This window comes from Callithrix jacchus, chromosome 10 (assembly GCF_049354715.1).
Source record: "Callithrix jacchus isolate 240 chromosome 10, calJac240_pri, whole genome shotgun sequence".
Lineage (NCBI taxonomy): Eukaryota > Metazoa > Chordata > Mammalia > Primates > Cebidae > Callithrix > Callithrix jacchus.
The window spans coordinates 116956224-117016771 of NC_133511.1; the positions used below are offsets into that span (position 1 = coordinate 116956224).

General features: G+C 39.8%; 3 protein-coding genes, 1 long non-coding RNA gene and 1 pseudogene across 5 annotated transcripts; 3 read left to right on the forward strand and 2 right to left on the reverse strand.

Annotated features, from left to right (window-relative positions):
- Positions 1–889: 889 nt before the first annotated feature.
- Positions 890–32937, reverse strand: PATL1 (PAT1 homolog 1, processing body mRNA decay factor). 2 transcript variants are annotated; one of them, XM_002755387.6, is made up of 19 exons: positions 32800–32937; positions 30807–30918; positions 23697–23914; positions 23314–23394; positions 22010–22204; positions 20977–21078; positions 20443–20532; positions 20013–20230; positions 18462–18551; positions 17072–17252; positions 15844–15967; positions 14936–15033; positions 14163–14222; positions 12844–12992; positions 11142–11301; positions 7085–7240; positions 3774–3865; positions 3532–3681; positions 890–2598 (listed from the first exon to the last, which is right to left on the reverse strand). In XM_002755387.6, the coding sequence occupies exons 1-19, from the start codon at positions 32812–32814 to the stop codon at positions 2577–2579; spliced, it is 2313 nt and encodes a 770-aa protein (XP_002755433.1). In that variant the 5' UTR covers positions 32815–32937; the 3' UTR covers positions 890–2576. The 2 variants fall into 2 exon arrangements, with proteins under 2 accessions (XP_002755433.1, XP_035118682.1); XM_035262791.3 differs by lacking the exon at positions 32800–32937 and adding an exon at positions 32562–32720.
- Positions 32938–33230: 293 nt separating this feature from the next.
- On the forward strand, positions 33231–37431 carry LOC144578158 (uncharacterized). The gene is made up of 2 exons (XR_013523441.1): positions 33231–34200; positions 36896–37431. It is a non-coding gene; the product is annotated as an uncharacterized LOC144578158 (long non-coding RNA).
- A 6970-nt stretch (positions 37432–44401) lies between these two features.
- Positions 44402–46853, forward strand: LOC100410496 (serine/threonine-protein phosphatase PP1-gamma catalytic subunit-like). Its single transcript, XM_009008219.5, has 2 exons — positions 44402–45561; positions 46458–46853. The coding sequence occupies exons 1-2, from the start codon at positions 44619–44621 to the stop codon at positions 46526–46528; spliced, it is 1014 nt and encodes a 337-aa protein (XP_009006467.1). The 5' UTR covers positions 44402–44618; the 3' UTR covers positions 46529–46853.
- A 116-nt stretch (positions 46854–46969) lies between these two features.
- LOC144578156 (homeobox protein NANOG-like) lies at positions 46970–58549 on the forward strand (annotated as a pseudogene).
- Positions 56318–57397, reverse strand: OR10V1 (olfactory receptor family 10 subfamily V member 1). Its single transcript, XM_002755399.4, has one exon. It carries the CDS (start codon positions 57276–57278, stop codon positions 56349–56351), a length of 930 nt encoding a protein of 309 aa, XP_002755445.4. The 5' UTR covers positions 57279–57397; the 3' UTR covers positions 56318–56348.
- Positions 58550–60548: the final 1999 nt, after the last annotated feature.

A 60548-nucleotide genomic window follows, 5' to 3' on the forward strand; every position in this document is an offset into this window, starting at 1 on the left:
TTAGTGGCTTATGCCTGTAATCCAGCACTTTGAGAAGCCAAGGCAGGAGAATCCTTTGAGCCCAGGGGTTCGAGCCTAGCCTGGGCAACATAGTGAGACCTCATCTTTACTACAAGTAAAAAAAAATTAGCTGGGCATGATGGTACCCACCTGTAGTCCCAGCTACTTGGGAGGCTGAAGTGGGAGAATTGCTTGAGCCTGGGAGGTAGAGGCTGCAGTGAGTTGTGATTGGGCTACTGTGCCACTTCACTCCAGCCTGAGTGACAGTGACCCTGTCTTGAAAACAAAATCCTACATTTTTTTTTTGCTTTTCTCTACACGTTTGCTGAATCTTTTATCTCGAGCATTTTAGAATAAAAATGATACTCAAGTCTGAAATAATGAAAATAAATTCACTATAAAGAATAACCAAACTTTTCTAATCTCCTTTGAAGAGATTAATTTTGAAATACAATATGCTCAGAACTAAGCAAATACTATCCAAGAAGGCAGCTGAATGCCTCACTGAGCTATGTGAGTCTCTTAAAGGTGCAGATTCCTCAATGCCTAGAGATGGGCAGGATGGAGAAGACAAACTATAGTTTATCTATTACAATGTATAATTTTGTCTACTATAAATTATACTTTTGTCTTTACTACAATTTATAATTTTGTCTTACATTAAAATGGGGGGAAAGGAAAACTGAAAGAATCTTAGATTTTTTAAAGAAAAGTTACTATATAAAAGAAGGATATTTATCTGTCTTCTTTGCAACAAAATTAAAAAGGTAAAAATACAGGTAATAATATCTTTAATCCCTAACATCAAGAGGTTGCCAGTTTATCTAAATATGCTAAAAACACATAAAAATCATATTCAGAAGTAACAAAGTAGAAATGCAGGCACTCATTTTTAAGTATACAATTTGTTTTTATTTACAATACCCTATAAAAATGTAAATTTAGAAACTTTAATTTTCATTAATTAGAACCAAACAAAAAAGATAAAGCACAGTAAGGAAGAGATAATAATCAAGTATTCACTTGACTGGCTGTGAGGGGAAGGTAAGAAAGGCGTGTAGTGGAAATGGTCAGTAGATAATGGTGGAGGGAGGCTAGGTAATGTCAGGGGAACAGCTGGTAGAGTCGGGGGCTACAGCATGGGAAGAAATGGAGATGGAGAACAAGGACAGCTGGTTTTAACAGAGGATCTTACTGTTGTACAATACATGTATGTGCAAAATGTTTATTCTTTTTAAATACCATAACCTATCCCTCCCCACCCCCCAACTACATTCGAAAAGGTAAGAACAGCAGAGAGTAGATCAGGAAGGCCATGTAAAATTAATTCAGACTTAATTTTCTTCAGGGCTGTAATCACTAGGGATCAAAACCCCTTATTCTGGTTGATTGCTGAATGAGAGAGGAGTAAGTGAGAAAGATAATGGCACGCTGGCCCTGCAATTATTCAAACCTAGGCCCCTGGCTGCCTGGGAATGGGACTTGGGTGAGATGAAGCAGCAAGGACAGCAGTTCTGCCCATGGTGTGGAGTCTAAAAAGCAAAGCAGGCCAAACTTAGCTTCCACGGTTACATTTGGAAGTTTCTATTCAGGACACCAAATAAAACTGGGGAAGAAAGAAGTAAAGCATGGCTTACTGAAGTAGTCTCAGGAAGACAGGGCAAGTGTGCAAAAAGCCACACTGCCAAAGCAGGCTACTAGTGAGGATCATCCTGGGTGACTTCGAAAGCACTTGAGGGGAAAGGCTCAAGTACACAGCAGTTGTAGCAGGAAAAAGGCATAACCATGGGCTGTTTCCATTAAGGTGGACAGAAACTAAGGAAATAAAGGTGGGAAGAAGAAAAAGAACTTCTCAGCCTAGACCTGGGCATAAGCCAAGTAAGAGTTCTGACTTTATTAAACGTGCTGCATATTCTTTATTTATGTTAAAACAAGTAAAACCCAGCAAATTAATTACAAGATAAAACAGAAACAGATTAAAACACATCAGCTGGTTTGTGTTTTTAGAGGTAATGAGACAACTAAATATTTTTCAATCTAAAATTCATTCTTTAAGGACCCTCTGAAGACCACATAAATACATGTATAGGTGTGTGTGTGTGTGTGTTTATCTACGCATGTGTGTATATCTTGATTTCTACTTAACTGGCTCTCCTATAGTCATATTAATAGGGGGCAATGAGAAAGCAACTTCAATTGGATGAGGGAAGGAATCCTTTGGCAGGCTACAATCTACTCTGAGCTGGAGTAGTGGTGGGATAAAGGGAGAGATTACATTTGTGTGTCTAGGGCAAAGAAAATGTAAAATTGAGAAGAACTGAGTAAAAGAAGAACATGCAGAACTGTAACATAGAAGGTAAAGAAGAAACCAGCAGAAGTATCACCCAGCCAAATTTCACAGAGCAGTGGGGAAATATCTGACATTTAGAGACAACCCCTGTAAACAGGAATCAATCCCGTAAGACTTAGCTTTGGGGAATAAGCTACCTTCCCTCCCTCATTAAAAACACTCCATTGGTGATGGCAGCAGTGCAGGTGACAGCCAAAAGGAGGTACAGGACACATCTGGAGATCTTCTATCGTATCCCCTGAACTAGCCTAGGGTTACAGAAGAGAGAAAGGAAAACTGCATAAGGGAGCTGAAACAGAAGGCAATCTTTCATATTACAGTTACATCTTTGTAAGACTTCTAACAAAACACCCGAGATACATCTCTACCCTCAGCATTTAGTCATCTTCTATGAAGGCCCTGTTGTACCTAGTTCAGTGTTTTATATCTAATAGATACACAAATAGTTAATACAAAGCCAGTGTCTTCCACCACATTCGGTTTTATTCCCCCCCTCCACCTCAATCATAACTTCTTTTTATTTATTTATTTATTTTTGAGACAAGAGTTTCACTCTTGTCACCCAGGCTGGAGTGCAATGGCGTGATCTCGGCTCACCGCAACCTCCGCCTCCTGGGTTCAAGCAATTCTGCTTCAGCCTCCTGAGTAGCTGGGATTACAAGCACACGCCACTATGCCCAGCTAATTTTTTGTATTTTTAGTAGAGATGGGGTTTCACCATGTTGACCAGGATGGTCTCGATCTCTTGACCTCGTGATCCACCCGCCTCGGCCTCCCAAAGTGCTGGGATTACAGGCTTGAGCCACTGCGCCCGGCCTTATTTATTTATTTTTCTGAGACAGAGTCTGGTTTTGTCACCCAAGCTCAAGTGTGGTGGCGCGATCTTGGCTCACTGCCATCTCTGCGTCCTGGGTTCAAGTGATTCTCCTACCTCAGCCTCTTGAATAGCTGGGATTACACATGTGCCACCACATCTAGCTAACTTTTATATTTTTTCATAGAGATGGGGTTTCACCATGTTGTTAAGGCTGGTCTGGAACTCCTGGCCTCAAGCGATCTACCCTCCTGGGTTTCCTAAAGTGCTGGGATTACAGATGTGAGCCACCACACCCAGCCTCCCAACCATAACTTCTAAAGTGCCAACTTTAGTGAGATGTGAAACTCTCCTGTTTCAAACTTACTGCAGTTTTGTCTCCAGCAAGTTCAGTTTCTGCTGGTCAACGTAGCGAGAAAAGAGGGACACTAGGTTTGTAGGTATAGAGATTGGCTTGGCCAGGGCTGCTTGGGGAATCCGTAGAAGTTCTCGTGTTGCCATAAACATCACCTCCGTCCTGATAAGGGAAACCCATAATAATAATGAGAAAAAAATTAAAAAGATTACCTCAAAGAACGTAAAATAAGAGAAGAAACAGTCCACACTGACCACTGATTATTTCGCGTTGATTCTGTAGTAGGGTCTGAACTCTGTAGGTCTTCCCCACGGCTCAGGAGGACAAGGAGCAGTGACAGGCCAAACTGTGAGAGAAGACAGAGGGAATCAAACTTAAAACTGCATTGAAACCTCCTCCACCACTGTTGAGGGGATCCTGGCATCAGATAGGGAAGAGCTCTAAATCAATATGACCTTGCTACTGTGCTTTTCTGCGAAACCAGGCAAAGATCAGACAAGCATGAGTTGAAAAGCTACATCTCTCTCTATGCTTTATTCTGGCACAGCAGGGACCAGGCACAGCCAACAGAAATGGAAAGTCATGGTGTCCAACATGCCTCTATGTTCCCCATGCTGAGGTTAAAGGATGATTCTTCCTTGCCATGAATAATGTAGGATTTGCATTTGCTTCTATTTATGAGAACCAAAATAGGCTAAAAAGGAAAGTCAATGAAGACCAACTTTGATACAGAAATTAACATAAGGAAAAAAACATTAAATAAAGTAAGATATTTTGAATTAAGAAACGAGGTGTTAACTGTAGGAAAATATACAGATAAGGACAACTGAAATAATCATAGTATAAAGAGAAACTTTTCATTAAAAAGCACATCTCTATCTGGAAATATAAAGTCTTAGAGAGGATGTTAATAAAAATCTAAAATGTAAAAATAGAGAAAGGGTAAACCTATGTATACACCATATCTACAGTTAAAATTCAGCAACATGCTTTAGAGTATGAAATATATAAAAATGGTCAGGTGTGGTGGCTCATGCCTTTAATCCCAGTACTTTGGGAGTTTAAGGCAGGTAGGTCACCTGAGGTAATGAGTTCAAAACCAGCCTGGTCATCATGGTGAAATCCCACCTCTATTAAAAATACAAAATTAGCCAGGCATGGTGGTACACACCTGTAATCCCCAGCTACTTGAGAGGCTGAGGCAGGAGACTCGCTTGAACCCGGGAGGCAGAGGCTGCAGTGAGCTGAGATCACGCCATTGCACTCCAGCCTGGGCAACAAGAGTAAAACTCTGTCTCAAAAAAAAACCAAAAAACCCACCTAATATATAAAAATATGTTTTATTTAGTAGACAGTAAAATCAGGAACTGCAGTCTTTGGGGCACAGGATAAAGATATGAACGGGGGCTGGGCATGGTGGCTCATTCCTGTAGCCCTAGCACTGTAGGAGGTGGAAGCAGGACTGCTTGAGTCCAGAAGTTTGAGACCAGCCTGAGTAACACAGTGATAACCCCAACTCTGGAAAAAATATAAAAAATAAATTGGAGGCCAGGTGTGGTGACTCATGCCTACAATCCCAGCACTTTGGAAGGCTGAGGCAGGCCGATCACCTGAGGTCAGGAGTTTGAGACCAGGCTGGCCAACATGGTGAAATCCCATCTCTGCTAAAAATACAAATATTAGCCAAGCACGGTGGCAGGCGCCTCTAATCCCAGCTACTTGAGGGGCTAAGGCAGGAGAATTGCTTGAACTTGGGAGGCAGAGGTTGCAGTGAGCCAAGACGGCACCACTGTACTTCATTCAGCCTGGGTGACAGAGTGAGACAGTCTCAAAAAAAAAAAAAAAAAAAAATCAATCGGGCATGGTAGCACATGCTACTCAAGAGGCTGAGGTGGGAGGATCGCTTTGAGTCCAGAAAGTTAAGGCTGCAATAATCTGTGAATGTGCCACTGAAGCCTGGGTGACAGCGTAAGATCCTATTTCAAAAAAGAAAATACAAATAGGGACAAGAAGGTCTAGGTTAAAGATATGATCATAGCTATAAATGGATCATAAAAGGAAGGCTGGCAGTACTTTGAGATTCCATCCCAACTTTCTAAGTTCACTCACAGAGGACAGATAACCTTGCTTTTCCACAAAATTTCCCTTCATGGCTGGTTGCAGTGGCTCATGCCTGTAATCCCAACATTTTGGGAGGTTGAGGGGGGTAAATTGCTTGAGCTCAGGAGTTTGAGACCAGCCTGGGCAACATGGAAAAACCCCACCTCTACAAAAAAATACACAAATTAGTTGGGTGTGGTGGCATGTGCCTACAGTCCCAGCTACTTGGGATGCTGAGGTGGGAGGATGGCTTGAGTCTAAGAGGCAGAGACTGCAGTAAGCCAAGATCCTGTCACTGTACTCTGACCTGGGTGACAGAGCAGACCCTGATTTAAAAATAAAAAATCTCTTTTCATGTTATTCTCAGAAAGAAAATACTACTGTCTTTAATAAAATTAAAACTAAGAAACCAAATAACAGAAAGGCATATTCCTGATCACCAGTGAACCCTGTCTTATTACACGGAGGCACTATCACCTCTTCTGCCTCTAATATACTGTCCTTTAGTGTCATGCTTTGGCAGGTTTTCAGGTGCAAAGGAGCAAAAGGCCTTGAGACCACTTTTTCACCTCTACTGTACATAGAATGGCTCTAAATGAGTAACTAGTATGTACCAGGCATTACACTGAACCACTTACAGCTGTTATCTCATTGAAGTACCAGGACGACTTTATGAAGTCTACATCACCACCCTCCATTTTATAGACCAGGAAACTGGTTCAGCAATGTGATATAATCTGTCCAAGGTCACAAGGCTAGACAGTAGCAGGCAAAGACTAAAAATTCACATTCTTTCTTTCTTATTATTTCCCTTAGGAATCTCTGAATTTTTAAACTGATGCAAATAAAATATGAATTGGAAGATTCTACTATTGATAGTGTTATGACATAGACTGCTAACTGCAACCTAATATGCCTTCCTACCCATGATCAGAACTGTTATTTTATGTGTTATGACAATGGTGTGACCAGCCTTCCCTGCAGTTAGGTGTGGCCATGTAACAGTGTCCTGGCCATTAACAGTAGGCAGAAGTTTTTGCTTAGAACTCCTGGAAAAGGCCTTAGTAAGGAAGATGGACAGCTGGTCCACACCTTTTTGCCCTCCACATCCACCCCTCCTTCCTGACGTAAAGCCGAATCTTGAATTCCACAGCATCTTGAACCATGAGGGATAATGAACATGGAAGCCACTGCTAAGAATGGCAGAAGAGAAACAGTGAAAAAGCCTGGATCCCTGATGATTCTATGGAGCTACTATAGCAAATTTATTTCACATTAGACACATAAAATCCTATTTTGTTGCAAACACTGCTATTTCTAGCCTCTGTTACTAGCAGCTTAATGTAACTCTTGACTGAAAGAAGCCCTTTTCACAAGTTGCTAGAGATGCAGCAGCCATTATTTTTATCTATAACACAAATAAAGACACTTCACAAAGTTCAAGGATATAAAAGGGCAAGATCACCTTGTTCTGGAGCACAGCAGTGAGGTGAGGATTGGAGGGTGCTGGTGTAGCTGCACTTTGAGGTAGGTTCATTAGCTGTTGCAAAAGGCTGGTGATAGTCACTGATGGAAGATGATAGAGGAGGAGAGAGAAGGGACTCAGTAAGCATGGCAGCACCTACAAAAAATAAATAAAAGCATTATATCCTGGCATGTGTTACTTCAGTTACCCTCCATCAGGTCAGGGGCATGGATGGAGGGATGCTCACTTGTATACGCAACTCAACAAGTGAGGGATACTCACTTGTATACACAAACTGGCACAAGTCTGGCAGATATGACTAGAGTCTTAACAATGAATTCTAAGCTATCTACTGAGAACTTTTTCATCTCAATTTGCATTAGAAACATCATGACTTGTGTGAACCAAGGGTATTAAAAAAAACCACTCCCAAATACATACCAAAGGTCATGCTAAAACATCAATATTTTAATTCATTCCATATTTAAATGCTTACACTGTGCCAGGCACCATGGGCTAAGAACAAATAGCAAACAGGACACAGAACTGCAGGGATCTAAAGTAAAGCGGGGAAGACATGGGTTAATTGGCAATTTCAATATACTGTGAGAAGTACTCTAACATAGGTTAAAGGCCAAGCAGAAGATCACTTCAAGCCAGGAACTCAAGAGTAGTCTGGACAATGTAGCAAGACCTCATCTCTACAATGAATAAAAAGATTTCGCCTGTAATCCCCAGCTTCTCAGTAGGCTGAGGTGGTAGGTAGGTTTGCTTGAGCCCAGGAGTTCAAGGTTATATTGAACTATGATTGCACCACTGCATTCCAGCCTGGGTGACACGGTGAGACCCACCCTGCCTCAAAAAAAAGTGTTTTTAGACTTAACTGTATTTCCTTCCTTCCTTCCTTTTTTTTTTTTTAATATAAAAGCTCAATGAGGAAGAAGAGAAATAACTGGCCAATTTTTATAGATTTTTAGATAAGTGACGTGATCAGAATCTCAGTGTTTGGAGTTATACAGCCAGCAGCTGGAGCCAGAAACCAAGGCTGTTGAATTCCAGCCTTCTAGACATTCATTTCTTTTTGTCATGTAGCTAACTGGAAAGTTAAAATACAGAACTATTAATATAAATAACTAGGTTATGACACATCAAAGGAAATCAAGAGTGCTTCCAGACAGTTGATGCCCATGGTATAAAGTGACGGTTGGTTTTACTTTAAATAGCACCCATGAATGGGGAAATAGTTTTTGTGGTCTACTACTATAAATAAAAAAAGCTTTTATTACAGTCATTTTATTACACAAAAATAAAAAAAACACATAATGACATTCATGTACTCACCACCCAGTTTCAACATCAACCAAATTATCAACATTTTACCAATCTTATTAAATCTATGTTCCTCCTATATCATATCATTTCATCTTAAAATACTTCAGTTTGTATTTTCTTTTTTTTTTCTGAGTTGGAGTCTCACTCTGTTGCCCAGGCTGGAGTGCAGTGGTGTGATCTTGGCTCACTGCAACCTCCGCCTCCTGGGTTCAAGTGATTCTTCTGCCTCAGCTTCCTGAGCCCAGTAGCTTGTGACAAGCCTGGACAACATAAGGAGACTCTGTTTCCTTTTTTTTTTTTTAAAGCACACAGTGCTTGGTTATCCCACTCTTAGCGGTGTGTTAAGAGTGCATCAGTGGGTTCAGGTGTTGCCAGGCTGTTTCAACCACTATAAAGTTCCCCATCCACTTTTTACCTAATGCTTTTAGCAGCAAGTAATGAGCATTATCTAGATTGACCGCTTTTCCATAGAGGCTTACAAAAAGTTATCTTCTAATTTTATCATTTATTTTGTATTTATTAGCTGAAATCCTTCTACAACAAGTAACTTTATATTATCAACTGACTGATTATACCACGACATTTGGTTGTAATGGAAAGGCAGGATAAATGCTTTTCTTTTCCTTTATTTACCAATTTTCTGATCTTCAAAGGTGATCCATATATTTGTTAACATTATTAACTCATTAAATATATTTGATATATTTCAATCTACTGCTTGCTTGTTTTTTCTGATGAATATTATTCCACTTTTGGCCAATATGAGCCCCTTGAAGTTGGTTTGTGCATCCTTTAGACAGAACCCTAGTAATCTATTAGCTTCCTTGCTTTCTGGCACAAGATATTCCAGGATATCGTGTACATTTCATGTTCAGACATAGAACCAGCTATTACTTCAAGAAAATGGTAGTTAGAGATGTGGTTTATTATTCCTGGAAACATACAGGTAAAAATCAGCTTCAGTATTTAGCCAAGCTTTCCTCCCTAGCAGGTAAGCTCCATGAAAGCAGATACTTTTGTATTCTTAACTTTTAGCACCTAGAACTAGGAGCTGTATTTCCAGGAGGTAAAATGTGCCTCGCACATAGAATTATTCAGCAAATATCTGTTGAATAAATAAAGCTCTCCCAAACTTGTTTGCACAGAAGAGCTCCGGTGGGATTATGAGTGAGTGCCCATTACACCGCTTATAATTTATATGCTCTAAGGTAGCTGTTACTTTTTAGTTTGGTCTTCTGTTTTCTAGGACAAACCTCAAATACGGGAACTTTTCCCAAATCAGTTAATAATTTTTCATTTGTGGAATCTTTTTTTTTTTTTTTTTTGAGTAGCTGGCACCACAGGTGCACACTCATTTTTGTTTTTTTCTATTTTTAGTATAGACAGGTTTTCATCATGTTGCCCAGGCTGGTCTTAAACTCTTGGCCTCAAGCGATCCAACTGCCTCAGCCTCCTAGAGTGCTGGGATTATAGGCATAAGCCACTGTGCCCAGCCAACTCTTTTAAATAAATACTTGTACCAACCCACTTCACTCTTTCCAATGAGACCTAAACTTCTCGTTCACGTCTTCTGCAGATGCTCACATTTCAAGGATTTATGAAGAAAGAATCTCCCTTTCATGGCATACAATTTATAAGGTATTCTTTGTTTTCTGGGGACTCATTACCCGGATGGTTATTACTCAACTTATAGTCTGTTAACAGGTTCACTCCCATGTATTTTACTATTCTGAGTCTTGCACTAATACTCATCCTTTGCACTACTTTTATCAATTTCTTATTTTGAACTTCTTATCATCTTTCAGGTGTGCTATAACAAGAATAAGGAGAGGTAAATTCTAACCAAGAATTAACTTGTATATGTGATAGCCATGTTTCAAATTCCAGCCTAGTTTAGATCATGATAAAAATTATTTAAAGGGCTAGCCTCAGGCTGGCACAGTGGCTCAAGCCTGTAATCCCAGAACTTTGGGAGGCCAAGGCAAGAGGATAGGATTGCATGAGTCAGGAGTTTGAGACCAGCCTGGGCAACATGGCAAAATCCCATCTCTACAAAAAGTAAAAAAAAATTAGCCGAATGTGGTGGCACACACCTGTAGTGCCAGCTACTCGGGAGGCTAAGGTGAGAGAATCACCTCGGCCTGGGACACGGATGTTGCAGTGAGCAGAGATCACACCATTGCACTTGCACTTGTGCCTGTGTGACAGAGCAAAACTCTGTCGCAAAAAAAAAAAAAAAAAAAGGCTAGCTCAATTGCTGTGGGATACCACTACAGGCCAATGTTAAGCTACTGATAACAGACCAATGAATGATACTTTATATCTAGCCAAGTAATCAACACTAGAAGTTTTCAAACTTCACTGAACATCAGATTCAGCTGGAGACAAAGATATAAAAGCCCTAATCCTTCTGTAAATTCTGATTTGGCAGTTTGGGGTGGAGCTGAATTATCTACACAAGTAATTCTGATGCAGACCACAACTTCACAACTATGTCAAGTAATAGTTGCTTTTCTCATGTTTAGAAACATAGTCTGTTTGACCAAATATGGGATTAAAAATATAGGCCTGAAATACTAAAGGTTTTGTTTTAAATAATCCTATCACATGGCCAAAGATTAGACAAAACTACAAAAGGGAAGAGGAGGGGAAAAGAAGATTGTATTCTAGAAATCTTATCACTTATAAAGACTCAAAGGAAAGATGTCCCATCTTGCATGGTCACCTCATCTTGTGCATCCTTCTTGATAAGGAAAGGGAGGTTCCTGGCTGTTGTCATGAGAATGTCAGCTGCTTGCTCTGTGGAGAGGAAAGGAAGAATACGGGCAACCATTCTTTTCCCTTTTCGGATACACATGATCTGTACAAAGTGGTCATCGCTAGGCCTGCAACGGAAGAAAAATGCCAACTTAGGTCAATTAGCAAGATCAATTAAGAATTCCTCACTGTTTCCTCTTAGATGATACTGAATGAATATACTACATTCGTTTTCATTTATAATAATTTGTACTATAAAACAGTAAGAATTACTTCAAATCTCAATAAAATAAAATGTAAATTTGCAGGTTTTACAAATGTAGAAAAATCATTTTACAAATTATATGCTTTAAAAAAACTTGGCCAAACTGTATGCATTGATTTCCTTTTTTTTTTTTTTTTTTTGAGACAGTCTTACTTTGTCACCCAGGGTAGAGTGCAGTGGCGCTATCTTGGCTCACTGCAGCCTCCACCTGCCAGGTTCAAGTAATTCTCCTGCATCAGCCTACCAAGCAGCTGGGATTATAGATGCCCATCACCATGACCAGCTAATTTTTGTACTTTTGTAGAGACAGGGTTTCACCATGCTGGCCAGGCTGGTCTCTGAATTCCTGACCTCCAGTGATCTGCCCACCTCAGCCTCCCAAAGTGCCCAGCCTCCTTTCTTAGCTATTAAGTAACCACACAAACACCACATGGTTAACAGAGCAATACCGTAAAAAAAAAAAAAAAAGGCAAAAATAAAAACATTGATCAACTCAAGAGTTAGTGTTACCATTTTAAACAATATTTTGTTGTGTATTACATATTTTTTCTTTCATAAAAAAATGAGCCCATAGAACTCATATGGTTTTGTACCCTGACTTCATTCACTCAACAACTTCTTGTTTCCATATCAATAAATGTATTTCAACTACATACATTTTAATGGCTGTATAACATTCCAATCTATGGATAAACCATTTATTTAATCAGTTCCCTGTCAGCCCAGCTCCAGACCAGGTGTGTTGAAAAACGCTTATTCTTATGTTTGGTTTTGTGTATGTCCTGGCTTAGAAGGATCAGCAATTCTCTTGAATGGGTAAAAGAAAAGGGAGTTATCGAAGTCCTAGTTCTCTTGATTCAACAAATAAGTATTTAGAATTTATGGAACATTTAACATTAGCAAGATTCTTTTGCAGATAATGGGGTAGGAAAGGGATTCCCCATTGGAAGACTGAATAGTTTCAACAGTATATAAATATTCTGTGGAAATACAAGGAAGTATAAATGTTTGTACATCTGATCTTAGTAATAAAGGAAATATGTAAAGATTACAAGGTTAAAGATGATAGTAATCATAAATCAGGTACAATCTGTAAGCACTAAAACAAAAACCCAGTAATGTTACCCATTGTATCTCTAGTGTCTAGCATTGTCCCTAGCAGATGCTGAATATGTGTTTGTTGAATCAATAAATTCAGGATAAAGAGGTTTTTTTTCTTTCCTCACTGGAAAAGATCATTCATATTTTAAATGAAGTGGCATTTGAATTAGGCTAAAAGGATAGATTCTGAGCTTACAGAGATGGTAGGGAAAGGTACCTAAAAGGCAGAAATGTATGAAGCCCAGTTTTACAGAGGAAGGAGTCCAGTTAGTTTAATGTTTTCCTCAAAGTGTACAATGCTTACCTTTCTTGTCCAGGCAATTTCCCCCTTAAGTTGTCATACATGCTACAAATTTTGTGCTTTCTCTCATCCATTAGGGCAGGTCGCTCTTCTTCTAGACTTAGGAGATAACGTCTTTCATAGTCCTCTACATCAAGGAGTAAACTGTAGGTCTAAGAAGGGAGACAAAAACAGGCCACAGCATGCTAGGTCAGAACCACAGAGTGTTAATTAAACAATTTCACAGTTTAGGACTACTAGATAAAGACAACAGAATGAAAATTATAGAAAGATGGAGTTTTTTTTTAATGCAGAAAACCATATGAAAATTCCTAAAAAATATCAAAAAATCCTCAAACCACCATTTTTTGTCTCTCTCTGACCTCTATTCCAGCAGGCAAAGATAGTAAAGTAATTATACTTTCCGTGACCAGCCTGGCCAACATGAGAAAACCCCATCTCCACTAAAAATAAAAAAAATTAGCCAGGTGAGCCTGTAATCCCAGCTACGTGGGAGGCTGAGGCAGGAGAATCGGTTGAACCTGGGAGGCAGAGGTTGCAGTGAGCTGAGATCATGACACTGCACTCTAGCCTGGGAGACAGAGTGAGACTTTGTCTCAAAAAGAAAAAAAAAAGCAATCCAAAGAGAAAACTACTATCATCTCTGTTTTTATGGATAAAGAAACTGAGGACAGCATAGAATGGTTAAATAACTTACCCTAAGTTACAGACTCAGAAATGGAAAAGACATGATTTACAGCTTGGTTCTAGAATCCATGCTTTTAACCACTATGATGTACGGCTTACAATGTGGTATTGACATTTTACAAATCAACTATCAATATCTATTATTTTCCTCAGCACCAAAGAAGTTTGGATTCTAGAAATCTTATCACTTATAAAGACTCAAAGGAAAGATGCCCTGTCTTGCACAGTCACTTCATCTTGTGCATCCTTCTTGATAAGGAAAGCCCAGTAACCAGGAAGTGCCCAATAATATCTGTGAACTAAATTAATCCATAGGTAGGTCTATGTAATTTTTATTCTCGTTTTACCACGCTTAGAAAGGTGACTTGCCCAAAGACATTCAGCTATTAACTGAATAAGCTTCGACAAAAACCCAGTACACTTCCAACTGCAGTGCTCTTTCCATGATGCCAACAGGTGAAGCATACCATAATCCTTTCAGAGTGATCTGGTACACAATAGTCACTTACAGGAACATATTCATTAATTAAAACCAAAGAATATGATTGATTGCTCTCTCTTTCAATTTTAATGTATACATACATCAGACAGTTCCATATTTGAAACAAACTAAAGCAACAAATTCTAAAACTTACTTTCTCAATTATGACAAGGGTTTTTCTCCTCTTGTCTCGAACTTGTTTTTCTTTAGTCTCCTAAAAAAGACAAGACTTTTCAATGCAAATTCTTTATCTCTGTTAAAATAATTTACCAAGTGAGCATCTGTAGGTTCATTTGTGACAATACTTTGAGAAGATAATTGATTCTCTGAAAGTTAATAATCTAAAACAATCCTATGAACAAAGATCAGAGTTGACTGAATCAACCCACAAACTATCAAATTACATTCATAGATAGGCAAAGGGTAATCTGGATAAAGAAACTGTATGAAATATAACAATCTTTTTTGTTTTTAAACTTAATTTTAGGTTCAAGGGTACAAGTGCAGGTTATAGGGCACATGTTACATAGGTACACTCATGTCACAGGGGTTGTATAGATTATGTCATCACTCAGGTACCAAACCTAGTATCCCATAATTATTTTTTTCTGATCCTCTTCCTGAAAATCTTAAAACACGTAGGAAATGATAATTTTTTTAAACATCAAACTGCAGTAAATACATGCTGTTTGCATCCAGAGCTACCCAGTCCAAAGACTCCTGCCACCCTAATCACTGGCTGGCTACCTTAGAAATGAAGGTGTTAATATCGCAGCATATCTCTGGAAAACTAGAATGCACGACAAGGTGGGAGGCCCCCGGTTAGACAACAAACAACTCTACCATGCCTGATCTCCTTCCGTGGTGACCCTAAAAGAAGTGGTCACAGATCAGATGTTCTTAAACAGACAATTGTTTGACACTTACATCATCCTCACTCCGAGATGTCACAACAGCATCAATCATTTTTCGGGGATTATTCACACTAGAAACAGTAAGCTTTCCCAAAGAGCCCTCAAATTGTACTGCAAAGACAAAAAAAAAAATTTCCAACAAAATAAAAAGTCAGCAATGCAGACAGGCAGTGTTCAAAGATCTTTACTTTCCTCTGTCCTTTATTCATAATCTAATAATTTACAACAAAAATCAATGTATTATTTAGGCCAGGTGTGGTGATTCACACCTGTTATCCCAGCACTTTGGGAGGCAGAAGCAGGTGGATCACTTGAGGCCAGGAATCTGAGACCAGCCTGGCCAACATGGCAAAACCCCATCTCTACTAAAAATACAAAAATTAGCTGGATATGGTGGCACACACCTGTAATCCCAGCTACTCAGGAGGGTGATACATGAGGATCGTTTGAGCCTGGGAGGCAGAGGTTACAGCTAGCTGAGATTGCGCCAATACACTCCTGCCAGGGTGACAGAGTAAGAATCTTTTCTCAAAAACAGAAAAGAAAAAAAAAAAAAAAGACAAAAGCAACCCCTTATTAAAATCTATCCTTTCTTGCTCTTTTTTTGTTGCTTCAATAATTATCACAATAAAAATCTAAAGTATTTCCCTGTTACTTCTTTTAGGGGTACTGAAAATTAGAATACATTTAAAAAATCATGAAATCTCAAGTAGAAAAGGACCTAAAAGGGCACATGTCAAATCATTCATTCCAGGCTTGAATAAAGGCTGACTTTTGTATTTATTAAGGACAACAGTACTTTTAAAAACACTTTGAAACATCTTTATACATCCTTCCACTTATACAAATATCTGTATTTAATCATATCAGCAGCTTCTTAAATTTCTTTTATTATGGGCATTTTTCCTATGAGGACCTTACCTGGCTTATAGGCGTGCTCCAGTTTGGCCACCTGAGGGGTGATAAGCTTGGTGCGCTCCTTTTTAGGGCCATCACCTTGTATTTCTTCAGCAGCTGACAGTTTCTCCAGTTTTTCAAAGTAATTCTACCATGAGAAGATGATTTCAGATGTAACACAAGCATAGAACATGACTGTTCTTTACCATTAAATAATTTATACCAGTGACAGTAACACAAGTTCAACTCTAGAAATATACTGATCTCTAATTTTGTTAGATTGCTACAAATTTACTTTAGCCCAAAAAAACAAAAACAAAAACCCAGCCTTCAAGTTAGTTAACACCAATGGAAATTTCTTTAGACTGCCAATATTCTTAATTGAAAAAACAGGCTGGGTGAGACTCAAGCATCTAATCCCAGCCCTTTGGGAGTCTGAGACAAAACGATCACTTGAGGCCAGAAGTTTGAGACCAGCCCTGGCAACATGGTGAGACCCTGTCTCTACAAAAAATAAAAAAATTGAGCTGGGCATGGTGGCTCACAACTGTAATTCTAGTACTTTGAGGCCGAGGTGGGAGGATCACTTTAACCCAGGAGTTCAAGACCAGCTCGGGCAACATAGTGAGACATCATGTCTACAAAACCCAAAAACAATAGCTGGGGTATGATGGTGCGGGCCTCCCCAGCCCTTTGGGGAGGCTGACGCGGGAGGGTCACAGGGAGTTCAGGAGGTTGAGGCTGCAGTATGGCACTTCAACCTGGGTGACAGAGGAAGACCCTATCTAAAAACAAAAATAAAAATAAAATAATTAGTGTGGTGGTACACACCCATAGTCCTAACTACTCAGGAGGCTGAGGTGGAAAACTGTTTGAGCCCATGTTGGCCAGGCTGGTCTTGAACTCCTGACCTCAAGTCATCTGCCGAAATGGGCCTCCCAAACAAGAGTTCGAGGCTGCGGTGAGTTAAACTGGACCACTGCACTCCAGCCTGGCAACAGAGATCCTGTCGCAATCCCACCCCTAACCAAAAACACATATTATTGATGCCAAAAGGGATTTGAAAATATTAGTCTGAGAGCCTCTATATATAAGTAAAAGGCATATAAGTAAACTGTAGTGAATAGCGCAAGAGACTAAGTACCTCAAAAGAAAATTTTACAAATATTTAATTGTACCAATATTTAAATGAGTATCCTTACTAGTGTAAGGGACCAAACTATTATCCACAAAACTAGCACAGAGTATTTACCTGGTAATAAAAATCATCCAGGTAGGGATCAGTGCTTTGCAGTTGCATCATCTGGATTTTAGAGACCCAATCCTTTTCCCTCTGCAACATGAGATTGGCGTATGGATCCTTTCGGAGATGATCTTGATGACTGCTCCGGTGACTTCCTCTATCTCCTGCACCATTGAGATTCCGATGCTGACTGAAAAACATACACCATATTCACTCCAAGTGGGCAAATTAATTACGATTTTTAACAACAGATGAATAAACCAGGTCACTTTCTTTTTTTTTTGAAAAAAAAAAAAAAAAAAGATTCCCTGGGCAGGCACGGTGGCTCACACCTGTAATCCCAGCACTTTGGGAGGCCAAGTTGGGCAGATCACTTGAGGTCAGGAGTTTGAGACCAGCCTGGCCAACATGGTGAAACCCTGTCTCTACTAAAAATACAAAAATTAGCCGGGCACCCACCTGTAATCAGGAGGCAGAGGTTGCAGTGAGCCGAGACTATACCACTGCACTCCAGCCTGAGCAACAAGAGCAAGGCTCCAAAAAAAAAAAAAGATTCCCCTTTGCTTTTCTTAAAGGGGGAGTGAAAAAGAACCAAGTCTTAATAGAATTTAAGAGGAAAGAGCTACGTAATAAATAATCAAGAAATAAATCTAAGATCTGAGTATCTTACCATATGCTAAGATACTTTTATAAGCCCTAGAATAACTCTGTGAGGTAGGGAGTCTTCTCTTCCTTACTTAAGACAACAGACAGATGCCAAGAGAGCTCAAATAACTTGTCCAAAGCCATACAGCTAGTGGGGGACTAAGGGATTTTAACACAGGCTGATTTGGCTCTGAAGTCTACATAAATTTTTTTAACTCATTGAAAATCATTAAATATTTCAAATGCAGACAAAAAGCCCAGAAAATACTAAAATAAATATCCATTTACCCATCACCTAGACCTAATAGAAAAAAAATGTATCTGGTCAAATTCGTTTCAAATATTTTAAAGTAATATTAAAATAACACAGTGTTACATTAATAGTTAGATTCCTGTTGTGCCCTTCCAGACCCAGTTTTCAGCTTCTCTTCCCTCATAGAGGAACTACTATTATGCCCTTGGTAGGTATCCTCCATGAAATGTTTTTATAATTTTATTACTTGTGTATCTGTCTTTAAATATTACACAGTATTATTCTGTATCCCTTTTAGTTTTACATAAATGGTACGTGTAATTCTGATCCTTGCTTCTTTACTCAATATTAAGCTTTTCATATTTATACATGTGGATAATATATACAGGTTTATGGATATGAAGCAAACTTAATAAAAAAAAAACCTAAATAGCATGTTGCTATACTGTCAAAATTAAAAGCTGAATTAAGAAGCCATAAAGGAGTTGGACAAGCACTTACTTTCTATTCTGTTGCTGTCTCTGATGCAAGAGTCGACGGTGCTGTGGATGAAGGTGAGTTGTGTCCGGTCTAAACATTGGGGCCTGAGATCTAAGAAAAACGTAAAAGAGGTTCTCAGTTTTGTCATCCCGATGATTTGAAATTTTAAAGAATGTGTCAGTACAGGATAACTTCATACAGGTTAACTTAAGGGACTACAAAAGTCTATTTGGGCCAGTTGCGGTGGCTCACGTCTGTAATCCCAGCACTCTGAGAGGCCAAGGCAGGTGGAATACTTGAGGTCAGGAGTTTGAGACCAGCCTGGCCAACATGGTGAAACCACATCTCTACTAAAAATACAAAAATTAGCTGGGCATGGTAGCAGCTGCCTGTAGTCCCAGCTACTTGGGAGGCTGAGGCAGTAGAATCACTTGAGCCTGAGAGGCAGAGGTTTGTAGTGAGCTGAGATTGCTTGCATCACTGTACTCCAGCCTGGGAGACAGAGAGAGACTCTGTCTCAAAAAAAAAAAAAAACAAAGTCTATTCTAAGGAGACCTTTTAGAAGCAAAAGATAGTCCTATTTTTACATATCTTCCACAAAGACCAAATTCTAAAAGGATGATCATGAAATCTGAGTGAATTAGCAGTAAAGCAGAATTTTTTTTTTTTTTTTTTTTGCTTGTAACTGTTTAACAGAAGTCTAAGTAGATTTAATGTACTCAGCTTCAACTATGTGGGAATGTCATTAAAGATACATGTGCGATAGTTAATATTGCATGTCAACTTGGCTAGGCCTTAATACCCAGTTATTTGGTCAAACACTGTTTAGATGTTGCTGTGAGGGTATTTTGTATAGATGTGTTTAACATTTATAATCAGTTTACCTTACAAAAGAGATTACCCCTAATAATGTGGGTGGACCTCATCTAGTCAGTTGAAGGCCAAAGAACAAAACTAAAGTTTCCCAGAAGAAGGAAGTCTGCCTCAGGACTAGAACACAGAAGTCCTGCTTGAGTGTCTTGACTGCTGACCTGCCGTACTTATTTCAAACTCAAGACTGCAACTTGAGCTTTTACCTTTTTCTTGCCTGCTGGTCTGTCCTATGGATTTCGAACTTGTCAGCCTCTACAATCACATGAGCCAATTTCTTAAAATAAAACCTGCTCACATGAACATTTTTGCTGTCTTTCTTCTACTGGTTCTCGTGTTTCTCTTGAAAAATCCTGACTGCTACAATACGATATGTAATAAAATAGAACTTCACTGAAACAGGAACTTGAACCCCTGTTGTTATAAAATCAGAGGATAAAAGCAAACAACTTAGCTAGTGTGAAAATTATCTGACTTTTTAGCATCTATCTCTCGGTTCTATACCCTCTGATAATGTTAGGAAAATCTGATTCACAAGAAAGCCGAGAGATTGTCAAACATTTCCGTGTTTGCTAACTTGAGGATCTGATAACATCTTAAAATTTATTAGTTAGCAAATATCAAGAGACTTACAAAACTACACATCCACAATCAAGAGACTTGCTTGACAATCAATAAGCAGCAGCATTGATTTTCATATACCTTAGGTTTTGCAGGTGAGGTCCTGGACCAGGAGGGTGCTGGTGTGGAGGTGGTGTAGCAGAGGGTGGAGCACTAAAGAAGGCACGGAAGCCTGGTGCTGGGGGAAGCATCTGCCCAACTCGCCCCTGTAGTAACTTGGGATTCATGGCAGCAAGTGGACTACCAACAAATCCAGGGACCCGTGCAAACTGGCTGGGAGACATCCGTCCAGGCTGTAGCTACAAAGAGGAACAAGATTTTAGATTCACACAATCAGCAAGTCCCCCTGCTTTTCTCTACAGAAAAGTGAATACTGTTTCTATCAATAACTTTGTTTGAAAAACTAAAGGCAAAAATAATTGTGATTAATAGCAGAAAAAAGGGGCTATCATCTAATAAACTTTAGGAAAGTAGGGGAGTTCTTTACTGGCAGGGCTAATCACAGGCTTACCTGTGCTCCTCCAAGAAGCTGTGCTCTCTGAAGGGGGCTGAGAACAGGAGGAACACTAGGAGGAAAAGGGTGACCCAGGAGGGAAGAGTTCTAAGGTAAAAGAGAAAAAAAAAAAAAGAATATACTATAAAACAGGGGTACATCACCATAATAAGGAAACTCAGCAGATATGCAGTATAAACTTGAATATAAAACTCTCAAATTATAGAGTCAAGCTCTGGAATATAATAAAAGAAATTATAAAAACACTATGACCATGTGACATGAAAATAAAGCAGTAGAATGTGGGACTGAAACAGTAGGGAACCAGATGATGACAATGAGTTTAGATTTTTAAAGACAGGAAAAGAGTTGATGGAAGAAACAACTGTCATCTGACCTGGGGACAATTAAATCCAGAAATTTAAGTAAGGAGATTATACAGAATAGGTATAATTTTGGAGATATCAGCGAATCTAAATAGTGGCAGTGATCATACAAATAGTGATCAGAAAATACATACTGCACATTTTTGTCAGGCTTACAGTGACATACCGGGACACTGCAGAGCTGGTTTGGAGACATCCTCTCACCATAGGGAGCAGGATAACGTGGTGGCATTGGGGGCCGAACATGGACAGGCTTCGGACACAGAATCTATCAGGACAAACATATATACAACTACACTCAATGAAATCAGTTTTTCTTCCACCTACACTCCCTCCCCTCAAGTACTGGTAGAGACACAGAACTCAATGCAAAGCCCTACTTCTAAGCAAATGGCTATGGCTACAGGTTCAAATACAGAACCTTAGGCCACTTTCTCTCACAAATCAAGAAAAGTGTCAGTAGCAACTGAGGAAGATTTAGCTAATTCTCCAGTTATCCCCACCCTTCCATGCTGTCTGAGGGAGGTACCAGCAGATATTCTGACTTGCAAATTCTCTCCAAGAGGATATATTTTGGTAGCAACGAGGGAGAAGGAATGATAAGAAAGCTGGAGGATTAACTAAGTCCTATTCTGAAGCCCCTGTGATATGGCCGCCATGCTCAGCACTTTTGTGATACATTGTGACTCCACCATTTCATAGGATGTTGAGCCTAACTAGGCCATACCAACACCACCCTCCCCCCATACCTTCCAAATTGGCCTTCCTTTTCAGCTGCTGGTTTCAGGTGGAGGAAAGTCTATGGAACAGGACTGCACAGGCTCTAGGGAAAGCAGGGATATCTTAAAGGTAAAAAGGGATGTGGACAATGCTGTGTGTTCCCACTCCCCCCAGCTTTCAGTTATCTCTCTGACAATGTTTTGGGCAGCCAGCAAAACATTTTTAAAAGGATATATGTGCTAAATGTGGCTAACTACCCTTCTTTCTCCCCCGATTAAAAGGCAGCAGCAATAGTAGCATCAAAGAGTATCAGGGAATGTGTCTCTTATTTGTACTAATTTCTCCTCTAACTAGCTATTTTTCTCTCTAATCTAATGCCTACCCAAAATTTCCACCCTCCACCCAACATCACCAATTTTCCCAATAATTTTGCCCAGATTCCCAACATCCTGGGCTGGGTGCCTGTTAATGAGAGGTACCTGTTGGGTGAAGCTGGGTACAGCCATCTGCTTAGGTGGGGTGCCTATGGGGACGGCTCTAACGGGAGGACTCCCAATGATAGGTGAAGTTGACCGCCTTGGTAATGCACGTTCAGAAAGGTCTCGATCATCTTCTGGACCCTGGGGGGGCCTCTGAGGCAAGGCATATTCTAATACAGACACTGTAGGCATTTCCTAATTGAAGAAGTGGTAAAATAAAATAGAAATTAACTAACTTGATATGTTTTAGTAATCTCTACAGATGACAAGAATACCTTAAGAAATTATTTTTAAAATTTTTACTTTTAATTCACATACAGTAAAATTCACTTTTTGGTATATGGTTCTCTGAGTTTGGTAAGTGGCTCATGCCTGAAATCCCAGCGCTTTGGGAGGCTGAGGTAGGAGGATCACTTGAAGCCAGAAGTTTGAGACTAGCCTGGGCAACATAGCAAGACAAGATTTCTTTTCATCCGTACAGAAATTAAAAACTTAGCCAGGCATTATGGCATGCACCTGTAGTCTTAGCTACTCAAGAGGCCGAGGTGGGAGGATCACTTGAGCCTAGGAGTTCAAGGTTACAGAGAGCTATGATTGTACCACTGCACTCCAGCCTGGGTGATAGAGCAAGACCCAGTCTCAAAAAAAAAAAAAAAAAAAAAAGAGAACAGTTGTATCATTCCCCCCAAATTTCTTTGTATTGTTCCTTTGTAGTTAACCCCTTCTGCCATGCCCAACCCCTATAGTTTTTGCATAGAAATGACTGAGTTTTTTTTGAGATGAAGTCTTGCTTTATCACCCAGGCTGGAGGGTGGTGGTGTGATCTTGCCTCACTGCAAACCCAGCCTCCCAGATTCAAGTGATTCTCCTGCTTCCACCTCCTGAATAGCTGAGATTACAGGCGCCCGCCACCACACCTGGCTAATTTCTGCATTTTTAGTTGAGACGGGGTTTTGCCCTGTTGGCCAGACTAGTCTTGAACTCCTGACCTCAAATGATCCACTTGCGTACGCCACCCAAAGTGCTAGGATTACAGGCATGAGCCACTGTGCCTGGCTCAGAAATGACTTTTTAAGTGATTCAAATCATAATCATACATAACAAATTTAAATTCTAATGGCTCCCTTGCAACCTTTACCCTGGAGGCTGAAGAAAGGTATAGCTAAGTACTGCATGTAGTAGTCAACATAATTCTAGCAAATGAAAGACCTACAAACCCTTCAAGTAAGGAAAAGATGACAACAGAAACCAACTTAAAATTTTTGGGTACTAGAAATTTTATATAAAGAGAAAGTATTTAATACCTGAGCAAGCAGCGGTCCTCGGATTCGCCTCAGAACTTCAGATCCATCCCAGATACTGGAATTCAGACTTCCTGGTTGGGGCTAACAAAAAAGGACAACAAACATACAAAGTCTGAAATGTTGTATACTCTGTGAGTGACTTATCTGCTGTTGGGGAGCAAGGTTCCAAAATAGCCTCAAGCTGCTTTAGAATAAGAAATTACTGTGCTCCAGAATATACATTATTCCCCAACTTTAACTGCTAACATCAGGAAATATGTTATTAATTTTCTATGGCATATGTAAAATCTCTCATTAGAGTAGATAAAATAAAATGGCAAAGTTCAATACTTCACTTTAATTTTTAGTCTGCTACAGTTCTCAAATCAGAGTAACTTACTTACTTGTAAAACTGGCCTGGTCTGCACTGCCCTCATGATAGCTGGATCTTCCAGTTCATTTTCAATCACCATCTTACTGAGCCTTTCTGCCAGATTCTCCTCATGGTCACCCAACAAATCCATTTCATCTCTCTCTCCATTGCCTGTTTGTACATTAACTGCCACTGGTAGCTTTTCTTCCAATTCAGCTAGGCGCTCATGTGCTTCCTGCCAATCATCATCTATAAAATAACACAGTTCATGTAAGAAATAGTTCATAGTGGTACAAAAAAGTTTTATACAATTATTCTGTTTTGTTTTGTTTTGTTTTGTTTTAAGACAGAGCCTCACTCTGTCATCCAGGCTGCAGTGAAGTGGTGCAATCTCAGCTTATTGCCTCCTCCACCTCCTGGGTTCAAGTGATTCTTCTGCCTCAGCTTCCCAAGTAGTTGGGACTATAGGTGCCTGCTACCATGCCTGGCTAATTTTTGTAATTTTAGTAGAGGTGGGGTTTCACCATGTTGGCCAGGCTGGTCTTGAACTCCTGACCTCAAATGATCCACCCACTTCGGCCTTCTAAAATGCTGGGATTATAGACGTGAGCTACTGCGCCTAGCCTATACAATTCTTCTGCTAACCAAATGAATAACTCCAGAACAGGTAGAAAGTTAAGTTTCCACTTAGAAGCAGGAAATAAGGTTTAAACTAAGGGACATATAAAGTGTGCTTTTTACTATTAAAAGCAAATAACATCATACCAGGAATAAAATTCAAGCATGTGGATTAACAGCTTAAAACATTTTCAATTATGTCCAATCCATATTCTGAAACTGTTTTCTAAATTGGTAATAGAAATATATATACACTACTACTTATTGTTTTTGAGATTCTATATTTCAAGAAAAAACTTTAAAGAGAAGTTAAAACTCATAGCATTAGCATACATCTTTCTTTTAGATTATAAGTGCCATCTTCTTTACATGCTTTTGAAATCCATTCATTCCACTCAATTAATATTTGGTAAGCATTTATTATGTGACAAGCCCTGTTTTAGATGCATGGGATATATCTATGTGCAAAACGAGACAGAGATTCCGCCCTCGTAAAACTTTCATGCGAGCAGGAAAGAGAGAGATAACAGACAATAGCATAATGATTAGATATTACGCTGTAAGATGAAACTGCTATCGGAATATAAAGGAAGAAAGGCAGATTGAAAATTTAAATAGATGGTCAGAGGTAGGCCTCACTGAGAAGATGACATTTGAGCAAAGATTCTAAAGAGTAAGAGAGTTAGCAATTTGGGTATCTGGGAGAGGAGGGTTCCAGGCAGAGGGACAGTCAGTATAAAGGCCTTAAGGTGAGCAATTGATGGTTTTGAAAAAGGCAAGGACTGTGTTTGGAATGGAATGAGGAAGGTGGGGAGAGTAGAAGAAAATGAGGTCAAAAAGTCATGAGGAGGGAGCTCATTTTGGGCTGCTATGATTGAAATGAGAAGCCAATGGAAGTTTTCATTTGGCTTAACTTTTAAAACAATCACTCTAGCTGCTGTGCTGAAAACAGGCTGAGCAAGAGGAAGGGGCAGTTCCTCTTTTCTTTTAACTATGTCTGCTATTACTGCACACTACTATACAGTCTGTAGCACTGACATTAAGGTTGTTTTTGCATTTGGCATGTTGGCATCTTTTTTTTTTTAATTCCATTACAGTACAGATTATAATCCTCAGAATCCTCTATCAGTCACTCTAGAGCTAGACCTTACTTCCACTACATCTTACTCCAGTTTTCTCCAATCTTATCATTCCATTCTGCTTCCATCATGAAAGCTATACTCACAGTTTTGCTCCTTTCAGTATCCTTTTTTATTTTTTGAGACAGGGTCTCACTCTGTCTCATGCAATGGCATGATCTGGCTCACTGTAGTCTCAACTTTCTGGGCTTGGGCCATCCCCCTACCTCAGCCTCCCAAGTACTGGAACTACAGGTGTGTACTATCACACCAGGCTAATTTTTATACTTTTTGTAGAGTCAGGGTTTCCCTGTCTTGCCCAGAGTGGTCTTGAACTCCTGGGCTCAAGCAATCTACCCCCAACGGCCTTCCAAACTGCTAGGATTACAGGCGGAAGCCACTGCATTGGACTTTATTTTCAGGTATTCAAATATGAAACTTCTTCCTCCTCATTGGATCTACTCCTAAATAATCCTTTCATTTTATTCCTTCCTTTACCTCATCTAAACAACTACTTTCTTATCCACAAAAAGTATTATTTTGTATATGTTATATGGCATTCTTTTTTTAGTTACATGTTTTATATGTTATATAAAATTCAACAGACAGGGATAACAGATAATTCCCTTTATAACCAACATAGAAACAGAGACTTTCTTTTTTCTGCTTTCAAACAAAATACATGTTAAAAAATTCAAACACCATAAACACACTTGCATACTTTTATGTGAAAGTTCCCTGTAATTCCATAGCTGTGTTAAGTTTTAAACACTTTTAAGCTGTGTGAAGTTTATAAAGTTAACTTGATTCTTTTTATTTAAGCAATATGTCTTGGACATCTTTTCATGCATGCATACACAGGTATAACTACCGATATTATCTCATTCTTATTAAAACCTACATAAGATTTCATTTATTGCTAAACTATAATGTAATTTATCCCTTACTGGTAAACATTTAAATTATTTACAATTTTCCAATATGATAATTAATACTGTAATAAGCATACATATCTTAACATTTTATGTGACTATTTAAATAGACTAATTTTCTTTTAGAATTAGACTATATTAACAGTTAAATTTTGCTATTTTTTACCATACGACGATGTGTCACATAACACTAGTGACCCAAAGAGTGAGGGAAGTGGGGCTTTCAAATGTTTAATTTTGGTGTCATAGGACACACTGCCTAGTTAGGGGGCACTGAGGTAGATTGAATTTATTAGTTGTGGTAAAGGGATTCCTTAAATTGTGGATCACTTTGCCATCACTAGGATAAAGTTTGTGGGCAAAAGCTATAAAAATATCTTTAGTTAAGCCTCTGGGACATGGGTCTTCTTTCTAATTATGTGGTATTTTCTTTCCCACCCAACAGCTTCCTCTTACTTGAGTGACTAGTCAGGTAGCACTCTTCCTTTAAACGGTCATCTTACAGAAAAGAATTTAAGGTAGACATTTTATGTTGATGGTCTCTGATAAGCCTACCCTGTTTGTGTTCCAAAAAATGAAAAAATCCACTTTAAATGAAAATTACAGTATTAATCTAAATGATTAGTCATCTGAAAGAAAATATTTAAATAATAATGTAATTAAAAACCAACTGTGACATTCAGATTTCTGTCATCCTTGGTAAGGAATAGTAAGCTGAGACAGGATAAATTGTTTTTTGCAATTTTACTAACTTAGCAATGCCTTAAGAATGGGAATCTAGCATCTGGAACTGAGGGATTTGTAAAAACATTTATTTCCCAAATTTAAGTTCATTTGTTAGCAGATTGGTTCTAATGCAGTAGAGCTCTAATTTGCATGCTTTTCCATCACTACTTCCCAAGGTCATGCTTGCTAACTTTACCAAATCCTATCAAATGTGGATAATCTATTTCTCCTTAATAATAACATTTTAAAAATATTGGTTAAGTAGCCATATTGATTGTTACATTTTCAAACATGTAAGCAAAGGAATCTATGCCATAAAATACCATCATCATGAAAATTATCTAGAGTAGTATCTCAGAGATCTTATGCCCTTACTATAAAAGAATATTTCACCCTGTATCTTTTTCAAATGACTGAAAAATATAGTTACTTAGATATGCCAATACTTGACCTGAATCCATTACTGGTCAAAATGATAAAAGGTGAGCAAAAGAATAACGGAGAAATGAAGGGAAAGAGATTATCTTTAATAACAAACTAACCTATAGCCTGATGTGGGTTACTGAATTCCTGGTTGCTTCTATAAACTTAAACTTGTAATAACAACCCCTGAACCCTGTCTGAGGGACAGTTTTGAAAGAAAACAAAATAAAAAGGAAGTAGAAGTGATTTAATTTTAAGACAATCCCAACCTCTAAAGACTATAGTAGCTATTAATAAAAGGGAGGTAGAAAGAAGGGTGATTCCCTCCAAGTGGAGGCAGGAGATTTCCAAAGACTCCCCAACAACTATTTTAACATAACTGGTAGTTTACAGTAATTGTATTTATAGTTACTCAACCCATCACTCTTCCTCATTTGTTAAAATGAGGATAATAATAGTACCTATATTACAAGGTTGCTGTGAGGATTAACAATATATGTAAAACATTTAGAATGGTGCCTAGCACATAAAAAGCACCATGTAAGTGTAAGCTTTTATTTTTAGAGAATGAGTTGGGATTACTGCAACACTATTTATTGCTCTACGATGATGCAAACATTTTTTCATGCAGAAGACAGTGACTAGTTGCTTAAGGAAAGGTCACCATTTGTAACTAGTGACCTAAAATGTCCACTGTACTAGCAGGTATTATTCAAGATGCCCACTATATGAATTAAAAATCATAAAATCAAAACAAATGTCAAAGATCTGACATTTCACCTCCTGATTTAAATTCTCTATACCAGCTTATATCAAACTGCAGAGGAGTATCAAAGAAGTCACAGGTTGACTTGGAAAACAATTTTCTTTTTATAGTATTTATACCAAGCAGTTATGAGGAATTAAGATCTTCACTTTGCAATTCAAGTACATTACAATCTCAAGGGAAAGGGCTCACCTTTGGAAATCTTTTCTCCATTATAAACTTTCTTGGCAAAAGTCCTTTCTAATTATCCTTTGGCCCTAAGGTACAAAGTGGGCTAATCATATGCCACTTCACTGCCTTTACTTTGTACGATCTGTTCGTTTACTGTGCAAAACTAATGGCTTTTTCAGCATGTGTGCACTTTTCTTCTTTCCCATCATATAAAATACAGTTCTGCACACTCTAACATCCTTTTAAGGCAACATTATCCCCATCTTATGAGAAAAAATAGAAACTCAGGAAAAAAAGACTGTCCATAACACTCTGGAAGTCAATGAGAAGGCATGACTCCTCTTTTGTCCAGGTTAAAACTGAGAATGTGGTACTATTCTGCCTCATTTTAATAATGTCTATAAATCAATTCTGGTTAATTTATTTTAATATTGAGGAATGTGTTGAAAAAAATGGTAACAGGAGCACATGTTGGTAGCTTCTATGGTATTCTATTTTTAAATTATTTGATAATTAATTTTTTAGAGACAAAGTCTCACTCTGTCACCCAGGCTGGAGTGCAGTGGCACCATCATAGCTGCTGTATCCCTGAACTCCTGGGCTCAAGGGATCTTCCTACCTCAGTCTCGTAAGTGGCACATACCACCATGCTTGGCTGTTTTTCAAAAAAAATTTTGTGGCAAAAGGTAAAAGAGTCTTACTAGGTTGTCCAGGATGGTCTTGAACTCCTGGCTTCAAGTGATCCTCCTGCCTTGGCCTCTCAAAGTGCTGGGGAGCCATGGGCTTGAGCCACCACAAATAGCTTACTGTGTTCTATTGGTTGTCACTAAACTATCTTTCAAATATAATTTGCAATTCACATCAGTTTCCTGCTTTTTTAATTCCACTCTACGTCTCTTTGCCTGTGATCTCCATGGAGAGAGAATAGCATCTTGGATCATGATTACTTCTGGACAAACTCATCTCCTAACCCATGGCTATGATCCAAAAGGTCTTTAATTCCCTTCCATATGAATCTAACTTCTACTTTCAACACTTTTCTCGCTGCTTCTAATCATGACAAAGTTTTAGTTACTGAATTTTACAAATAACTGACAATATTAAAATGTCTTTATTTTTGCTAGTTTATTCAACTCAGTATAAGCTTTAATAAATTTATTAGGTCCCTGCAAAACCAGTGCCCATTATAATACATTAAAGCCTCTTATTTGTTTTTGATACTTAACATCTTGGGTTTACCAACTATTGCTAACTTTCCTCTTCTTCCTTATGACTTAACTTGGAGTTTTCTTGCACAGACAGAAGTGTTCCAACTTGTCTGTGAATCATATATATTTATATATTTGAACATAACACTGTTGTCGCTGCTTTCAGCACCAAGTCTAAGCAAACATATCTGCATTGACTCTTACCTATTCAGTTGCTTAAAAATATAGTTTCGACCAGGTGCAGTGGCTCAGGCCTGTAATCCCAGCACATGTGGAGGCCAAGGCAGGCAGATCACAAGGTCAGGAGTTTGAGACCAGCCTGGCTGATGTGATAAAACCCCGTCTCTACTAAAAATACAAAAAGTGGCTGGGTGTGGTGGTGGGTGCCTATAATACCAGCTACTCAGGAGCCTGAGGCAGAACTGCTTGAACCTGGGACATGGAGGGTGCAGTGAGCCGAGATTGTCCCACTGCACTCCAGCCTGGGTGACAGAGCAAGACTCCATCTTGAAAAAGAAAATAAATAAATAAATAAAAATATGTATCTATATCCAGGGATGGACAAAATTTCATCTGTGCATACTTTTCTAACCTATGAGGTCTTTCTTCCACCAAAATTCTTGGTATAAAAAGCTTTGTATTTTGTTGAAGATATGATTAAGTTGCAAACCTATATAATATACCAGTGATAGACTAAATTTTAAAACACATATGCCCACATACTAGGGTCTGAGTTTTCTACTAGTACAATAGTTTTCCTTAAGTTATATGTTATACAAGTTGGAGGGAGGCAGGGAAAAGAAAAAAAAAAGCAAGTTATATGTTATACAAATAAAAATTCCTCTCATCTAGGATTAGTTTAAATCTCTCTGAAATGTTTACTTCTCTAAACATTTGAATCCCTGATAGGCGCAACCTGTAGTCATAAATGATATAGCTGGAAGGGGCAAGGCTTACAGAAGACCTGATTTTATAGGTGAGGAAAAAGAGACCCAAAGGAGCAGGGTAGATGCTGCTTCCACTGAAGAATGAATTATTCTGACTAAGATGAGGAACAGAAGAATATCTTGCCAAGTTAGTGAATGAAGTTACCCCTAATAAGATAATGTAATTCTAAAAGACAGCACTTGAAAACAGCAAGAGGCCAAGATGATATTATAAGAGAAAGATGTCACTTACCAACTGCACCTGACCCAAATGTATCATCATTGAATTGATCAATCTCTTCATCTTCTTCTCCAAGTCCCTGAAATGCATCTTCATCTTCATCCAGAGGACAATCCTCCAAAGACTAAAAAAGAAAAAAGACATTAGTTATTTATGAAATTCACACCCTCATTTCAAAAAGGTTCTAAAAATGTTCATCTTACCTTCTCAATGAACATAATTGCTTCATTATGACTTTTTGTAAAGATGGCATTTTTTTCTACTTCCCAATTTCCCTGACACTTGAAGATTTCATCATCTTTCTTTCACTTTCTATTTCCTATTCCTTATTTAATTTAATTCTTGCCTCCCCCACAGCATTCCACTTTTCTAAGAATCTAACAACAGTTGCTCAATGCAACCAAGAAATTAAGCACACAACTTCCCTTACATCACTGGTTGGAACGGTGGTGACAACTAATAATGGACCCTTTATTTTCTTTAATCTTTGTGTATCTTTTCCAGCAAAATTCTCATCTTTCTCATTATATTCATACCATCTTTTCAACTATAAGTCCCTTTTAAAGCTTTGTCTTCATTTTCCATCTTTCTTATCTTTCCTATAGGCCGAAACTCCAGTGATTAAACAGAAAGGTAGGTCTTCAACTACAATTCAATGAACTCTGGAAAGCTGTAATACAAGTTCAAGTTCTGGCTCCATTCTTCCAATCAGTGTGAACATGGACAACTCAGAAAATTTCTAATTAACTCGTCAAATACTTTTTAAGAACCTATTGTGTCTAAGGCTCTGTGCTAGGCTGTAAGGCTCAGTCTCTTACACTGTAATGCAGAGACAATACCAACTATGGCAGAGAGTTGTGATGATCAAAGCAGGCAAAGATTACAGATTATCGAACAAAGTCACTACATCTTAGGTGTGTTCTATTTTCCCTCCTCACTTCAATTTTACTCAACTGATTTATTCTCCAAGTTTTCCTTTCAGTTTGGTCTTGGATCATTCCTATCAAGTACACCTGTCCTCAATTTTCAAAAATTCAGAATCAGAATTCCATATTCTATCAGTAGGTACTTTTGTGATATACCTTGCCAGGCTACCTCTTAGCTACCCTGTTTACAAAAGAAAGATGAGGTTAAAGGGTGTTATTCTCATCCCCGGAGCCCTTCCAGATTCATGTAAATCAGGCATGCAACTGCCTCCTTATCAGAGGCAACTTCCTGCAGTAGTCCCTTCCAAATCACTGCTTTTCAAAATTAAAAATTCTTAAGGATCATTTACATCAGTTTTTTTCAAGCTACAAATCCAGAAAGAAAGTCTACGCCCAGAGATTAGGAGTCGCTTAAGGTCATAGAGTGAGTTGGTGACAGGGTCAGTGCTGTCTGTTGCTATTGATTGCTACATTCCCGGGACCTTCACCAAAACCTACGTCTTCTAGCACTAGCCCCGAAGGAACTTCGGCAGGACACGCCCCCTTCCCAAGTCGGAGCCCTCTTTAGTAAACGGGCTAGAGCCCTAGTCCAAGGGCAAGCCCAGGACCCCTTGACCTGATGGTAGCCTGTGTGAATAGGGTGTGTGTCAGTGTAATTTGAGTGGGGGTGGGTGGTGGGGTGGTTCCGGGTCCAGGGCGGGAAACTCGGCTCTGGGAATTCCCGAGTGACTCTTAAGAAAAGCTCCCAGGTAGATGCCATGCTCTACCTTCCACGGCTCCTCTAGGGGTGGGGGCTGGGGTGTGGTCTAGTTGGTTACAGCACTTAACGGGCCCTCCTTACCCTAAAACGGAGGCCAACTTTCCCCATCGGCAACTAATGGGACTGTCTCGACCCCTGAAGCCAGCTCCCAGCCCTAGGATTAGACTCGCGACCCCAGGCCAGTCGCGCCCCTCTAGGTCCTGAGACTCCCTCAGCCCGCCCCTTGCCCCGTAAGAACTCGGGACGGGCGCGCGGTGGGTGAGTGAGAGAAAGGGGCGCGGTAGGGAGGGAGGGGTCACTTCCGGTCGCAACAGCTCACCTCGTAGCGGAACATTCTTGGGGAGGGGGGGCAGGGAGCGGGGAGGGGAGTGGGGGAGGGAGGGAAGAAGCGCTGACTCCTCGAGCTCCTCCGCGCGCGGGTCCTCCACCGGCTCACGACCCCTGGCCGCCGCCGTACGCCGGAGCGTGCGTGGGAACGTGCGCAGGCGCGCCTCAGGCAGGGCGGCCACCCCGCTTTGCGCCCGGCGGCGGCGGCTGCGCGGGGACAGATTTGGCGTCCCTCTTCCTAGTCTCAGCGGCGGGAAGGAGGTCCCGTGGCGAGAGACTGCGCACGCGCTACCGGTCTTGGGCTGCCTGGCGAACAGGGCTTGCAACTCCGCCCCCTCTTTCTCCTGGCCGGCCCGGCGCTAGGCTGGGAGCTGAGGGGCAGGTCACGAGTTCTCCGTCACCCGCGGGGCGGAGAAAACCCTTGTGATTGTCACAGGTTATGGCTCTGAAGATTCCTGAGCTTAGCTTGGGCTGCTAGACATGGAGATTCCCAGGCTGTTTTTCCAATGTCCGACTCTTCGGGCTGCTCGGGGGTCTTCCCATTACGATCTGCGCGTTCCGCAGGGCAAAAAGAATGGAAAGTTGCGGGTCTTCGAAAGGGGCGGACTTTGTCGCCACTTTCAGCGGCTCGTCGCCTGCTGAATTCACAGCAGGTCAGGGCTGTGATTTATGTGGCTCAAGGTGATGATGGCGCCCACTTATTTTGAAATGTCGAATACAGGTTCCTGGAGGTTTAACTAGGGTAGTATTTTAAGACGCTAGGCTCATCAGGCGCGAGGAGCTGCGGAACCTTGAAGGGCACCATGGCCGTGGGTCGCGGGCCACGCAGCGGCAGGGTCTTCGGACCGGAGTGCGCCGCTGGGTGACGCCACTTCCTTAGAAGATCGAGCCCAGAGAGGAATGTGTCCAGCTTAGAAGCTTCGGCCCCCGGGTTCCTATATTCTGTTAGATGGTACCTCTAGCACGTTCCATGACCTTGCCCGTTTGAACTCATGGAACGCTATTTTTTTACCTACAGATAAAACTTGCACCACAAAAAATGAATTCTTATGGGTTTCGCAATCCGTTTCTTCTCCGGGTGTTTTAAAATGCAGCCTCGCCTCGGAATGGCATACAGTAAATTCCCTAAATGTTAGTGTATCTGGATCATTTTGAGTAGCAGACACGTTGAATTTGTGAAGAAAAGTTCTGGGTGGGAGCTGGTGCTACTGGCTAGGAAACTTTGGGCAACTTACCTAAACCTCTCTAAGCCTTAGTTTCTTGTAAAATGGGTATAATTACACCTGCCTCATGGTGCTAACACTACTACTAACGATTGAAGGCCGCCGGGGACTCTGCCAGGCGCATTATATGGATTATCTCATTGAATCCTTCCTTATGTGGTTCCCATGAGGTAGGTACTGTTATTTTCTCACTTTGTAGTTGAGGAACCTGAGGATTAGCGACATTAACTAGTGTGCTTCCAACCACCCAATAGCAAGTGGCAAAACTAGCAGGCGAGATTTTTGTCTGATTGTAAAAACCCCAGTGTCTTAATCACTGTGCCAAAATAACAAAAGCAAATGTGGACACGGGGCAGGCCCGAACTTTAAAGAAGTGGAGCAGGCCAGTGACAAGATGCTTTATTGGTTTTCAAGTATGCGTGGAACATTATAAAACATCAGGTACTAAGTAACAGTAGATCTTAATAATTACCAAAGAATTGGTGCCATGTAGACCAAGGGTTAGCAGACTATAGTCCACAATTGAATCTGGCCAGCAACCTCTTTTTGTAAGGGAAGCTTTATTGCAATACAGCCAACCTCATTTATTTACATATTGTCTTTGATTGCTTTAATGTTACAAAGTCAGAGTTGAATCATTATGATGGATCCCATGTGGCCTGTAAAGTATAACATATTTATTGTTTGGCCCTTTACAGGGTTTGCTGATCCCCGATCTTGCAGATCATGTTTTCTAGTCATTATGTAAGATATCAATAATAAAAGACTAGGAAAAAAGTCTTATATTTTCAGAAATTTCAATAAGAGAAAATAATGGAAAGCAGAAAATACTTAAAACGGAGTGATAAATGTATTAGTACATCAAAAACTTTTAGGACACTGCCGAAACAGTGTCCTTATTTATATAAGAAAATAGGGGCTGTGTGTGTAATCCCAGCACTTTGGGAGGCTGAGGCGGGTGGATCACGAGGTCGAGAGATCGAGACCAACCTGGTCAACATGGTGAAACCCCGTCTCTACTAAAATACAAAAAGTAGCTGGGCATGGTGGCACGTGCCTGTAATCCCGGCTACTCGGGAGGCTGAGGCAGGAGAATTGTCTGAACCCAGGAGGCGGAGGTTGCCGTGAGCCGAGATCGCGCCATTGCACTCCAGCCTGGGTAACAAGAGCGAAACTCCGTCTCAAAAAAAAAAAAAAAAAAAAAAAGAATAAACTCAAAGAAAGTACAAAGAAAGAAATGCTGCAGAATAGGAATTAAAGGATCAGAAAACAAGGTGTCATAGACAGGATCAACAAAATTTCCCATTTTCTCTTACACAACACCTGTCTGTAAGGGGGATTGAAAGTCCTTTTAAAAGAATAATGTATTTTTAGGCCAGGCACAGTGGCTCACGCCTGTAATCCCAGCACTTTGAGAGGCTGAGGTGGGTGGATCACGAGGTCAGGAGTTTGAGACCAGCCTGGCCAACATAGTGAAACCTTGTCTCTTCAAAAATACAAAAATTAGCTGGGCATAGTGGCGCATGCCTGTAGTCCTAGCTACTTGGGAGGCTGAGGCAGGAGAATCACTAATAACTTGAACCCAGGAGGCGGAGGTAATGGTGAGCCGAGATCACACCACTGCACTCCAGCCCGGGTGATAGAGCAAGACTCTGTCTAAAAAAAAAAAGAATATGTATATATATGTCCATATTCAGATGGAGAAGGTACAAGTTCTTTTCACAAGTGATTCTTTAGACATAAGGTATGATGTCTCTGGGAAGTGTCCCTTTGGTGTGTGGGAGAAGGGAGGTCTTTCCTGCATGTCAAGTACATGGGAAAGGTTATTGACAGCTGAGGAAGGCCATCAGTTAGAGAAAGCCACCACACCAGCTTTCTTTGGCATTATCTGTGATTTCTGAAAGTACTGTAAATAAGCCAGTATGGTATTTACAGACTCTATACATTGTTTCTTTTTTACTGTTTGTGTTTTTGTTTTTGTAGCCGGACAAGGTCTCTGTCATTTGGGCTAGAGTGTAGTGGCATGATCACAGCTCACTGAGCTTCGACCTCCAGGTCTCAAGTGATGCTCCTGTCTCAGCCTCCAAAAGTGTTGGCATTACAGGCATGAGCCACCACACCTGGCCTGTTTCTTTTCTAATTGTAAAAAAAGCACAACATAAAATTTACTTTCTTGTGAGACTACTATGAGATATTTTCATCAAGTAACTTACATCTCTAAAACACTGATTCCAGACTTTAGCATACATTTAGAATTGCCAAGATGGCTTGTTAAAACATGGGCTACTGGGCCCCATCCCCAGAGTTTCAGATTCAGTAGGTGGGAAGTCAGGCCTGAGAATCTGCATTTGTAACAAGTTCCCAGATTACGCAGATGCTACTTGTTCGGTGACTACATTTTGAAATCCTACATTGTCCATTAGTGCTTGCATGGTTATAGAGGGAGAAAAGAGTAGTGAGCTGCACCCAGGGTCATTTCTCATGTAGTGAAAAAGTTATGACAGACCTCCCAGAAAGTAATGGGAACCCTTAGTACAATAGATGTTAGTGGAAAAGAATTACCCATATAATAAAAGTAACTGTTTACAAGGCAAAATTTCTGATGGACTAAACATGACCACAAATTCTTTGACAGTTCTCCCATTTAATAATTAATTGATCGGTTTTTGTTATTTATTTTTCAGAGATGGGGTCTCACTCAAGTAGGATTAGAGTAGCAGTGCTGTAGTGCAATGGTGCGATTATAGTTCACAGCAGCCTCAAACCCCTGGGCTCAAGAGATCCTCCTACCTCATCCTTCTGAATAGCTGGGGCTGCAGGCACACACAACTGTACCCAGCTTATTTATTTTTTATTTTCATAAAGGCAGGATCTCACTATGTTGCCCAGGCTGTTCTCAAACTCCTGGCCTCAGCCTCCTGAATAACTGGGATTACAGGTGCAAACCACCACACCCTGCTGCTTCTCCCATTGAGAGGTCGGCTCTCTGTTCCCTTTTCCTTGAATCTGGACTGGACTGTGACTGCTTTGACTAATGGGATATGGAAGTGGAGATGCTCTGCCACTTCTGGATCACCGTTAAGAAGATTGGCAGTCTTAAGTCCATGTAAAATACCCAGCTGCTTTGCTGAAGAGATCAGATGGAAAGACCCTGAAATTACATGAAGAAGAAGGCGGGTCCAGCTGTATTTAGCTTACCTAATCATCCCAGTCAAGACACCAGATGTGTGAATGAAGCTGTCTTGGACTCTTCACACCTGCTCAGCTATCAACCGAATGTTGTGACTCCATTCCATGCTATGGAGAGCCGAAGAATCACTCAGCTGTTCCCAAATTCCTGGCCCATAAAAGTATTTTATAGATACATAGATATATATAATAAAGTGATTGTAGTTTTAAGGCACAAAGTTTGTTTGTTTTGTTTGCTTGTTGTTTTTTGAGACGGGCTGCAGTGCAATGGTGCAATCATGGCCCACTGCCAACTCAAACTCCTGGGCTTAAGCCATCCCCCCTTCTCAGCCTCCCTAGTAGCCAAGCCTGCAGGCATGTGCCACAGCCTGTGGCTATATATATGTGTGTACATTTCAGCCACATAGTTTTAGAGTAGTTTATTGCTCACTAATAGTAGGAACATGTCCGTTTAAAAAAATTATACAAAACTTGGAAATAAGGAAAAAGAACTGTTGTGTGCCTTGCAATGTTGTAATAAGAGCATTATCTAACAAGCCTGTGTAAAGGTCATTTAAAGTTCTACGGAGAGGTAAACTTGTTTGACTTAGTGTTTATTATTAATGAGATCCCAGACTCAGGAAAGTTAGATATTAATTTGTAGAAGATTAACAAGTTGCAAATTGTTTTTGTCCAGTAGAGATGATTTCATTTTGGTGGGATAGATAATCTCAAAGGAGACAGTTTTATTGCCACACAGGTCATTAACCGACATTATATTTAATTTTTGAGTCTTAATCCAGCATTTTTCCTCACTCTATATAGTTCATAGTTTCATGTATCCTCCTTTGAATTAGCTTCACCACCTTGCTGTTTCTTTTTCATTAATAAGATAAATATTTGACACCTGCTTGTAACATAATTGAAAGAAAATTTTTTTAACTTTTTGAAAGTTAATAGTTTGACAAACGATTAACCTTTTTTTTTGCAGAGGATTCAATTCAATACGTATTTATTGAGAATGTATTAAGTAAAAGGGTGAGAAGTGATATTTATACTATAGCCTACTGTGCAATAGCATTGTGTCTTCAAAAACCTGATATACATACCTTAATTGAAAAATACTTTATTGTTAAAAATGTTAACGATCATGTGAGCCTTCAGTGATTCTTAACCTTTTCCCTGATGGAGGGTCTTGCCTTAGTGTTGATGGCTGCTTACTGGTCGAGGAAGTGGTTGCTGAAGTTTAGGGTGGTTATGGCAAATTCTTAAAATAAGACAAGAAAGTTAGCTACCTCGATTGACTTTTCCTTTCATGAAAGATTTCTCTGTAGCATGCAGTGCTGTTTGACAACATTTTACCCACAAAGTAGAACTTTAAAAATTGGAGCAGTTCTCTCAGACGCTGCTTTATCATCTAAGCTTGTATAATTCTCTAAATCCTTTATTATTATTTGAGCAACGTTCACAGCATCTTCACCAGGAGAAGATTCTATCTTAAGGAAACTCTTTTCTCATGCACAAGAAGCACCTCCTTACCTGTTAAACATTTAATAATGAGATTGCAGGAATTCAGTCACATCTTCAGGCTCCACTTCTAATTGTAGTTCTCTTGGTATTTCCACCACACCTGCAGTGACTTCTCCACTGAAGTCTTGAACCTCTCAAAGACATCCATAAGGGTTGGAATCAACTTCTTCCAAAGTCCTGTTGATGTTCGTAGTGTTATGAAATATAGTATATTTGCATATAGGTTTTCATACACAGGAAACAGAATCTCTTTGACCTTCTGATAGTTGAACAAGTGGAGCTTTCTGCAGGATGGCCACCCAGGGAGGGCATGGGAGCTCTATGTCTCTTCTTCTGTACCTCTCCCTATGCATCTCTTCATCTGTATCCTTTGTGATACCTTTATAATAAACTGGTAAATGTAAGTGTTTCCTTAGTTCTGTGAGCCACTCCAGAAAATTATTGAACCCAAAGAGGGGGTCATGGGAACCCAACTTGAAGCTGGTTGGTCAGAAGTTCCAGAGCCTCTGACTTGCAATTGGTGTTTAGGGGAGGAGGGAGTAATCTTAGGAACTGAGCCCTTAAACTGTGGGAACTGACACTATTTCCAGGTAGTATCAGAATTGAATTGGAGGATACCCAGCTGGTCTTCACTGCTTGTTGGTGTGGAAAATTCCCCACACATTTGGTCACAGAAGTTTTCTGTGTTGGTTGTGATGTGAGAAGAGAGGGAAAACAGTTTGAGTTTTTCCACGACAGTGATACTTTGATCTCTTTCTATGACTCATAATGTTCTTTTCTTGTTGGGGGGTGCGGGCAGGGCAAACAAGTGCAATGGCACAATCTTGACTTACTGCAACCTCCACCTCCTGGGCTCAAGCCATCCTCCCATCTCAGCCTCCTGAGTAGCTGGGGTTATAAGTGGGCACCATCATGCCTGGCTAATTTTTAAATTTTTTTGTAGGGATGGGGCTTTGCCATGTTGCCCATAACCAGCCTCACAAATGTTCTTAATGGCATTTAGAATGGTGAATCCTTTCCAGTTTCTTTTTTTCTTTAGTCATCCAGAAGCATCCAGAAAGTTTTCAATTTCCTTTGCCCAGATCCATCAGAGGAATCATTATCTATGGCAGCTATAGTCTTACAACATGTAATTCTGAAATAATAAGACTTGAAAGTTGAAATTTCTCTGTGGGCTGCAGAATGGATGCTGTGTTAGCAGGCATGAAAACAATATTAATCTTGTACATCTCCATTAGAGTTCTTGGGTCACCAGCTGCATTGTCAATGAGCAGTTATATTTTGAAATAAACCTGTTTTTTTTTTGTTGTTGTTGTTGTTGAGTAGTAGGTTTCAACAGTAGGCTTAAAATATTCAGTAAATCACACTATAAATGGATATGCTGTTGCTAGCCAGGCTTTTCTGTTTAATTTATAGAGCACAGGCCAGGTAGATTTAGCATAATTCTTAAGGGGCCTAAGTTTTTTTTAGAATGACAAATAAGCATTGGATTCAACTTAAAGTCACCAGCTGCACTAGCCCGTGACAAGAGAGTCAGCCTGTACTTTGAAGCCTTGAACCCAGGCATTGAAAGGCCTAGATGGCATCTTCTTGCAATATTTTGTCTGCATTGAAAATCTGTTGTTCGATGTAGCCACCTTCATCAGTGATCTTAGCTAGATCTTCTGGATGACTTGCCGCAGCTTCTACATCAGCAGTTGCTGCTTTATTTTGTACTTTTATATTGTGGATATGGCTTCTTTCCTTAAACCTCATGAACTAAGCTCTGCTAGCTCCAAACTTTACTTCTGCAGCTTCCTCACCTCTCTCCACTTTCAATGGATTGAGAGAGTTAGGGTGTCTGGATAAGGCTCTGGCATGAGGGAATGTTGTGGCTAGTTTGGTCTTTTATTCAGACCACTAAACTTCTTTGTAACAGCAATAACACAGTTTTACTTTCTTACCATTTGTGTGTTCACTGGAGTAGCATTTTTAAATCCTTTCAAGAGCTTTTCCTCTGCATTCACAACTTGGCTAACTTCTTGGCCCAAAGGCCTAGTTTTGGGCCCATCTTGCTTTTGACATGCCTTCCTCGCTAAGCGTAATCATTTCTAGCTTTACGGTGAGAGATGTGTGACTCTTTCACTTGAACACTTAAAGGTGATTCTAAGGTTATTAATTGGCCTAATTTCAATATTGTTGTATCTCAGGGAATAGGGAGGCCCAAAGAGAGGGAGAAAGATGAGGGAACAGCTAGTCAGTGGAACACACACAACACTTACTAAGTTTGCCATCTTGTGAGGGTGCAGTTCCTGGTGTCCCAAAACAATTACAATAGTGACATGAAAGATCACTGATCACAGATCACTATAATAGATACAATGAAAAAGTTTGAAATGTGAGAATTACCAAAATATGAGACAGAGATATGAGGTCAACACTTGCTGTTGGGAAAATGGTGCCGATAGACTTGCTCAATGTAGGGTTGCCAGAATTTTTCAAATTGTAAACAACACAATTATCTGTGAAGCATAATAAATTATCTGTGAGATATTAGGTTGTTATTGTTTCTGTAGCAAAATTATATTTCTGTAGGTCAGAAGTCTAAAATGGGTTACAGAACTATATTTCTTCCTCAAGGCTCTAGGGGAGAATGTTTTTTTTTTGTTGTTTTTAGCTTCCAGAGACTACTTGCATTCCTTGGCTTGCGGCCCCATCCTCCATTTTCAAAGCCAGCAGCATACATCTTCCAAACTCTTTCTCTCTCTGCTTTTGTTGTCATATTTTTCTCTCTCATTCACCTACTCCCTTGTTACAAAGATCCTGTGATAACATTGTGTGCACCTGGATAATACAGGATAATCTTCCCCATCTCAGAATTCTTAATTTAATTATACTTGCCAAATCCCTTTTACCATGTAAAATGATATATTCACAGCTTCTGGGAATTAGGACATGGAAATATTTGGGGAGCCCATTTTTAGCCTATGGCATGTGGTATGTATAAGTCATTGGGGTATACAAAATGATTTCTGGTAGTATAATGAGAAAAAATTTTAAAGTTTAGGTTTGTGTTTTATGTGCTACTTAGAGATGAAAAATGAAGATTCACTAGGTGAAATATGTCCATGGTTTCTTTGTTTATTTCACTAACTCCCAAGACAATTGGGACTATGTTCACTAACATGCTGTTAGTTACATATTGCTGCATACCAAACTACCCTAAAATTTAGCAGTGATATGGTTTAGCTGTGTCCCCACCAAAATCTTATCTTGAATTTTAATCCCCATAATCCCCACATATCAAAGGAGAGGACAGCTGGAGGTAATCGAATAATGGGAATGGTCTCCCCCATGCTGCTCTCATGATAGTGAGTTCTCACAAGATCTGATGGTTTTTATGTGTTTGCTGGTTCCTCCTGCATTTGTTTTCCCTCCCACCACTTTGTGAAGAAGGCGCCTTGCTTCCCCCTTAGCCTTCTGCCATAATTGTAAGTTTCCTGAGGCCTGTCCAGCCATACAGAACAGTGGATCAATTCAACCTCTTTCCTTTATAAATTATCCAGTCTCAGGCAGTTATTTATAGCAGTATGAAAATGGACTAATGCAAGCTCTTAAAACAAAAATAATTTATTATCTCACATAGATTTTGGAGGTCAGGAATTGGGTGTAGCTTAGGTAGGTGGTTCTGGCTCAGGATGTTTCAGGAGATTGCAGTCAGAATGTTGGCTGGGGCTCCAGACACTTGAAGGCTTAACTAGCATCGGAGGATCTGTCCTCAAGATGGTTCACTTACATGGCTGTTGGCAAGGGGTGTCAGTTCCTCCCTGGCTGTTCATAGGAGACCTTAGTTCCTGGCTACATTGCTTCATTAACATCTCATAGGGCTTCTTGATTGTCCTCAAGATGGTTCACTTACATGGCTGTTGGCAAGGGGTGTCAGTTCCTCCCTGGCTGTTCATAGGAGACCTTAGTTCCTGGCTACATTGCTTCATTAACATCTCATAGGGCTTCTTGATTGTCCTCAAGATGGTTCACTTACATGGCTGTTGGCAAGGGGTGTCAGTTCCTCCCTGGCTGTTCATAGGAGACCTTAGTTCCTGGCTACATTGCTTCAATAACATCTCATAGGGCTTCTTGATTGTCCTCAGGACATGGTAGCTTCCTTTAGAGTGTGTAATCTGAGGTAGAAGCTAAAGCCACAATATATTTTATGACCTGCCCTCAGAAGTCACACACGGTCACTTCTGCCACATTCTAGAAATAAGTTACTAAGTACAGCCCACACTCAAAGGGAGAGGAATTAGGCTCCACTATGTAAAAGGAGGAATATCAAATAATTTGTGGACCTATTTTATAGAACCACCACAGCCTACTTGAAGACAAACAATTGACCTTTGAATCATGGCAAATTTTTCTGGACAGATAAATAGATTGCAGGGTTGGAACAATGTCAGCAAGATGGTAATATAGGAGGTCACCTGCTTTTATCATCCAACAATAAGAATTCTTCACCCATCCAGACAAAAGTCTCTTTCTGGAAGCCTCAGGATTCGGGTAGAATGTTGAGGAAGTGTGATGGAGCCCAAGACCTAGGAGGGTGATTTTTAGAGTGCATACTCATAACCAGTTGACAGACCCATCAATTGTGCTTCCAGACTCAAGCCTGGGGAAATGGCCTCATTCCCCAGGGGGCTTGGTGGTAGCCCCTACTGGCCTTGAGGCTACCACCAAAACCATCTGCCAGGGTGTTCAGGAAGTATGTACACCAGTGCCTCAGCAGGGAAGGCTTCTCTGCCTGCCGACATTGGTTTTGGCAGTGGACCTGAAAGTTGCCTTAAGGCTCAGCTCCACCCCTCCTTAGCTGTGGTCCTAGCTTAATACTGCTTGCTGCTGGGAAATTGTTTCCCAAAGGGAAACTTGCCTGTATCTCATAGGAGTTACCTGTTCAGCTGAGCCTCTGCAATGGGCTTTCCAGCCTCTGTCCAACAACAGATTCTGAGACCCAGTTTCAAGTCTGGCCCCACATCCATCTAAGCCAATGGGATGGGTTTGCTGACCTCTGTTCCATGGGGATCCTTGAGGGGGCCCAGTCTCAACTCCAGCCCTTCTTGCCACATGTGGGGATTGTCCTGCCTGTGCAGGGAACTGCTGGGAGGGGTGTCTATCCAGGCCACTGGGACAGGCTTCTGTGCTTGGGTCCCTGGCTAGCTTATGTATATAGCCAAGGTACCTTCCTTCAATCTTCCTCAGGTCCATCCTGGCTGGGGTGCTGTGTTAACCTCAAAGCCCTTGCAAAGCTTGTGGTGAACCTGGGCTTAGGGCCCCCTCTAGTGCTGAAGTGGCTGCAACACTCGCAGGCTTAGGAATCACAAGTTAGCCTGCCTAGAACTTCTAGATAGGCCTATTGAAGTAAAACAGGCACAAAGAAAGCTAGACTGCAAAGACTAGAATAAATACCGAATACACAGACAGATGCACATCTGCAAGCCTCAAGAATAAGCAGGGAAATTTCACCTCACCGAACAAAATGAGATGCTAGTGACTGACCCTAAAGGGAACGTCAAGAAGACACGGAGTAACAATTCAAAAATTGATCAGAGAAATTTAAGAAAGATATTGTAGTTAAAAAACAAAAATCAAAAACAAAAACAAACAAAACCACATAGGACCGCGCGCATGCGCACACCGCCCGAGGCTGTCTAAGGAGTCGGCGGCCATTTTGTTCTTCTCGTGGTTCCAGTGGGGAGAGAAGGAGGAAGCAGGGAGTTGTGCGGTTGTTGGGGGACCCGCCGCGGCTGCTGCCATCGCCACCAACACCGCCTCTGCTCTTGGCGTGGGAAAGGAGGTGTGAGTTCTGGGTGCGAGCCGGCGGCAGCGAAGCTGAGGGAGGGTCGGCGGTAGGAGGGCGATGGCGAATTTAGATAAACTCAACATCGACAGCATCATCCAACGGCTGCTGGAAGTGAGAGGGTCCAAGCCTGATAAGAATGTCCAGCTTCAGGAGAATGAAATCAGAGGACTGTGCCTAAAGTCTCGTGAGATCTTTCTCAGTCAGCCTATCCTACTAGAACTTGAAGCACCACTCAAAATATGTGGTGACATCCATGGGCAATACTATGATTTGCTGCGACTTTTTGAGTTCGGTGGTTTCCCGCCAGAAAGCAACTACCTGTTTCTTGGGGACTATGTGGACAGGGGAAAGCAGTCATTGGAGACAATCTGCCTCTTAATGGCCTACAAAATCAAATATCCTGAGAATTTTTTTCTTCTCAGAGGGAACCATGAATGTGCCAGCATCAACAGAATTTATGGATTTTATGATGAATGTAAAAGAAGATACAACATTAAACTATGGAAAACTTTCACAGACTGTTTTAACTGTTTACCGATAGCAGCCATCGTGGATGAGAAGATATTCTGCTGTCATGGAGGTTTATCACCAGATCTTCAATCTATGGAGCAGATTGGGCGAATTGTGCGACCAACTGATGTACCAGGTCAAGGTCTTCTTTGTGATCTTTTGTGGTCTGACCCCGATAAAGATGTCTTAGGCTGGGGTGAAAATGACAGAGGAGTGTCCTTCACATTTGGTGCAGAAGTGGTTGCAAAATTTCTCCATAAGCATGATTTGGATCTTATATGTAGAGCCCATCAGGTGGTTGAAAATGGATATGAATTTTTTGCAAAGAGGCAGTTGGTTACTCTGTTTTCTGCACCCAATTATTGTGGCGAGTTTGACAATGCAGGTGCCATGATGAGTGTGGACAAAACACTAATGTGTTCTTTTCAGATTTTAAAGCCTGCAGAGAAAAAGAAGCCAAATGCCATGAGACCTGTAACACCTCCAAGGGGTATGATCACAAAACAAGCAAAGAAATAGATGTCATTTTGACACTGCCTAGTTGGGACTTGTAACATAGAGTATATAACCGTCATTTTTAAGACTGTAATGTGTACTGGTCAGCTTGCTCAGATAGATCTGTGTTTGTAGGGGCCCTTCCATTTTTAATTTAGTGAATGGCATTTGCTGGTTATAACAGCAAATGAAAGACTTCACTCCAAAAAGTGTTTTGTTTTTTAATTCTCTATTCCTTTTGCAAACAATTTTAATGATGGTGTTAAAGCTGTACACCCCAGGACAGTTTATCCTTTCTAAGGGGTAAGTGTACAATTTATCTTTTTTTAATTCAGTACAATCCATAATTATGTAAATGCTCATTTTCTTTAGGGCATAAAGAGAGCCCTAGGGTGCTCTGAATCTGTACATGTTCTTGTCATAAAATGCATACTCTTGATACGAACCACTGTGAACATTTTTTACTCGAGAATTTTGTTTCAAAGGGACTGCTTTTTCCTCTCATTGTCTTGTTATATACAAACTAGTTTTTATAGCTATCAACATTAGGAGTAACTTTCAACCTTGCCAGCATCACCGGTATGATGTATATTTAATTAAAGCACACTTTTCCCCTACCGTATACTTAAAATGATGATGAAAGCCATTATTTTAAATATTTGTGACTCTTTCCTAAAGCCAAAGTTTCTGTTGAGTTATGTATTGACACACCCCTAAGTACAAGGTGGTATGGTTGTGTATACACATGCTACCTTCTTGGGGATTTAAAAATACGTTTTTGATTTTGAATAGCAATTAGTGACACAGTGCTGTTTAAGCTACTAATGATTAAAGGTAATAACATTTTGTACAATTTCCATATAGTCTATTCATTAAGTAATCTTTTTACAGTTACATCAGGCCTGAACCCATCCATTCAGAAAGCTTCAAATTATAGAAACAGTACTGTTCTATATGAGTGACTGATTATGCTTTCTGTGGCCTACATTCTTTATTTGGCGGTGAAGTTGAGGCTTATAAGTTAAAACCAAGGTTCTAACCAGTTTATACAGAACTCACAGTATCTATCTATGACTTTTTTAAACCAAGATCTGTTAAAAAAGTAATCTGTTTCAACAGATGACCGTGTATAATACCATGTGGTGAAAATGGATTCAGACTTATTAAATGATGAACTTGTTAAATCCTCTCAGTGTCTATTTATCAGCGCAATACACACAGGAGAACTGTTGATGGCATATTGAATAGATTTTCCCTAATAAATTGCTCTGGAAACAAAAAAAAAAACACCATAGAAATCTAGGAGCTGAAAAATATAATGAAGAGAGCATCAGTAGCAGAATTAATCAAGCAGAGGAAAGAATCTGTGAACTTGAAGGTAGGTTATTTGAAAATATACTGTTAGAGGAGAAACAAAATAATAATAATAATAAAAGGAATGAAAAAAGCTTATGGGATTCATAGGATAACATCAAAAGAGCAAATGTATGGGTCATTGGAGTTCAAGACGAAGTAGAGAAAGACAAAGGAGTAGAAAACTTATTTAAAGAAATAATAGCAGAAGACTTTCCAAACCTGGAGAAAGATACAAATATCCAGGTACAAGAAAGTCATAGGCCACCAATCAAATTTAATTCAAATAAGACCACCCTAAGACATATTATAATCAAATTGTCAAAGGTAAATGTCAAAGAGAGGATGCTGAAAGCAGCAAGAGAAAATAACAAATAACACAAAAGAGACTTTTTCAATACACTTAGCAGAAGACTTCTTAGCAGAAACCTTGTAGGTCAGGAGACAGTAGGATGATATATTCAAAGTCCTAAAGGAGGAAAAACCCCTGTCAACCAACAATAGTGTATTCTGGCAAAGCTGTCCTTCAGAAATGAAAGAAAATACCCAAACAAGCAAAGTTGAGGAAGTTCATCACCACTAGGCCTACCTTACAAACAATGTTAAAGGGAATTCAAGCTGAAATAAAAGGATGCCAATGAGTAACATGAAAACATCTAAAAGTACAAAGCTCACCGGTAAAAGTAAGTATATAATAAAATTCAGAATGTTCCAATAATATAATGGTAGAGGGACTACTTAACATCCTTAGTATTAAGGGGAATAAAGTATTAAAGATAATAAATATAAAAATTAGCTGGGCATAGTGGCACATGCCTGTAGTCCCAGCTACTCAGGAGGGAGAGGTGGCAGGATCGCTTGAGCTTGAGAGGCAGAGGTTGCAGTGGGCCAAGATTATGCCACTGCTCTATGGTCTGGGCAACAGAGTGAGACCTTGTCTCAAAACAATAATAAGAATAATAACTACAATACTTTTTAAGGGATATGCAATATAAAATTATGTAAATTGTGACAGTAATCAAAGTTATCTGTTTAATAAATATGTTTTTTGTAAACTTTATGGTAAGCATAAAACAAAAACCTATAATTGATTCACTAAAAATTAAAAGGAATCAAAACAGACTGCCAGGGAAAAACACTTAATGGGAAGGGAAGACAGTAAGAGAGGAAGAAAGAAAAAGTATGCAACACAAACTAGAAAATGATTAACAAAATGGCAGTAGTAAGTCCTTACCTATCAATAATTACCTGAATGTAAAAGGAATTAGATTATCCAATGAAAACACATAAAGTGGCCGAATATATATATATATATATATATCTCACAACTACATGCATAATCCTAATGTTGCACCTCAAGGAACTAGAAAAGAACTAACTAAACACAAAATGAGTAGAAGGAAAAAAAATGAATAGAAGGAAGGATATAGTAAACATCAGAGCAGAAATGATGAAATAGAGACTAAGGAATACAAAAGATGTTTTTTGAAAAGATGAACAAAATTGACAAACCTTTAGCTAGACTAAGAAAAAGAGAGAAGATTCAAATAAAATCAGAAGTGAAAAAGGAGAAATTACACCTGATATCAGAGAATACAAAGAATTATAAGAGAATATTAGCAACAATTATATGCTAATAAATTAGATAACCTAGAAAAAATGGATACATTCCTCGGCACATACAGTTTACCAAGACTGAATTATTAAAAAATAGAAAATCTGAGTAGAATAGTATGGAATAAGGAGACTGAATCAGTCATAGAAAGTCTCCTATCAGAAAAAGTCCAAGACCTGATGGCCTTACTGCTGAATTCAACCAGCATTTAAAGAAGAATTAGTAAAATTCTTCTGAAACCATTTCAAAAAATTGAAGGGGAAGGAATTCTTTCAAATTCATTCTATGAAGTCAACATTACCCTGATTACAAAACCAGATGAGGACACAACAAAAAACTACAGGCCAATACCCTGATCAAAATAGATACAAAAAATCCTCAACAAAATACTGGTAAACAAATTCACCAGCACATTAAAAATAATTCATTGTGGATTCTTGCAAATGTCATCTGCTGAGATGCCTCACACAGAGACTACTGTCTCTCCTTTTCCTTCCTCATGGATCTGCTTATTTGGGACAGCCCTGATTTTTCCACCAGTCCCAAAGGCAAACAGCCCCCTGCTGCACAGAATAGTGCCACAAGAAAAGGAAGACAAGTTCGCAGTCAAGAAATAGAAGACCAGAACTGTGTTCTCGTTTACCTGTGTGTACTCATTGATTGATTTCAGAGACAGAAATACCTCAGCCTTCAGCAGATGCAAGAACTTTCCAACATCCTGAACCTTAGCTACAAGGAGGTGCAGACCTGGTTCCAGAGAACGAAATCTAAGAGGTGGCATCAAAACAACTGACCAAAGAATAGCAATGGTGTGACTCAGAAGGCCTCAGCACCTGCCTACCCTCGCCTCTACTCTTTCTACCACCAGGGGTGCCTGGTGAACACAACTGGGAACCTTCCAATGTGGAGCAACCAGACCTGGAGCAATTCACCCTGGAGCAACCAGACCCGGAATATCCAGCCCTGGAGCAACCACTCCTGAACACTCAGACCTGGTGCACCCAGTCCTGAAACAATCAGGCCTGGAACAATCCCTTCTATTACTGTGGAGAGGAATCTCTGCAGTCCTGCTTGCAATTCCAGCCAAATTCTGCCAGTGACTTGCAGGCTGCTTTGGAAACTGCTGGGGAAAACCATAATGTAATACAGCAGACCACTAGGTATATTAGTAATCCACAAACCATGGATTTGTTCCTAAACTACTCCACAAACATGTAACCTGAAGATGTGTGAAGATGAGTGAAATTGATATTACTCAATTTCACTCTGGGCACTGGCCGAATCCTTCCTCTCCCCTCCTCCCCTCCCTCTTAGGATTTTTCTTGTTTGGAAATCACATGTTCTGGTTTCCATTATGCCTATACAGTCAATTTTATGGAGGATGGGATATGGTTGGAGCCTAGTCAGAGAGGTTTCTTTTTTTTTTCCTTATTGAATCTTCCTGGAGAAAAGACGTTTTGATAACCTTGGCTGCTAAGGACAACATGATAGAAGCTGTCTCTGGCTATAGATAAGTAGATCTAATGCTACTTTGGATATGTTTAGGGTTTAGAATCTAACCTCAAGAATAAGAAATAAAAGTACAAATTGGTATTAAAAAAATTCATTATGATCAAATGGGATACATCCCAGGATAGCAAGGATGGTTCAATATATACAAATCAATAAATGTAACAAAATGAACAATAAAATCCATATGGCCAATTCAACAGATGCTGAAAAGATTTGACAGAATCCAACGTCTCTTACTGATAAAAACTCTCAACAAATTAGGTACAGAAAGCATATAGCTCAACACAATAAAGACCGTATTTGACAAACCCACAGCTAACATCATACTGAATGGGGGAAAGTTGAAAGCTATTCCTTTAAGCTTTGGAACAAGACAAGGATGCCCACTTTCATTATTTCTATTCAACATAGTACTGGAAGTTTAAGCCAGAACAGTTTGGCAAGAGAAGGAAATAAAAGTCATCCAAAGTGGGAATAAAGAAGTTAGATTTTACATGTTTGCAAATGACATGATCTTATATACACAAAAACCTAAAGACTCCACTAAAAAAAATATTAGAACTGATAAGTTCAGTAAAGTTGTGGGGTACAAAATAAACATAAAAATTAGTATTATTTCTGTATGATAATGGAAAACTATCTGAAATAGAAATCTAGAAAACAATTCTAATAATAATAGCTACACAAAATAAAATGTTTAGGAATAAATTTAAAGAGGTGAAACATCTCTACAATGAAAACTATAAAACACTGATGAAAGAAATTGAAGAAGACACAAATAAATGGAAAGACATTCCATTTATTTTTATAGACTAGATGAATTAATATTGTTAACATGTCTCTACTACCTAAAGCAATCTACCAATTCAGTGCAACTCCTATCAAAATACCAATGACATTCTTAATGGAAATAGAAAAAAAAATTCTAAAATTTTTATGGAACCACAAAAGGCTCCAAATAGCCAAATCAACCCTGCGAAGAAAGGACAAAGTTTTGAAGGCGTCATACTGCCTGACTTCAAAATATACCACAAAACTATAGTAACCAAAACAGCACGGTACTGACATAAACAGACACATAGACCAATGGAACAGAATGAGGCCCAGAAATAAATCCACAGATTTGCAGCCAACTGATTTTCAACAAAGGTGCCAAGAACACACCTTGGGCAAAGGATAGTCTCTTCAATAAACGGTGCTGGGAAAACTTAATATGTACATGTAGAAGAATGAAATTTGACCCTTATCTCTCACCATATAAAAAGTCAACTCAAGATGGATTAAAGAGTTCCATGTTAGTCCTGGTAATATAAAGTTATTAGAAGAAGGCTTATGGGAAAAGCTTCATGACCTTGGTCTGGACAAGAATTTTTTTTTTTTTTAAGAAAACCTCAAAAGCACAGGCAACAAAAGCAAAAATAGACAAATGGGATCACAGCAAATGACAAAAGCTTCTAAATAGCAAAGGAAATGATCAAGAGTGAAGACACAACTTACAGAATGGGAGAATATATTTGCAAAGTATGCATCTGATAAAGGGTTAATATCCAAAATATATAAGGAACTTAAATAACTCAACAGCAAAAAAACAACCCAAAAATGGGCAAAAGACCTGCATAGACATTTCTCCAAAGGAGACATAAAAATGGCCAACAGATATATGAAAAAAAATGCTCAACCTCACTAGTCATCAGTTAAATGCAAATCAGAATTACAATGAGTTATTACCTCACTCCTTAGAATGGCTATTATTAAAAAAAAGATGAAGATGTAGATAAAAAGGAAGCTTTACAAACTCATAGTTGGAATATAAATTATTATAGCCATTATGGAAAACAGAACAGAGGTTCCTCAAAAAATTAAAAATAGAACTATCATATGATCCAGCAGTTTCACTACTGGGTATATTTCTAAAGGAAATGAAATTAGTATGTTGAGGAGACATCTGTACTCCTGTGATTATTACAGCACTACTCACAAAAGCCAAGATGTGGAATCAACCTAAGTATCCATCAGTGGATGAATGGATAAAGAGTATATGGTATATCTACAAAATGGAATATTAGTCCACCATAAAAAGAACAAAATCTACTTATTTGTGACAACACGTATGAACCTGGGGGACATTATGTTAATGGAAATAAGCCAGGCATAGAAAGACAAATAGCACATCATCTTCCTCATATGTGGACTCTAAAAAACTGATCTCATAGAAATTGAGAATTTTAGTACATCATTCACTATAGAATAGCCTAGAGGCTGGGCATGGTGGCTCATGCCTATAATCTCAGCACTTTGGGAGGCCTAGGCGGGTGGATTACTTGAGGCTAGGAGTTTGAGACCAGCCTGGCCAACATGATGAAACCCCATCTCTACTAAAAATAAAAAATTAGTTGGGTGTGGTGGCACATGCCTGTAATCCCAGTTACTTGGGACTCTGAGGCACAAGAATGGCTTGAACCCAGGAAGTGGAGTTTGCAGTGAGCCGAGATTGAGCCGTGGCACTCCAGCCAGGGGGACAGAGTGAGACTATCTAAAAATACAAAAACAAAAACAAAAGATCTAGAATATTATAGAGGATATTCTGTTTTAATCTATTGTGTATTCCACACAAATTTGTACCATGCTCATATATCAGATGTACTCAAATTGCTCCTACATGAGTTAAGCTCTTTTGGGTGGACAAAGTGCTATTGTTTACTTAATGCATCCAGCATAATGTCTATTTATATTGTAGATCCTCTAAATACAATCATAAAGTCTCTCCATATTTTAATTCATCCTATATTAAAATATTAATTAATCATCATGTTATTTCTTTGCTCTATGTCATTGTTATGTTATTGAAAATCAAAACCCATAAGTATAATGTCAATGAGCTGGTGGAATAAGGGGCTTCTGACTTTGGCTTTTTCCACAAACACATTAGAGCAAACAGCTATACCAAGATTAGTTTCTTTTGAGAGAAACAAAAAAAGTAGTTGAAAGTCTCCTACACACGAAAAAACTAAAATATCAAAATGTATGGGAAAAGTTGAAATTCACTTGTGCCACAAACCTCACCCTGGGCACAATACCTTGCAATTACAAGTGAATCCTAAACTCCCAGATTCTCTCTGAGAAGTAAAGGGTCTGGAGGACATATAACATCTCAATTCTTTTCCTCCCTTCCCTTCCTTCTCTTCCTTCCTCTTTTCTTTCTCAGGGTCTCTCTTTGTTGCCTAGAATGGAGTACAGTGGCACAATCTTGGTTCACTGCAGCCTCGACCTAGTGGGCTCAAGAAATCCTCCCACCTCAGCCTCCACATCCTGAGTAGCTGGGACTACAGGTACACACCACTACACCTGGCTAATTTTTGTATTTTTTTGTGTGAAGATGGGGTTTCACCATGTTTCCCAGGCTAAAAGCACTTTCTGAGTCTTCTTTCCCTGGCTCACTACAGCATTAAAATCAAGTATCCACCTCATCCCTGGAAGGAGTTCTTCCACACATTGAGCACAACTTTTACAGCTCCCACCCAAAAAACTGGCCCTTATATCACCTAATTCTGGGAGCTAATGGGGTTTAGCATTTATGTATCCTTTATAGCCGAGAAAAAGAGGTGGTTTTAAAAGAGTGTATGAGTACTTCCAGCAGCTAATCTTTCTGGCTCAATGCAGAGTGAGCAGGCAAAAACACCCAGCTTACAATTTCTCCCTAGAGAAGTCTTGACTGCACACATAATGTTGTGACTTTCCCAGGCTTTTAAGACTGGGAGAGATGGTTGTTTTATTTAATGTGCAGAAACCAACACAAAGAATCAAGGAAAATGAAGAAACAGGGACATACCGTCCAAATGAAAGACCAAAACAAGTCTCCGGAAATAAAGGATATGTGATGGTATATAGGATATGTATAAGATATATATGAAATAAAGGATAATTCAAAATAATGGTCAAAAAGATGATATAGGAGAGCTATGCATGAACAAAGTAAGACTTCAACAAAGTGATAGGACATACAACAACAACAACAACAAACCTAAGGGAAGCCATAGAACTGAAGACCATAATGACTGAACTGAAAATTTTAATAGAGGATTTCCATAGAAGACTAGGTTATGTGCAAGTAAAGATTACCAAACTAAAATACAGAGAGTTGGAAATCATCCAGTCAGATAAGTAAAAAGAATTAAAAAGAGTGATGATAGCTTAAGGGACTGATGGGACATCATCAAGCAATTCAGTATATGCATTATGGAAGTTCCTGAAGGACAGGTGAGACAGAAAGGAATAGTAAGCTTATTCAAAGTAATAATGGCTAAACATTTCCCAAGCTGGGGAATGAAACAGACATTCAGATCCAGGAAGCCAGTGGACAACAAATACAATGAATCAAAAAAGACTTACATTGAGATATATTATAATCAAATTTCCAACAGTTAAAAATGACGAGAATCTTGAAAGCACTGAGAGAATAGTGACTTGTTATGTACAAGGAATTCCATAAGACTATCAGCCGATTTTTTAGCAAAAACCTTGCAGGACAAAAGAGTATGGGATGACATATATAATGTGAAAGAAAAAAAACCAACCAACTACTATACCATATATGGCAAACATGCCTGTCAAAAATGAAACAGAAACAAAGACATCCTCAGATGATCAAAAGCTGAGGGAGTTTATCACCATATCTGCCTTACAAGAAATGCTATTGGGAATTTTTCAAGTTGAAATAAAAGGATGAAACTCACTGGTAAAGGTAAATATTGGGAAAAAACAGTATATTTTACCTCTATAATGATGATGGTAAATCTCTCTTAATTCTAAATAAAAGTTAAAAGACAAAAAAAACTTAAAAAAACAGATATAACACACATTCTTCTCAAGCACACATTGAACCCCTTGCAGGATAGATTATATGTTAGGTCCCCAAATAAGCCTTACGTATTTAAGAAGATAATGAATTACACTACGTATCTTTTGTGACAACAATGGAATCAAACTAGAAATCAGTAACAGCAATAAAATGTGAAAATTCACAAATATGTGGAAACTAAATAACATACTCTTGAACAAATACTGGGTCAAATGGGAAATGAAAAGGGAATTAAATAATATATTGAGACCAGTGAAAATGAAAATACAACTTAGCAAAAAGTATCTTGAGACAGTATGAAAACAGAATGTACCAAAACTTACGGGATGCAGCAAAAGCAGTAGTAGAAGGGAATTTTATAGTGATAAACATCTATATGTTTTTTGTTAGCTGCTTTAGTTTTCTTTTTTTAAATTTTTTCTTTTAAGACACAGTTTTGCTCTTGTAGCCCAGGCTGGAGTGCAGTGGCGCAGTCTCAGCCCAGTGCAACCTCTGCCTCCTGGGTTCAAGTGATTCTCCTGCCTCAGCCTCCTGAGTAGTTGGGATTACAGGCACCTGCTACCATGCCCAGCTAATTTTTGTATTTTTAGTAGAGTTGGGGTTTCACCATGTTGGCCAGGCTGGTCTCAAACTCTTGAACTCGGGTGATCTGCCTGCCTTGGCCTCTGGAAGTGTTGGGATTACAGGCGTGAGCCGCCACGCTTGGCCTGTTGCCCGTCTTGTACCTCTTCGAATTTGGCCTCCCCTTGGACCTTGCATTTAAGAGCAGAGTCTCTGAAGACATCCCTATTGATGACAGTTTTGTCCAAAGGGATAACTACAGAGTACCTTGTGGGCATTAGGTGATTGTAGTTATAAACTTTCACAAAGACTTGACTTGATCTTTGACCTCTTGGCAATCTTCTTCTTGCCCATGGCAGTTGTCACTTTGCAGGGAAAGTGGCCAATTCTAGCCACCAGGCCACAGGGACAACCTGAGGTGCCATCAACAATGTTCGTCACAATGATGGCTTTGTGTTAGGAGTAGCGTTAGGCCAGGACCAGCACCACTTTCCCAGGTTTCATGAATTTGCCCATTTCAACAGCAACCACTCAGGCCTACAGCAGAAAGAGTTTAGTTTTCTTTTCTGTGCAGTGAAGACAATACTTACTATGGGTGAAGTGAGATACCTAAAATACCTAGCATATAGTAGCATTCCAGTAAATGTTGATTCTTCTCTCTTCATCCATGCCCAGGACAGCATGTTGCACTATGTGATATAGCTTTATTTTCAACAAGACAGTAGCACTCATTTCCTCTGGAGTTCCCAAAACAATGGACCACATATCTCAGTTTGCTGAGGACATTCTTGGCTTATGTATGTCCTTTCAGCAAAATTATTAGTAGCATCCCATTTCACTCTTAAAAGTGTCCCAATTTAAGTAAATCATAGGATCATCCTACCTAGAACTTTCTCAGTGCTTTTCTTAGGGCGTCTTTCAGTTCCTTGTTCTTCATACTATATATCAAGGGGTTTAAAATGGGAGTGATAAATGTGTAGACCACAGATATCAACCGGCCCGTCTCAGGAGAATAGCTGGAACTAGGGGACAAGTATATAAAGCTGGTGCAGCCGTACTGCAGGAGGACCACTAAGATGTGAGAAGAGCAGGTAGAGAAGGCTCGCTGGCACCCTTCTGCTGACCGGTTCCGTAAAATGGCTACCACAATGAAGACATAGGAGGTGGAGATCAATGAGAGGGGGACGCTGAGGATGATGAAGCTGATGATATACAGAGCAGTCTTGTGAACACGTGTGTCTGCACAAGCTAGGTGCATGACTGCAGGCATGTCACAGTAGAAGTGGTAGATCTCATCATTGTGGCAGAATGGCAGATGGAAGATTAAAACGGTGAGTGGCAGTGACAGCAGGAACCCCAGCACCAGGGAGCCTACCAGCAGTTCCACACACAAGGACCAGCTCATGATGAGGCTGTATCGCAGCGGGTGACAGATAGCTATAAACCGGTCATAAGCCATGACTGCCAGCAGGACACAATCAGCCCCGCCCATGAAGACAAAGAAGAACATTTGGGTGCCACATCCTGTGATAGAAATAGGAGTTTTGCCCATTGAAAGAAGATTTGCCAAGGCCAGTGGGGCAATGGAAGATGTATAGAAGATTTCTAGAACTGCCAGGTTAGCCAGGAAAAAGTACATAGGGGTATGGAGGGAATGATTCATCTGAACAATGACTGCAATTGTAGCATTTCCACTGAGGCTGGTCAGATACATCATCAGGAAGGCCACAAAAATCAGCATCTGGACCTCAGGGTCAGGTGAGAATGGACGAAAGAAAAACTGCACGTTTGCCATTTTATTTAGTCCTTCCATGGGTAGAGTATTGGACCTAAGAGGAAAGATGACATGAATCTCAAGCCATCTCTTGTTTCATATGATGCTTTCCCAACTTCTCCATTCAGTGTTCAGGCACTTGCTGAGAAACCTCAGGGATGATGTGCATATTTTCATTTTATAGCATATTATATAACATTATAATTTACACATTTGCCACCTCCTCATCTTTCCTCTCCCACCTCCCAAGTACCAAAGACTGAAAAAATCCTCAGTGGCAGAAACTTTGATGATCTATTTTATTTTATTTTATTTTTTGAGGTGGAGTCTCACTCTATCACCCAGGCTGGAGTGCAGTTGCACGATCTTGGCTCACAGCAACCTCTGCCTCCCAGGTTCAAGAGATTCTCATGACTCAGCCTCCCAAATAGCTAAAATTTTGGATTATAGTATTTCTGGACTTGAGAGACCTGAATACATACAATCATAATTACAGGTGCTGGCCACCATGCCCAGCTAATTTTTGCATTTTTAGTAGAGTTGGGGTTTCACTACATTGGTCAGGCTGGTCTCAAACTCCTGACCTCAAGTGATCTGCCAGCCTCTGCCTCCCAAAGTGCTGCGATTACAGGTGTGAGCCACTGCACCTGGCCTGATCAGTGCCTAGCACAGTGCCTACTATATAGGGTTTCCAAGAAGCATTTGCTAAACAAATTAATGAATAAGGCAAATTTAAAGTTCAAATTTAGAAAGTATTATAAAATGGGGTATCGATTAACTGTATGAGACTAAAAATTAAAAATTTTAGGATTGTATTGGCAGATGTATGCTGTAATTTAAAGAAAATTATGTTGCTGGCACATTATGAAATTGCATCATAAACTCTGTAATATATCTCAAAACCTAGAGATTTTATTGATTTACGTTTTTTCTTTATCTGATTTGTCCATACATACTGATAGTTAATCTTTCAAAGGGTCTCCCATATCTGTTGCTTTGGTCCTTTCCCATTTCCTTAGTCAGCTCTCTCCATTGTTATCTTCCACGTGGATTCTTGTGATAGCTATCGATTCTCCCATCTCCCTTCTCCTCCCCCTTCTCCTTCCCCTGCAACCCATCCTGCTCTCTATTGTCATGTTGCTCATATGCTTAGGAATCTGCAGTGCCTTCCTATTGCTTAAATGTTGACCTTCACAGTCTTCTGCCTATATTCCAGTCCCTCCTGGAGCTGGCTTTTTTAGACTAATCCTGCTAGGAGCTTAAATATCCCTGTTATAGACCACATGGTCTACTCATTGGCCTCCTTTCAGATTCTCCTTCCTGCTTCATAGACTTTCATGTTCTTTCCAACTAGAAATACTGTCTCCTCTCTTTTGCTTAATCCAAATCCTACCCCCTCCGCCCCGCCGCAATTTTCAAATTCTAGGATATGTTGTTCTTTTATGAAATCTCCCTAGGTCACTCTCTTTCCTTTCTCTGAAGTTTTATGTTGCTCAGTATTATGAGTTTAGTGCTAATAAACTATCTTTACTGTATCTGAATGTCCTGTCCCCAATTACATTTTATGCTCCCCAAGGATGGGGGCTGAACCTCTGTCTTATGACAAATTATCATTTATTTCATGCTAATTGCAAGACATGCTGAAAGTGTTTTATTATGCATTTTTCCACTTAATCTATAAAACCATGTTAGTAGGTGTGTACTGTCATCTCCCCCCACCTTTTTTTTTTTGAGACGGAGTTTCGCTCTTGTTACCCAGGCTGAAGTGCAATGGCACGATCTCGGCTCACTGTAACCTCTGCCTCTTGGGTTCAGGCAATTCTCCTGCCTCAGCCTCCCGAGTAGCTGGGATTACAGGTACGCGCTATCATGCCCAGCTAATTTTTTGTATCTTTAGTAGAGATGGGGTTTCACCATTTTGACCAGGATGGTCTCGATCTCTTGACCTCGTGATCCACCCGCCTTGGCCTCCCAAAGTGCTGGGATTACAGGCTTGAGCCACCGCGCCCGGCTTCATCATCCCTTTTTAACAGATGAAGATACATAGGCTTAAAGAAATTTAAAAATTTTCTGCATTCACATAGCTAGAGAGTGGGAGAGCCAGGGTTTGAACAGTCTGTTTGATTATAGTGCTCGTTTGCTTAACCTTGGTTTATACCCTACTTTCTCCCTCTATACTTTATATCTCCTAAGTAGCTTTGCTATTAATTGATTGCAATTCAGAACTCTAGTTGGTCTACTGGAAAAAAAGCATCTAAGATCTAGGGCTGAATGTTGGATTATAGTATTTCCAGACTTGAGAGATGTAATTATTTATAATCATAATTACAATACATGATTACTATGGCTATCTAGTAAATGCTGCCCCTGGCAATGAAGCAGAAAGAACTTCCTTTCTTTCTTTTCTAAGGAACAGAGGGAAAATGTCTGGCTAAAAACTGTGATGTTTTGAGTGGAGATGGAGGGAAAGTGGTTTGATTCATTTCTTCACAAGAAAGGGAATGGGGACAAAGAGAAGGTAGAATCTTCTGTGACCCATGACCTGAAGTCCTGTGTGATGTCCTAAGAGTTTTCATACGTGCCTGCAGTTTTAAGTGACTGTCTTCTGGTGGCTTAGAGTCTAGTCCCAAAACCAGGACAGTCCCAAAACCAGGACAGTCTAGTCCCAAAACCAGTTCTAGGGGCTGAACCACGCCTATACCGTCAAAACAAAATTAATTACTCAATTCATTAGGACACTACAAATAAAAAGTTCCATAGGTGCCATCTGTTTTTGTTCTTTTCAATCTCCTTAGACTCATGAAGTCCATCCTACCTTCTGGGCATAAATCAACCTCATCTCCTCAAAGCACTCGTGTTTCAATGCAGTACAGGGTCTGCATTGGCTTTATTGTATGATGAGGTTTAGAAAAGAGAAGGGAAAATCAAATCTGGAGAAATACTGTGAAATCCAGAATGCTGTATAAGAAATTCAAGCCCTAAAATATTCATTATAGTATTTTGTCTAGCCAATCTCTTAATTTCTTTTCCTTTTTTTTTTTTTCTGAGATGGAGTCTCACTCTGTCACCCAGGCTGGAGTGCAGAGGCACGATCTCTGCTCACTGCAACCTCCACCTCCAAGGCTTGAGCGGTTCTCCTGCCTCAGCCTCCTGAGTAGCTGGGATTACAGGTGTCTGCCACCACACCCATCTAATTTTTGTATTTTTAGTAGAGATGGGGTTTCACCATGTTGGCCAGGTTGGTCTCGAACTCCTGACCTCAAGTGATCCAACCGCTTTAGCCTCCCAAAGTGCTGGGATTATAGGCAT

Excerpts from the sequence above, each read along its gene's own strand:
- PATL1 (XM_035262791.3), bottom strand. The coding sequence starts at position 32,588 with ATGGGGAAAGTTGGCCTCCGTTTTAGG. Across the intron at positions 20,533-20,976 it reads ACCAGCTCTGCAGTGTCCCG|AACTCTTCCCTCCTGGGTCA; the intron begins GTATGTCACTGT and ends CTTTTACCTTAG. Across the intron at positions 3,866-7,084 it reads CTGCTGTGCTCCAGAACAAG|TTTGGCCTGTCACTGCTCCT; the intron begins GTGATCTTGCCC and ends CTTCTCTCACAG.
- OR10V1 (XM_002755399.4), bottom strand. The coding sequence starts at position 57,278 with ATGGAAGGACTAAATAAAATGGCAAACGTGCAGTTTTTCTTTCGTCCA.
- LOC100410496 (XM_009008219.5), top strand. The coding sequence starts at position 44,619 with ATGGCGAATTTAGATAAACTCAACATCGACAGCATCATCCAACGGCTG. Across the intron at positions 45,562-46,457 it reads ACCTGTAACACCTCCAAGGG|TTACATCAGGCCTGAACCCA; the intron begins GTATGATCACAA and ends ATCTTTTTACAG.